General features: G+C 37.8%; 3 protein-coding genes across 4 annotated transcripts; all 3 read right to left on the bottom strand.

Annotated features, from left to right (window-relative positions):
- Nucleotides 1-24,312: 24,312 nt before the first annotated feature.
- LOC145047914 (microtubule-associated protein 70-1-like) lies at nucleotides 24,313-27,536 on the bottom strand. The gene is made up of 11 exons (XM_078996277.1): nucleotides 27,302-27,536; nucleotides 26,652-26,737; nucleotides 26,474-26,539; nucleotides 26,207-26,377; nucleotides 25,936-26,106; nucleotides 25,679-25,834; nucleotides 25,447-25,593; nucleotides 25,308-25,379; nucleotides 24,820-25,221; nucleotides 24,596-24,756; nucleotides 24,313-24,481 (listed from the first exon to the last, which is right to left on the bottom strand). Exons 1-11 carry the CDS (start codon nucleotides 27,489-27,491, stop codon nucleotides 24,463-24,465), a joined length of 1,641 nt encoding a protein of 546 aa, XP_078852403.1. The 5' UTR covers nucleotides 27,492-27,536; the 3' UTR covers nucleotides 24,313-24,462.
- A 19,670-nt stretch (nucleotides 27,537-47,206) lies between these two features.
- Nucleotides 47,207-48,769, bottom strand: LOC145047912 (uncharacterized). Its single transcript, XM_078996276.1, has 3 exons — nucleotides 48,629-48,769; nucleotides 47,824-47,984; nucleotides 47,207-47,692 (listed from the first exon to the last, which is right to left on the bottom strand). The coding sequence occupies exons 2-3, from the start codon at nucleotides 47,944-47,946 to the stop codon at nucleotides 47,633-47,635; spliced, it is 183 nt and encodes a 60-aa protein (XP_078852402.1). The 5' UTR covers nucleotides 47,947-47,984; nucleotides 48,629-48,769; the 3' UTR covers nucleotides 47,207-47,632.
- Nucleotides 48,770-50,073: 1,304 nt separating this feature from the next.
- Nucleotides 50,074-53,648, bottom strand: LOC145047910 (transcription factor TGA2.2-like). Of its 2 annotated transcripts, none has more exons than XM_078996274.1 (12): nucleotides 53,505-53,648; nucleotides 53,171-53,278; nucleotides 52,835-52,914; nucleotides 52,677-52,744; nucleotides 52,369-52,485; nucleotides 52,217-52,294; nucleotides 52,091-52,150; nucleotides 51,895-51,972; nucleotides 51,568-51,613; nucleotides 51,052-51,323; nucleotides 50,707-50,955; nucleotides 50,074-50,436 (listed from the first exon to the last, which is right to left on the bottom strand). In XM_078996274.1, exons 2-12 carry the CDS (start codon nucleotides 53,266-53,268, stop codon nucleotides 50,290-50,292), a joined length of 1,293 nt encoding a protein of 430 aa, XP_078852400.1. In that variant the 5' UTR covers nucleotides 53,269-53,278; nucleotides 53,505-53,648; the 3' UTR covers nucleotides 50,074-50,289. The 2 variants fall into 2 exon arrangements, with proteins under 2 accessions (XP_078852400.1, XP_078852401.1); XM_078996275.1 differs by having other exon boundaries at nucleotides 52,677-52,729.
- Nucleotides 53,649-72,089: the final 18,441 nt, after the last annotated feature.

The raw sequence follows: 72,089 nt of genomic DNA, 5'->3' as shown, positions 1-72,089 counted from the left end.
TTCAATGAATCTCAAAAGATCTAGGAATTTCAAATCCAATTAAAACCTAATAAATTATTTCGTTTTTCATGGTGGAAATTGGTGAATCGTCATTCGCCTACCTTCAAATATTTTATAGCTTGGATTACGGCATCCCTCTTCCAAATTATAAAATATTGTGTTGGGTCCTAGCCTTAATATTTCATATTGGGTGTTATATTAAGGATTTTGAATCAACTAACTTGATTTTCTCCCATTATAGATGTCTGGTTTAGACAACTATGATCTTCCCAAATATCTTGAAGATGGTTTCCCTCAACATCATGCTTCACTTCCTCCACCTCTTCCAATTATTCTCCCTCACCCACAAGTTCTTGAAAAGTTTAAAGTCACTCAATCCCTATTGGCAAGCATAGTCTATGTGTGCTCACATCTTGGATATAAAGTCACATATTGATAAGCCGGGAAAGTTGGGTGTCAAAGTCTCTTGAAAGTTGGATGGTCAATCACTTTCTTAGTAACATAGTGAGTCTCTTTGGGATTACTATGAGACAAACTATGACATGACCCTTAATGATGTTATCTATTTGCTTGGTGTTGTGGAATCAGCAATGATTTGGAACACCAGTAAAGCAATTTCGATTAAAAGAACAACTTCCCAAGTCTTAAATGGACATTGACAATGGTAGCATTGGATATCTAGAAAAAGGATTTCTCTTCCCAATGGAAAGGGATCGGCTATAGTCAACTCGGTTGACCAAATGGTAAAGAGAAAGGCTAAGTCTGAGATAGTCTCATGTGCCATTACCAAAGGGTCCATGTGTTTTGTTGCCAAAGGAAGGGGCATTGGTTGCGAAGCTGCCCTATTCACCTGAAAAGTCATAAGGTTGATCAAGTCAAAAGTTTTGACTCTACTTCGGGTAAAGTCCACTGTCTAACTCCATTAAGTTCCTATTTGGAGATTCTTATTACATAATGTGAATGGGTCACATGCTGATGTTTTGAGAATCAAAGAAAAGATAGGAAGCTTAAAGTAAGTATATGTTGATTATGATTGCGAAGGTGGGTTTCGATCGCATGGTTCGGTAATCAGAATTTTGAGCTGTTGCTTAAGAGTTATAATATATTGCTTATGAATAGATAACAACAAGGTTTTCATGTGGATTGTAAGGATAAGTTTTTCCGCAAAGTTTAAAAAAAAAAAGAAAAAAAAGGTTTTAATTTTATTTATTTTAAAAATATCCTTACAATGGCATCTGTGGAAAATTGTTTCTTATATGTTTCCAGTAATAGCAATATTGGAAAGTGGATTTGATTCTTTCATTTGTGGTAGTGTCTGAATTTACCAAATGAAGAAAGTTTTTCATCACCCAAGTTCCAATTGGACAGAAACTTGGAATCATACAAGTTGTATTGTATGATGAATGAGAATTTTCATCTTTGAAAATTGAGACTAATTCTTTGATCACATATATATGTGAGTCAATTGAATGACTAAGGAATTAGGTACACTGGGTGTGCACTGGTCAAGGTCCACCACAAAGATTGATTTGTCATGATTTACTAAAGATTTGTAAATATGATTATAATTATAAGGTTAAGTATAATTCTGTAACATTGGAAAGGTTAAAATGTATGACAAAACAAATGAGAAGAATCAAATTAGGCAGAAAGATAAAAGTTTCTCAAATATGAAAGGATGGGAGAGTACTTTAGTATCATATTTCATGATCATCTTAATGATTATGAAACCATATCACAAATTCATACTCTAAGGACGTCTTAGTGCATTGTTATGGCTAATAAGAGAGGTCATGAATTGTTGGATTGGTTAAAATCAAGAAGATGAGTCATACTTCGTTCCAAAACAATTCTTAGAGTCATACTCCAAGATTGTAACATTGAGTGACATAAAGTAAGGTTTAAAACTCTTATCAAATGTAGTGTAAAATGTTTCTACTCTTGTACATTTGAGATTGGTAAGTTGTGATGTCTTGGATGAGACAAAGACCAACTAACACCAATTGTGTGAGGTGTTAGTCTTGATAAGAATCCGCACTATCCCTTGAATATTTGTTTTGTCAAGGAATGGTTCTTGACTGGGGAAACTTATATGTCAAGGGGACAGTGGGAGCCTTAAAGATCCTGAAAGAGTTTCAAGATTTAATCAAGAGTAAAACCTATAATTTATCACTAACACACGACTTAAGGTTTGCAACCTATCGTGTTGACATAATTCTTATTTATGTACCTACTTTAAATAAGTTGAATTTGCATGTGAGTTATCAGAGTTCAACTTGGAAGCATTGGTGGGCCTTGTGCTACCAAGGTGACAAGAAACTAAGATTGAACAAGTTTAATCCATGTAAGGCTGAATTTGTCACTAACCTTATCTTGTGATTATGGTTTTGACAAATTAACATGGATAGGAACTCATAAACCATAAAATCTAAGTGTCATAAGGTTTCTCTCCGATTCATGAGAATGATGGTGAGGAAACGCTTTCACTAAGTAGATTTTAAGTAGATAGCAATTGTGTTATTTGCATTTTCAAAAGTCGTTAGTGGAGCGTGTGTGGTTAACCGGCACACTAACATGGACTTGTGAGAAATGGCAAATGCCTAAGCAATTGAGACTATGATTACGACATCCCTTTTCATAGTTCTGAAAATTATTTAGACACACATGTGAGCTATCTAAGAAAGGGTGTATGAATCTAAATTTCAGAAGTCCAGCAGATTTCTGGAAATATGTCAGAGCTAGTGGGAGCATAAGTGTTATGCTGATAATCATCATGTTAGTGGGAGCATGATTATTACGTTTAGTGTTGCAAGTTAGCAATGTTAATTATAGAAAACAAAGTTTCAATTCGTGAAGTTGCAGGGGTTGAAAAGTTGTTTTGCTATAATTAAGGGAGAGGAAATTATACTTCATTTCAATTCTAAAGTTTAGATTGAGATTTTAATCATCTTTAGTCAACAATATATATATATATATATATATATATATATATATATATATATATATATATATATATATATATATATGAATTTTATGTTGGAATGGTTAACTTGAACAAATTCTATATATATTGCGTTTTCAAAATTCGATTATGATTACGACATCCCTCTTCATAGTTAAATTTTGAAAACATGGCAAATAAAAACATATTGTAGCAAAAGACTGGTCTAGTATCATGTATTTATGTCAAACATCATGAATCGTGTCCCATATGCTTCGGATATATGATCGATTGCATGTGCTATAATGTTCATCTTTTCTAAATTTTCCAAATGCTTAAGGCATTGAGAAGGGAAAAGTCTAGAACTGGATATGACTAAAGTGATTAAGCAATTGTCAAGGACAATCTGAGGTTCGCCAAAGATTGGTTGCTCAGGGAAAGTTGGAAGTATGATGTAAGTTGTCGGAAAGGACCGTATTGACATTTTCTGAAAAGAAGTAACTCTTGTTCGGAAGTGATAGTCAAAATGGGACTATGGAAATGTCTCTATAGGTGGAAGTTATTCAATCTATGTAAGATTAGAAAACCTTAATGCAAGAAGGATGTTCAAAGCAATGTACTTTGAATATGAGACTTACGTTCCATAGAAGTTGACCTTCTTTGGAATACTCTGTAATGACTGGTGACAAGGTTTTAGTGACTTTGTGAATAATCATTACAAGAGGAACATTGCATAAAAGTTTAAAATCTAACAGTTTTTTTTTGGTAAATGATAGGAATCGGGGATTCTCACATTTACAATAAGGATTTGGGATTGTGAAATGAGTATCATTGGAATCATGTTCAATTGATCTACGTCACAATGTAAGGATCATAGACAAACATAGTGTGTATACTTGGAGTATGGCATAACTATTGTTTAGAAAAACAAAGTGTACATGCTAGGAGCATGGGACGAATGTTGTTTTCTTCAAGTCTTAAGTTGATTGTTTGAAACATTATACAATTAATAATGTGTAATCAATATGGTGATAAATAAAAGGTGGTTCTATTTATATTCAAAAGGGTTCTGAGACCATATTGGATTCGATTATTATTGTGTTTCACTTTGCATGTTTTGACTTCCAAAATAGCTAGGTTATTCTTTCCGAATGACTAAGTTATTTAAACACTCCACAATCGTTCATATGTTGGAAGTATGTATGAATCAAGACTGTCATGAATCGAGTTTGTAGATGGCTAAATGGGTTTAGTCATAGCAATGGTTGCTACAACATTCATGAGTGCTCATAAGTTATGAGTATTGGAATAAACCCAGGCTCACTTGTATCACTTCATGGAATTTATCTCGAGTGATCGTGAGACGGTAATATCATATAAATCTTCAAACCTAAAGATATGAGTTGTTACCTACGAGTTGGTTGTGCATTAATTGCACGTAAACGCATCAGTAACTTGATGTTATAAAACGTGCCTTTGTGTACAATTCAACAAGTAGTAGAACAAGCATATGAGTCGAAGTTTATATGTTCCTTCTAGAAATAGAAGTGATATATGGGCCTCTCGATGATTTTGTTGTGACCTATGTACCGGACGGTCAGAACTAAATTGATGTGTTCGATTAAGTTCTTTGTCAAATAAATCGAAAATCGGGAAACAAACTGCTAGACAATAAGTACGACGTTGTTCCATGTATTTGTCTGGCTGATATCATGAGAATAGAGGATTATATGATCACTTATCTAAAATGGCGCTTCATAGTTCAACAGAGTTTTCGAGAGCTACGATTGCTGGTTGGTTCCTTAAGTAACATACGCAAATATAGTTATTAGACTTATCCAAGTGAGAGTCTGTTGGATAAGGTGTCTAAGTCCATAACTTATTTGGTACATACTTGACCCGACCCAGCATGGTCCATTTGGGTTGCATTTCATCCAAACGATTTATGGATAATTTTATGAGAATTGTATACTTACGATTTATTAATATATTATAAGTTATAATATATTAATATGAAGTCATGTTGTTTAATTAGTTTTAGTCTTAAATTAATTATGAATTAATTTAGAGATTAAAAAGAAGACTGATTAAATTATGGGCTATTATATTTTATATAGTGTGGGCTGATACTCATTTGTTAATGGGCTAAGCTAATATGGAAGTCCATGGATGATCCATGGAGCTTTTAACCCATGGATCCTTGGAAAGGAAAAGACATGAGTTATTAGGGTTTCACCCTAACCATGCACACTATATAAAGAAGCATATGATGCAAGAAATGTGACTCTAGTTGTGTGAGACTTAGTGGTGGCCGATTTCATAAGAAAGTATACTACTCTCTCAAAGTTTTCCAAACGTTTGTGGTGATTTGTGATTCCATTTGAGGCATTCACACTATTGGTGCTTGGCTCTCAAACTCCAAACAATCAACCATCATCAAAAGGTATGTATTTCTACTAGTAGTTTTATGATTCATAATCCTTATGCTATGCTAGTTAGGAAGAAACCTTGGAAGTTATTATTTGCATGTATTTTAGAAGAAAACATAGATCCAAGGTTTATTAGGGTTGCATGCACACTTAGGAAGTGTTAGATTGCTCAAAACCTAACAATTTACATTAACATAAATCAAACTAACATCAAAAGCGAAATAAGATAAAATACCATAACTCAGTTAATAGATCATATACATGCATTATAAGTAAGTAACTTAATCTACATTAAATGTTTAGAATTACCTTGCAATGGAAGGTAGTGGAAACAAGGGTCTAAACCAGAACCCCTCTAACAATGTCAGACTCCTCAACAAGCAAGTAAGAATTGCTCCATAATAATATCAGGTTAAAATCGACTAGATCACAAGTTTTTTTAGAAACCTTCTAGTCTACTTAAGAGGAGAAAGAGAGGTTGGAAGAGCCAAATTTTGGCTTAGGGTTTGGTGATGTTATTTTGTTAAGCCATTTACGCTATTTATAGGTTATGAGATTTATCCAATATTCAAAATATTTCATATTCGAATCAAATGATTATCCAATTAAACTGATAATTTAATCATTTATAATTATCTTCTAGAATTCTCCATTAAGTATATATTTTTTTAAATTTATATAATTCTATTAGCATAATTATTAAATCTGAACAATTAATTTCTAGTTGTTTATTACACTTTAATAAATAAAAAATAAATTAATTAATTTCTAATTACTTATTATCTGTAACGACCATAAATTTCAACAAATTTTAACTTTTCAAAAACAACCCATTTGAATAATGTTATTACAAAAAGGTTTTCAATACATTTATTATCAGAGTATTCCCAGAAGCATATCATAAAACATAAACACGAGGAGCGGTACGATCACGCCTTTGCCTTGCCACGGTCTCCTGAAGAACCTGAAAAACATTAAACCACAACTGTAAGCCTGAAAGCTTAGTGAGATACCCCCAAAATACCAACCACATATACCATACACACAACATGCTATATCACCACAAATCGCAGAACAGCCATGCATATCGGGTCTACTGTGTGACTGGTCCGTTGTGTCGGGCCTTCAGTCCACCTGGTCCACTCTCCGAGTCTAGTCATGTCCCTCGAGTCTGCAGTATGGTTGGTCCGCCCACACCGGGCCTTCAACCCACCTGGTCCACTCTTTGAGTCCACAGTATGACTGGTCCGCCCGCATCGGGCCTTCATTCAACTTGGTCCACTCTCCGAGCGTCGACACGTCTGGTCCACCCTCGTGGGGCCTACAGCCTATCCGGACCGCTCGCTGGGCCTTCGGAATAACCGGTCTGCCCGGGGTATGTTGGCCTACAGCACAAAGCAGGTCCCACCTCAACCCAACCCCAGTCAAACAACCATGTGCACATAAACATACAATCATATAACAATTCACATTAAATCAAACAGATCTAGCAAATCACATAACACAACATACTCTAAGCATGATACCGATCTAACCGGTCACTAGCATAGCATCACCCTATATACCAGGATACCGACCTTAACCAGGTCTCTAACGAATACCATCCTAACTACCAGGATGCAAACATAGTATAACAACAACATAACAACAATACCCGGATTACAATTCGATAAAGGGTCGACCTTGGTGCCTTAGACCCTGTTGATATAGTGAGGATAACTCACCTCGCAACTGCTGACTGGAAAGATAAGACTGAGATGCTCCGACCACTGACACGATCTCCACCACTGGCTAGCACCAACACTAAACTCAAAACAAAAGCCAACAATTTCCAAAATGCCCTTAGAAGTCAACTGGTCAACACTTGGTCAAAGCCAAAGTCAAGCTTTTGGCTGACTCTACTCGCCGAGTCAGCCTGCAGACTTGCCGAGTCCCCCAACAATGAAAAGGACCCATTTCAACTCACTGAGTCATCCCTTGAGTCACCGATTCTTAGCTTAACCAGGAAAGGCTAAGACCTCAAGACCAGACTCGCTGACTCCAAGGCTATCTTCAACCAACTCGCCGAGTTGTTCTTCAAACTTGTCGAGTTCCTGCCTGCCTTCAAGCAACTCGCCGAGTACACCCTTGTGACTTGCCGAGTACCACTAGTTCTTAACCCATACGGAAGCCTTCCAGGCCATGCAATCGATCCAAAACGTAGATCTACCATTCTACAACCCTTCCATCACGTAAAGTGGCAAACTTTACGTGAACCCAAAGAGATCTAAGCATTTTACACTCTAGGGATAGGGTTTGGGACAAGATGGCTTCACCAAACACTCAATAACAGGGACTTTAATGCACTCTAGACCTTCTCCATTCCAGATCTGAGGTAGCAACCTCAGATCTAACCTTCAAACTCTAAATACCACAAGCTAAACTTCCTACGCATCCCAAAAATGAAGAATCTAGATGAATAGCAGCCCAAAAACAAGATAATACCTCAAAAGGAAGCCCCAACAGCAAGGAAATTCGAATCTCAGCAAAGCCCTTTGCTCCAAGCCTCCTAACTCTCCAAGATCTTCCTCCAACTTTATTCTCCAAGGCTCAAATGCACTCAAATCCTTCACAATCACGCTTCTAGGGTTTTCTGGACTTCAAGGGAAGGTAAGGAGGTTGAGGAGAGGGTATAATGTCCTTTATATAAGGCTCATCCCCCGAAATTAGGGTTTTCTTCACTTAGCGCCTACTCGCCGAGTCCAGCCTTGGACTCGCCGAGTTGGCCACTTAACACGCGACCTGAGTCGCGACCCTACTCGTCGAGTCCACCCATGGACTCGCCGAGTTGTCCTTCAAATTTACACTTTGAACCCCGAACCTGCACTCCTGGTGTCACACCCCCGAACCAGACGGCAGAAACGTCCGAGGGCTATTGTGACTCAATTAAATACCATCACCATGACTATACATGAATCATAACATCATTCATCACCAAGCATTGAAACATTACAACTGATATTGTTTACATTCAGTACATTGTTTTAAACATTACATTTCCATAACTTCAACCGTTCGATACTAATTTAACCAAAACACCTTGACATCACTGGATACATATTCTTCAATTTACCTGTTACCTGATAATACAAGTATTTTGGAAAACGTCAACATATGAAATGTTGGTGAGTTTATAAGTCATGTTTGAAAAATAATGATTTTTGTGTAGTTTGAAAACCCAGAAAATCCGATATTTCCTGAAAAGAGTATTGTTTAAAAAAAGTGTGGAGATCCGTAGTATGCTTGTCGATTTTTGTAAACGTGTATAAGTGTTAAACCTTGTATACATCACATAGATAAAAGTGTTGAACTTCCTAGGAAAACCCGATGTTTTCCTCGTACATAAAATTTCGTGTCTTGTTTATTGTTATACCGATTCGACGATTGTTTTCGATAAATCCAGGTGAGATTGGATTAATTATGGGTTGTGAGTTGTTATAATCACGCATTAACGAAAATGACTAGTTTATAACTAGCAATTACAAACGGTCCTTTTGGCGTCGTCCGTAAGGCTCACTTAATCCAACCATCCTGACTTCTCATAGCCCCACAACTGAGGAGAAAAGAGGGTACGAAGCCCTCGTTATTTCCATAAGTCGTTCAACGCTATCGTGAATGCGGAAGGCACTAGGCCTGACTCGCATTTGACTTCTCAACTTTGCTAGCAGTACCAATGGGCCCTTGGGGCCCAACAACACAATAAAGCTATTGAAAGTCCTTTTACATGGAATTAGGTCATAGAAGGCCCAATAACATGTAAGTGCATTCCCTTCGGGCCCAAAGATCATGTTATTGGGCTAGCTAACGCCAACAAGCACGATTTGAAACTTTCAAGCCCAAAGATTGAATATTGACTTCTCAGGAATTTCTAGTGTTTATTGAAGTACTTATTGTTTATTGATTTTTGATTCGTTATTGATTCGAGATCGAATCAATTCGTTTGATAACGATATTGGTGTTGAAAACGTATTTGTTATTACGTTTCGCCGGTAGTCGTGGTACTTGTATTTTATCTTAAGGGATTTATTGTTTTTTTTTTAAATAAGAGTTTACCTTTTTATGACCCTTCTTGGATAAAATTTACACTTTTAACCCTTTATATAAAAGAATTTCCATTTTAGTCCTTAAACCATTTTTCTTGACACTTTAGTATCAAAACTTATTAAAAAGACATTTTCAGCCTAGATTTACTTGATAAACAGCTTAAGTCCTTCAAAAATGATTTTCTCTCGGTTGGAACCCTTATTTTCGCAACTTTACAGTTTTGGCCCAAAATGGAAATTTTTTGCATTTTTGATCCCTTTTGACTTTGAAAACATTTTGACCCTTGAATTAGTTTTATTACACTAGTAGTCCCCTGTTTTATAGAAATTTGCAGTTTCAGCCCCTCTATTTCAGAATTTTCGCAATTTGGGGCTTATTGGGCCAAAAAGCCCATTTTTAGCCCATTAGGTTCAAAATTTACATTTTAAGCCCCTCAAAAGTGTTGATTTTCAGAAAATTTTTATTAGAAACTGTTTGGACTCTTTCCAACCTCCGGAAATTATCATTTGTCGTTTTGGGCCCTTAACTTTTGTATTTTTGACAATTTGAGCCCAAAAATGGGTTTTATGTCCAAAAATGTTCATCCTAACCAAATGAATTATTTTTATTGACTTGATTAGTGTAAAATGGTATAAGTTATGTTTGTTTCACTCCTCATGTGGTAGATCTCGGTTTTTAGGTATTTTTGGCTAACATATTCATCACATAACACATAAAATCATACATACAAGCATAAAAATCACACAAGGCATACATGAACTCATAGATCTACACATTTGCTTGTATTCTCCCCCACAAAACCCTATAAAAACAGAAAAATAAGGGGTATGAAGCTCACCTTGGGTGTGGTTTCGGTTTTGGAAGGAAAAATGAGAAGAAATTCGGCCTTAGCTACCTTCCTTGGAAGATTTCGAACTTGGATGCTTCTAAGGTGCTAAATCATAAGTTTGAATGGATTCAGAGGTGATTCTTGAATGGAATGAAATAACTAGCTTGTAAATCTAACATCAACTTACCTTAGATGATGTGTTTGTGGGAAAAATCTCCTTGAAGCTTCCTAATTTTCGAACACTTAGAGAGGAGTGGAGAGAGTTTCTTTTGAGAGAGTTGAGTGAAGTGTGTGTGTGTGTTTTGGGTTCGGCCGAGAGTAAAGAAGAAAGGAGAGAAGAGAGAAGTGTGAAAGGATGGTGCATGGAATTATGAGTCCTCTTGCATGGAAGTCCCTTGAATAATTATGAGGTGGCACACACAAAGTCAACTCTTCCTTCTTGGGCTTGGGCCGAGAATGGGAGGGAAAGAGGAGATTTTTGGGCTTTTTGCCCTTAAGCCCATATTATAATTAAGCTAGATGATGCTTGACTCAAATAAATCAAAGTGTAGTTTTTATGACCTATTAGGGCTAAATTAGGTAAATTATGCCCCAAAATGGTTCATGTAATTAATTCATTTCATTTTAGGCCCAATATGGCCCAAAATATTGAAATACATGGAAGTAGGTCCAACTAGATCCCATTTAAGATTTCTAAGCCCAAGATGGTCAAATTGTAAGCTTATTGGTCCATTGGGCCCAATAAGAAATTCCTAGTCCAAAATGGACTTAAACAATAACTTATAGGGTTTCCAATTGCTTATTGACTACTTGAAATGCTTGCATGGGGTGTTTGTTTGAAATTTTATTGTCATAGAGTATGCATCATACATGCTCTTGTGTCTTTGATTCATAATTTGGCTTAATTGTTGTAGTTACAAGGCACAAAAATTTCTAGTTGTGACATCATCCCCCGTTAGAGGGAATTTTGTCCCGAAATTCTTTTGAAAGCTAGATTTGAGAATGCTAAAATAGGTGAGGGTACTTTTTCTTCATTTGGTCTTCGCATTCCCACATCAATTCTAGCCCACGCTTCGCGTTCCACCGTACTTTCATGATCGGGATATGATTTTGCTTAGTACGCTTCACCTCCCTGTCCATGATTTCGACTGGTTCTTCGACGAATAGGAGATTCTCATTGATTTCAATCTCGTCAAGGGGAATGACGAGAGTTTCATCTGACAGTCACTTCTTTAGATTGGAAACATGGAACACGGGGTGTACACTGATGAGCTCAGCGGGTAGTTGCAGCTTGTACGCCACTGGACCTATTCGGGCGACGACCTCGAAAGGTCCAATGTATCGTGGGTTCAGTTTTCCCCGTTTTCCGAAATGAATGACCCCTTTCCAGGGTGAAACTTTTAACAGTACTCGATCCCCGACCTGAAACTCTAAGGGCTTTCGCCGTTTATCAGCGTAGCTCTTTTTTCGGTCGCGCGATGCTTGTAGTCGAGCTCTGATTTGAACTATCTTTTCCGTGGTTTCACGAATGATCTACGGTCCCGTTAACGTATTGTCCGATGCCAGTTTCTTTGCTAGCTGGGTGTCGCCCACCTCAGCCCACCACAACGGTGATCTACACTTACGTCCATATAGTGCTTCGAAAGGAGCAACTTTGATGCTCGAATGATAATTGTTGTTATACGAGAATTCAACTAAGGGTAAGTGGGTATCCCAAGACTTCCCAAAGTCTATCACACATGCGCGAAGCATGTCTTCGAGTGCCTGGATGGTTCGCTTGCTTTGACCGTCCGTTTGTGGGTGATAAGCGGTGCTCATGTCGAGATGGGTTCCAAGTGCTTTCTGAAGTGATTGCCAAAAATGTGAAGTGATTCTACTGTCTCTATCTGAGATGATAGACACTGGTACTCCGTGAAGTCTCATGATTTCTCGAATGTATAATCGTGTCAGTCTCTCCATCTTGTAGGATTCTTTTAATGGCAGGAAATGGGCGGATTTCGTCAGTCGGTCAACTATTACCCATATAGTGTCTAATCCGTCCGACGTCCTGGGTAGCTTGGTCACAAAGTCCATGGAAATCCCTTCCCATTTCCACTCGGGGATCACCGTTTGCTGTAATAACCCCGAGGGCTTCTGGTACTCCACCTTTACTTTGGCGCAAGTGAGACATTTGCTGACATAGGTGGCAATTTATGTCTTCATGTTAGGCCACCAATAATGTTGTTTAATATCCAAGTACATCTTGTCCGAACCTGGATGGATGAAGTATCGTGTCTTGTGAGCTTCATTCATGACTACCTCCCTAAATCATCCGAGTTTAGGGACCCAAATACGGTTCATGAAGTAGTATACTCCGTTCTCCTTTACCTCTAGATTCTTCTCCATTCCGCGTAATGCTTCACTTGCTCTGTTTTCTGTTTTCGTGGCATCTGACTGGGCTACCCCGATCTGAGTGGTTAGGTGAGATCTGATGGTTATTGAGAGAGTTTTCACACGACGATTGGAGTACTCCTTCCGGCTCAAGGCATCAGCTACCACATTGGCCTTGCCTGGGTGGTATTTGATTTCACACTCGTAATCGTTTAATAGTTCAACCCATCTTCGTTGCCTCATATTCAGCTCTTTCGGATTCAAGATGTGCTGGAGACTTTTGTGGTCCGTGAAGATGGTGCACTTCGTACCATAAAGGTAATGCCTCCAAATCTTCAGAGCAAAGACCACTGCTCCCAATTCTAAATTGTGGGTTGTATAATTCACTTCGTGTGTTTTTAGTTGGCGGGATGCGTAAGCTATCACTCTTCCACGCTTCATGAGAACGCAACCTAAACCCTGATTTGATGCGTCACAGTAGACCACAAAATATTCCGTTTCCTCTGGTAGAGATAGTACCGGGGCACTACAGAGGGCTTGCTTTAGGGTTCGGAATGTAATTTCTTGTTTGTCCGTCCATTTGAATGGTACGCCCTTTTGTGTAAGCGATGTAAGTGGCTTGGCGATCTTAGAGAACTTTTGAATGAACCTCCTATAGTAGCCTGCTAGGCCTAAGAATTGGCGAATTTCTTTGGGTGTTGTCGGGACTGCCCATCCTTCGACGACTTTGACCTTAGAAGGATCCCAATGAATTCCTTCCCGACTAACAACATGACCTAGGAAGTTCACGCTACGGAGCCAGAACTCACACTTGGAGAGTTTTGCGTATAGCTTTTCTGTTCGTAGGATTTCCAGGATTTGTCGGAGATGTTGGCCATGCTCTTCTTCGCTTCGGGAATAGACGAGAATGTTGTTAATGAAGACGATGACAAAGTTGTCGAGGAATGGTCGACAGATTCGGTTCATCATATCCATAAATGTGGCGGGGGAATTTGTTAGACCGAAGGGCATTACGACAAATTCATAATGTCTGTAATGAGTTCGGAAAGCGGTTTTGGGAATATTCTCTTCCCGGACCTTAAGCTGATGGAACCCGGACCGTAGATCTATCTTAGAGAAGCAACTAGCTCCTTGGAGCTGTTCAAATAGATCGTCGATTCGTGGGAGTGGGTAGCGGTTCTTGACAGTTAGTTTATTTAGCTCCCTGTAATCGATACACATCCTAAAAGATCCGTCCTTTTTTTGACAAAAAGGACCGGAGCTCCCCATGGTGAGTAGCTGGGTCGGATGAATCCCTTGCCTAGGAGTTCGCTGAGTTGGCTGGATAATTCCTGCATTTCAGCAGGAGCTAGCCGGTAGGGCGATTTAGCAAGTGGAGTTGCTCCTGGAACGAAATTCGGAACTCCACTTGTCTCTCTGGGGGTACTCCAGGGAGATCCTCAGGAAATACGTATGGCAATTCACGTGCTACTGGAATGTCTTCAATGTTAACCTCTTCCTTGGTTTTATCCACTATGTGCGCCAAGAATGTCAAAATTTTCTTTCGTAGATGCTTCTGTGCCTGGACGCACGAGATGATGCGAAGGTTCGTGCTAGGTTTGTCTCCGTAAATGACTAGGGTTTCGTGATTGGGAAGGCGAAGGTGAACGACCTTCTCGTGACACATAATTTCAGCATGGTAGGGGCTTAACCAGTCCATGCCAATAATCACATCGAAACTCCTAATGGAAACAGGCATTAAGTCTATTCGAAAGACGTGTTGGTTCAGGGTTAGGGTACATCCGATGTAGATTTCCCCTGTGGATTCAGTTTTCCCATTGGCCATTTCCATCGTAAAGGTTTCATTGAGCTTTTGGGGTTGTTGTTTTAAATAGTGTTTAAACTTATTGCTCACAAAGCTTCGCTCTGCTCCGGTGTCAAATAGGATGCATGCATAAGTGTCGTTTAGGGGAAACGTACCGGTAACAACAACGAGATCTTGAATTGCCTCCCCCTGACCCATGGTCAGCACTCTTCCGGTTCCTCCATTTCCGGGATTGTTGTTGTTGGGGCAATTTCGACGAAAATGCCCAGTCCTTCCACACCCATAGCAGGTGTGGCTAGGTTCGGCATTGTTGTCGCCGGTGTTGTTGTTGTTGTTATTGCGGTTGTTGTTGTTGTTCCTTCCCTGTTGTTGATTTTGAGGTGGGTAAGTCCTACAGTACCTTGTTGTGTGCCCCCTTCCGATTGCAACTGGTGCACTGCATCTCCTTGGATTCTCCATTGTGATGGAGGCTGCACTTTTTGCACTTGGGAAGATTACCGGAATAAGGTCTAGGAGCATTTGGAGCAGTTGAGGCTGGAGCATGTGGTGTGGATGGAACTTGAGTGGTCGCAGCATTAATTGTCACTGTTTATTGCTTCTTGGAAGATTCGGAGCCTTGACACCCTTTTCTCTTGTTGTTCTTCCCCTTCTTGCTATCATTTTCCTTCTTAACTTCAATCTCCACTGGCTTCTCACCCTTGTTGTTGTTGCGGCCATATAGCTTCTTGGCCAATCTCTTAGCACTGTCGAAAGTTTCGGGATTTGCAGCTATCACATTTCCTTGGATTGGAGAGGTTAGTCCCTAGATGAATCGCTCGATCTTCTTTCCTTCTGAGGTGATCATGCCAGGACATAGCAGAGATAGTTCGCTAAACCTTGATATGTAGGCATCTATATCAGCGTTCCGGACAGTGAGATTCCACGGCTCTTGTTCCATTTTTTGAATTTCACCACGAGGACAGTATTCGGCCATCAACATTTCTTTCATTTCCGCCCATGGCATGGAATTGGCTACGGGGAGTGTCATGGCTTCCACGTGTCCGTTCCACCAAGTGAGCGCTTGGTCAACGAAAGTGCATGCTGCAAACTTCACCTTCATCTCTTCAGAGCAATCACATATCTCGAACACCGATTCCACCTTCTCGATCCATCGTTTTAGGGTGATCACTCCTCCAGTGCCGTTAAAGGTTCGTGGTTTGGCGTTGGTGAAGTCTTTGTAAGAGCATGGTTTGGTGGGTCCTTGATTCATCCTGCTGTTCGAACTTTCGACCCCTTGTCCGTTGACTCCTCCATTGTTCCCTTGGTGAATTTGTGCCATTGCTGCGGTAACCGCAGCAGATACAGCTGCCTGGAATGCGGCTGAGTCAACTTCGGGGTGGGGTTGGTTCCGGGTTTCCGCGAGTGGGTTGTGGAGGCATCTTTCTGTCATAGAACGGAAAGATGTTGAGTGTATGTGGTTTTTGTGAGGTTGTGATCCTATAGACTAGGTGCGTGGCACAACTTAGGTACTTCTACAATTTAGCATACAATCATGGATACGTAATACATAGCAGATTATAACATCATAAATAAACATAATAAACTTTCATTACTATTATCCGCAATTTGGTACATGAAAATTTTGCTCAAAAGAGCATACATAAACGGTACTAGTTCGACAGCATAACGACTCTATGAGTAGTGTAGTCACTTAAACATAGAGTCGGGTACATAACATAGTTCCTAATGACCTAGTAAGATAAGTCTATCTCTAGCACTCAATGGTGTGTCCTAAGATAGTGGCGAGATCATATGCCGAAGTGTTGAGCCAATAACTGAGCCATCTCTGTCATGTCTCCGATGACCTCATCCCTCTCATGCTCAGCTTACACTGCACGTGCTTCCATGGCGAACAGCTGTTGCCGTAGGGTGGCAATCTCAGCTTCGGGGGAGCGATTATCCCTTGCGGGGTTCACTGGTGGGGCGGGGTGGTCCGGTTGTGCCTCACCGACAAATGACGTGGTGTTACCTTTCCCGAGTCTTGTCCTTCCTCCATGTCATCATCGGTCTCCTCAAACTTGTAGTCAGTGTCCGTGTACTCGTCAGGTCCGACGTCGTGTGCTTCCTCTTGATTCCCCTCAGGTTCATCTTCAAGCATCCCGTGAGCCACTAGGATTTGATGAAACTGAATGCCCTGCTGCTCTCCTTCCACGAAGGATGGGAGAAGGTGTACGAATAAACTATCATTATCCTATCACTCTACAACTATTGTATAGACTAAACGGATGTTCTCTTCTTGGTGATAAAGGGGTATGTTTTTAGGTTCCCTAACTATCACGATCTCCTCAGGACGTGTGATAGTTATACCTTGGAGGGAATGTAGTTGATCAGGCTACACTCACTCCTTGATATGACTAGAACAGTTCTGGCTTAACCGAGATACTAGCATTATCTTGTTTGGTTCGGTTTTATGTTCTTTCCCTAATGCAAGCAAGGGTGTTTTAATGTTATGTTTTACTTGTTTTTTTTTCCAGAGTTGTGTTAGTCCCTCTTTTGGTTTATAGTTGCATATCAATGTGTGGTTAGATATGCTAGTTCATTATAAACAGAGCTCCGATACCAACCTGTCACACCCCCGAACCAGACGGCGGAAACGTCCGAGGGCTATTGTGACTCAATTGAATATCATCACAATGATTATACATGAATCATAACATCATTCATCACCAAGCATTGAAACATTACAACTGATATTGTTTACATTCAGTACATTGTTTTAAACATTATATTTCCATAACTTAAACCGTTCGATACTAATTTAAACAAAACACCGTGACATCACTGGATACATATTCTTCAATTTACCTGTTACCTGATAATACAAGTATTTTGGAAAACGTCAACATATGTAATGTTGGTTAGTTCATAAGTCATGTTTGAAAAATAATGATTTTTGTGTAGTTTGAAAACCCAGAAAATCCGATATTTCCTGAAAAGAGTATTGTTTATAAAAAGTGTGTAGATCCGTAGTATGCTTGTCGATTTTTGTATAAAAAGTGTGGAGATCCCTAGTATGCTTGTCGATTTTTGTAAACGTGTATAAGTGTTAAACCTTGTATACATCACATAGATAAAAGTGTTGAACTTCCTAGGAAAACCCGATGTTTTCCTCGTACATAAAATTTCGTGTCTTGTTTATTGTTATACCGATTCGACGATTGTTTTCGATAAATCCAGGTGAGATTGGATTAATTATGGGTTGTGAGTTGTTATAATCACGCATTAACGAAAATGACTAGTTTATAACTAGCAATTACAAACGGTCCTTTTGGCGTCGTCCGTAAGGCTCACTTAATCCAACCATCCTGACTTCTCATAGCCCCACAACTGAGGAGAAAAGAGGGTACGAAGCCCTCGTTATTTCCATAAGTCGTTCAACGCTATCGTGAATGCGGAAGGCACTAGGCCTGACTCGCATTTGACTTCTCAACTTTGCTAGCAGTACCAATGGGCCCTTGGGGCCCAACAACACAATAAAGCTATTGAAAGTCCTTTTACATGGAATTAGGTCATAGAAGGCCCAATAACATGTAAGTGCATTCCCTTCGGGCCCAAAGATCATGTTATTGGGCTAGCTAACGCCAACAAGCACGATTTGAAACTTTCAAGCCCAAAGATTGAATATTGACTTCTCAGGAATTTCTAGTGTTTATTGAAGTACTTATTGTTTATTGATTTTTGATTCGTTATTGATTCGAGATCGAATCAATTCGTTTGATAACGATATTGGTGTTGAAAGCGTATTTGTTATTACGTTTCGCCGGTAGTCGTGGTACTTGTATTTTATCTTAAGGGATTTATTGTTTTTTTTTTAAATAAGAGTTTACCTTTTTATGACCCTTCTTGGATAAAATTTACACTTTTAACCCTTTATATAAAAGAATTTCCATTTTAGTCCTTAAACCATTTTTCTTGACACTTTAGTATCAAAACTTATTAAAAAGACATTTTCAGCCTAGATTTACTTGATAAACAGCTTAAGTCCTTCAAAAATGATTTTCTCTCGGTTGGAACCCTTATTTTCGCAACTTTACAGTTTTGGCCCAAAATGGAAATTTTTTGCATTTTTGATCCCTTTTGACTTTGAAAACATTTTGACCCTTGAATTAGTTTTATTACACTAGTAGTCCCCTGTTTTATAGAAATTTGCAGTTTCAGCCCCTCTATTTCAGAATTTTCGCAATTTGGGGCTTATTGGGCCAAAAAGCCCATTTTTAGCCCATTAGGTTCAAAATTTACATTTTAAGCCCCTCAAAAGTGTTGATTTTCAGAAAATTTTTATTAGAAACTGTTTGGACTCTTTCCAACCTCCGGAAATTATCATTTGTCGTTTTGGGCCCTTAACTTTTGTATTTTTGACAATTTGAGCCCAAAAATGGGTTTTATGTCCAAAAATGTTCATCCTAACCAAATGAATTATTTTTATTGACTTGATTAGTGTAAAATGGTATAAGTTATGTTTGTTTCACTCCTCATGTGGTAGATCTCGGTTTTTAGGTATTTTTGGCTAACATATTCATCACATAACACATAAAATCATACATACAAGCATAAAAATCACACAAGGCATACATGAACTCATAGATCTACACATTTGCTTGTATTCTCCCCCACAAAACCCTATAAAAACAGAAAAATAAGGGGTATGAAGCTCACCTTGGGTGTGGTTTCGGTTTTGGAAGGAAAAATGAGAAGAAATTCGGCCTTAGCTACCTTCCTTGGAAGATTTCGAACTTGGATGCTTCTAAGGTGCTAAATCATAAGTTTGAATGGATTCAGAGGTGATTCTTGAATGGAATGAAATAACTAGCTTGTAAATCTAACATCAACTTACCTTAGATGATGTGTTTGTGGGAAAAATCTCCTTGAAGCTTCCTAATTTTCGAACACTTGGAGAGGAGTGGAGAGAGTTTCTTTTGAGAGAGTTGAGTGAAGTGTGTGTGTATGTGTGTTTTGGGTTCGGCCGAGAATCAAGAAGAAAGGAGAGAAGAGAGAAGTGTGAAAGGATGGTGCATGGATTTATGAGTCCTCTTGCATGGAAGTCCCTTGAATAATTGTGAGGTACAACACACAAAGTCAACTCTTCCTTCCCTTGGGCTTGGGCCGAGAATGGGAGGGAAAGAGGAGATTTTTGGGCTTTTTGCCCTTAAGCCCATATTATAGTTAAGCTAGATGATGCTTGACTCAAATAAATCGAAGTGTAGTTTTTATGACCTATTAGGGCTAAATTAGGTAAATTATGCCCCAAAATGGTTCATGTAATTAATTCATTTCATTTTAGGCCCAATATGGCCCCAAAATATTGAAATACATGGAAGTGGGTCCAACTAGAGCCCATTTAAGAGTTCTAAGCCCAAGATGGTCAAATTGGAAGCTTATTGGTCCATTGCGCCCAATAAGAAATTCCTAGTCCAAAATGGACTTAAACAAAAACTCATAGGGTTTCCAATTGCTAATTGACTACTTGAAATGATTGCATGAGGTGTTTGTTTGAAATTTTATTGTCATAGAGTATGCATCATACATGCTCTTGTGTCTTTGATTCATAATTTGGCTTAATTGTTGTAGTTACAAGGCACACAAATTTCTAGTTGTGACACCTGGACTCGGGATGTTACATTATCACTTCAATAAATAATAAAATAATTACCTAATTAATTTATCTCATTTATTGTTCTTGCTACATAGTCTTGAGCTAAGTATGTAACAAATACTTTCTAATAGGAGCTATTAGAGCGAGATCCAATTTTTGGGGAATATGAGTCAAAGCAATAACAAGAATATTTCTAGTTTTATAATCCTTAGATAGAAAGTTCACTAATAGACTTGTAGACAAGTAATTCGACTCATTCACATCAAAATCGTGATTGTTGTCACTAATACGTTGTGATAGTAGATATATTTCCAATATTTTCCTCATACACTTTCAAAATTGATTTCTTGGTAGTTTTGATGCTACCAATTGATCTCTAAAAAATATATAAGAGTGATTAATAATTATTTTTTTTTGGGTATGAATTAGGTTGTAGGTTACTTTATTTAGTAACTTGAGACGAGTTGGTGATGATATTATATTTAATTGCTGATTAATAGTTTTTTTTTTTTTTTTTGTACTAATTAGGTTGGAGGGAGTGGTGATACCGAAACCGCACTCCCTTTAGTGTCACATGTGTGCTGTATCATTTTTTACCACATAAGTGTGGTTTCTTGCCACATCCAATGAGTGGTGCCACATTTTTTGTTTTTTTATAATAATTTAATTAAATAAAACTTCATTTAAAAAACATTACATTGCATTACTTAGGTTTATTTTATTATTTTTTTAATGGATAAAATCTTTTTTTTTAAATAATATTTCATTAATTAAAAATAAAAATGTCATACATTGCTTAACTTAAAAAACCTAAAAATTTAGAAAAGCAGATTAGAAATATAAAACCTACAACTTAAAACACACACACACACACACCAAATGATTAAAAACTTGAAAAAAAAATTAGAAGTTAGCCACGATTTGCGTAACGTTTTTTCACTTCCTCCTTCATCGCCAAAATAACTTGAAGCTTGTCCCCGGTCATATTTGATGTGTCTATCGATAGTACTCTCATGTCGTTGTCCCTTTGTTTCCAAAGTTCTCTTTCATAAGCAATTTGCAAAATCCTATTCATTCTATCTTTTATACCCTTCATGTCAGCCCCCATTTCTTTCAAATCATCTGAATCCGACGCTTTGCCTTTGCCTTTGCTTTTCTGCTTTGTCTTTTCCCATCAGTTAGGAAGGTGGTGAAACTGGAACAGGTTCATCTTCATTCATATCAAATTAAACACAAGCATTTGATGTAGTGTGGTCGGACTCATATGTTCTACTGCATTTTGAACCACTGCCAATATGATCGTCTAATGTTTTGCTGTTTTTCCATTTCTTGTTATCTTTCACAAAATTCCAAAATTCAAGAAACTTGAAAGCCTTCATGTTTTCTTTTTGAACACTTTTAGCGTTTCCTCAAAATTACATCATTGTTTCTCCACTTTGCCATTGACGTTTCATGTTGGTATACAAATCATTAAACATCATGATTTCCTTGTTCATCTTCCCCCATTTCGAGTACACTTGATGTTTTGAACGGTATTCTCCACGGTTCATTCCTTTATGGAACCTATATAAAACGTGAATCCAAAAACAATCATGCTTTTGGTCTTTTCCAACCATCGCATCTTATGAAATATCGATCCAAGATTGTGCCAACACTAACACTTCTAGTGGTTCCCAACCTTTAGCTTGCACATTTTCTTTTCTTTTATTTGCTGCTCAAGTGGGCCGAGTTTCTTCAATGAATTCCGGTTCGTAATCAGAAACGACCGTATATGGTTGTGCTTGAGTTTGTTGAACAAACTCGAGTTGAGACAAAAAATCAAATGGATTAAAATATGTGTCGGGTTGTAGTAGTGTTTGTGCTAGTGATTGTGTTTGTGGTAGTGGTTGTGGAAAATACGGAAGCATACCACCACAGTGGTAATACGGAGGTGAAAAAATTTGTTGATCAAATTAAAGTATTGGGGTTGCGGTGTTTCTAACGGGTGTTTTTTCTTTGTTGTGCCTTTTGAAAGAAGACATTTTTTTTTAAGAAAAGAGTTTCAAATTGTAAGAAGTTTGATCGAAGGTTATTTAAAAAAATTGGTAAGTATATATATAGAGTAAAGTATAAAAAAATCAATTCAAACGCAATGATCGTTGAACGGTCAAGGAGCAGCAGCCAATCAAAATGCGCGATACTTTCTAGCCACACTGCGGCCAAAACCGCAGGAAACCGCGCTCAAGGGGCGGTGTTCACGGTCCAGGTGGCAAAACGTGCTTCCAAACCGTACCCACTCCGTATACCCTTAGGTTGTAGGTTACTTTATTTAGTAACTTGAGATGAGTCGGTAATGATATCATATTTAATTGCTTATTTTTGTGTGTTATGGAAGAAATTAGAGGTAACAACATGTAAGTGAAAGTGTAAATACATAATATATTGAGTACATGTCATCATATGACATCTTACACTTTTTTGTATGCTTTTGTTATATTTATACTAAGTAACACTTTTTATTTTTATTTTATGTATCACTCTATGTATTTACAAAGTTTGTAAAGGTGCGTCTTTTAAACGATATGGTGTTTTCAAAACACATAGGATGCCACATAAATCATGATCATGTGCATGTATCCATATAGACTCATGGGTAATAAGACTTGAATGGTTCGGAATAGGGATAACAAAAAAGCTCGAACCTGATGGGGAAACCCGAAACTTGATCATTTCGGATCGGGTAACGAGTTATTATCGGGTTTGGAGCAGGGAGTGGGTTCTCCTTGGCTCGCCTATATATATATATATATATATATATATATATATATATATATATATATATATGCACACACATCCTTTTGATTTTAATTGCACGCATTCAAAGATAAAATATTTACTGTTGACAATCTTTTTAGTTTTTAAAAATATGGTGTGAATGATCATTTTTTATGTTTTGACGTATTATACTAAACTTAAATCAAATAATCATTTTAGTTATTAACAATTATTTATGTTTTTACATATTATACTAAACTTAAATCAAATAACGTTTAATATAACGTTCAATTTATTTTATTAAAGTGATGCATCATATTTTTAATTTAAAAGAGAGGCTAGAACATGTATTTTTTATAAGATATCGGGGTACCCTAAAACGGAATAAATTTTTTGTTATGAATTGTTATAAACCCGATAAGATACCCGAAACCCAATGGACGTCCCGATAAGATACCCGAAAAATATCAGAGCGGGTTTAGGAAACCATGCCCCGCCCCGGATCCGCCCCGTTGCTATTCCTAGTTCGGAAACTTTCACAATGTGTGTGTCTATATATATATATATATATATATATATATATATATATATATATATATATATATATATGGTGCTGTTGTCATCCTCGAACATCAACATATGATTTTAGGGCCTCTATTTTTTGCATACTAGCTAGCAAACAAGTTTTTTTTTTTTTTTTCGAAAAAGTGTCCGTATATGTACATGATCATAACATACGGACTGCAGTGCCAACTTTTCTACCGATCATATTTAGGATACACAAAAGGAGAAAATAAGTGAACGATATGGTTATTATCCAAATTAATTGATCATTTATAATGGTTATAATGTTGCATCATTTATCATTTATAATCCATAAGAACACCAGCCTACTCTTTTTGATCTCTTGGTCTTATTTAATTCATGGGCCAGATATGTGCTCATGTGGGGCTTGGCACATCCTTCAACTCCACTAATACCTTTGAAGGCTTGAGGCAAAGAAAACCTTATAAACCCACTTAAAAGTTCTTTCTTCTGGTGTATCACATGTAATTTGTTTATTTGTATGTGTATTATTTTGCACAAATATGCATATTTGTATGTATATACCCATGGTTCATGTCTAATTTTAAGCTAAGGCTCCAAAGCCTTTTAAAGAACGGACCATGTCCTAGGAAATCCTAGGTCATGAAAGGCTGAACTTGCGTCGATATGGCATCTTTAGGGACCAAACTGTGGGGATGAATATTCTTATCAATTAAACATCCACATAATTAAATTCTCATAAATTCTCAATTCTCTTATGCCTTAAAGATGACAGTTGAACCAACATGTGCAAAAGCAATGCATTTCCTCATGTCGTCCCCACTACCAAAAACCCCACATTGTTTACGCTCGTTTTCACAACAAATATCTATCTCACAAACCTAATGCTTAGTTGTGTCTTAAAGGTATTTATATATACAAAGGTTATGTAACAAATATTTATTGCACATGGTAAATAATATTACTCCATATATATATAAAGCTTACAATATGAGTCACAAACGATTACTTGTTTTACAAAACAATGAATCAATCTAATAATCTATCTACCTCACCTCATGTACTTCTCATAACTCAACTCATCACTCGACTCCTGTTCATTGCACAAACAAACAAATAATAATGCAAATTAGTTACTTCCATTTTCCGAAAATCATTCTCATTTTATATCCATATAAAAAAAAATAATAATAATAAAAAAGATAACCTAGGAGCACTAGGTCGACGTGCGATTTGACTTTCCCGCCCTTTACCAACACCAAGACGCAATGCAGCAAGCTCCTTTTCCATGGCAGCTATTTCTCTCCTTGTTCTTTTACCCTCAACCTCCATTGCCCTATTTAGCGTCTCAACATTCCTTGCCAATATCTGTAAATTTTCAAAATTTTAAACTAGATAACTAAAATCATGAATAAATAATGAAATGCAAACCTCAATTGTGTTGTCTTTATCTTTAAGGTTTTGATCTTTTAGATGACAAGCTTTGTTCAAGTTCAAAACCTCCTTTTGTAACATATCATACAACATTCCCGAAACAAAATCTTTGTGTTTATGATCCACCTTATCTTTCCCATTCTCTCCAAATCCATCATCATCATGATCATCTACTAATTTGCTACAATCATGTATTTTTGATGAGGTACTCATCATACTCCCATTTTTGGGTAAATTTCTTGATGAAAATCTACTTGATGATGATCTTGATATCTTTTCAAGTCCTCCTAGAGACTGGCGTCCATTGCTCACAGGTCTTTCTGGTAGCCCAATCTTACGAGGAGATGACAATGATTTAAATCTTTCCTCCAACACTTTGAAACGCAAAAGATATTTTTCCTATTCATTTATAACAAACACCAAATTTACGTTTCCAATCAAATTTCAAAAAAAAATAATAGTAATAATAACAACAAATAACTTACTTTTAACTGTGCTTCTGCCTTTGCTGTGCGTTCGGCAATTGTTAGCTTCTCCTTTAGATGCTGCATTTCTCCCTAAAAATATCGGATTTTTTAACATAAATAAACCAACTGTGAACTGTGTACTGTGTACTGTGTATACCTGGAAAACTCTTCGTTCTTCCAGCCATTGTTTGACAGGCATTACTTTGTTGTCCGCGTCTTTCCAGTCATTTGCCACAACGACAGCAACGCGATTTGCAGAAATTTTAGCACGTGCAAGTTCACGGTCCAAGACTCTTTTCTCTTCCTACACAAGTTTTTGGAAAAAAAAAAATTAAAAAATAATAATAATTTATTTCCACGTTGCAAAAATTAAATATTAGTATACGTACATTTATCTCTTGCATCCTGCGTTGATAATCACGAACAGCATTGGCAGCAGCTCCACCAGCCAAAACAGCTTCCTCAAGCTCGCCGACAGTTTGAGTTAGTCTTTCAACCTCTGAAACTTTTTGTCTGTTCATTTTATCCAAGATTCTGTTTTCCTCCTGCATGCATGATGATTGATGCATCACAACTCACATGTTCATAACAATATATGGATTGAATATATATTCATTTGTTTTGTTTAACTAGTCTATAAGCTAACCTGACATATCTCAATCTGTTTCATGAGTTCTTGGTTTTTGTTCTGAAGATCATCAACCATGGATGCTTTTGCCATGGCTATTTCAACGCTTCTCTCTGCATCCAACAGAGCAGCTTCTTTAGATTTACAGAGGCGATCGAGTGCTCTGTTGTCATCCTGTAACTTTGATATCTGATAGAGGAAGCATCCAATATGTTAAATTAAAATCAGAAAACTCTGTCATCACCATGTTGAAAACACTTTTTTCTTTTCTATAAGGGAAAACACTTGCCTCCATTCTAACCAACTTGAGTTCTGCCTCCAATGGAGCAATAATGGCTTCAATAGGAGGTATCTCATCATCCTTTTGGGCTGCATGAACTCTTCGAAGGGTGGCTTCTGCAGCAAATTGTGCAGCTAAAGCTTGCTTTTTCTCATCGTTTATCTTCTTAATCTCTAAATTCTGTAATCCCACATAATAATTTGATCAAGTCATGTTATAAAAGATTATATAGAGGAAAGTAAAGTTAATAGAAGTAAGAACGAGGCATTGTGGTACCTTGCTTTCCAAAAGGGATTCAGTTTTCTTGAGCTTTTCATCGACTTTGTTTAGCTCATCATTTAGCTGCAACAGGATTAAAATAACAGACTGTGAGCCAAAAGGCATTGAAGAATCATCTATAACACATAAAACTCAATGGTATAAATGAGATGAAAAATGGGAAGAACAGCAGCACCTCTTCCACTGCCTTCTCTTTAAGATGCTCTTGGTACTTCAATGCCTTGATTTCTGTATACGCATCTCCCAATTCCCTATCTTTATCTGAAAGTGTAGAAAGTAGATGTAATATCAAGGAAATTTGAGGAACTTGGGACAATTTTATCAGTTGTTTAGGATAGATAACTCTCAATCCGTATAAGATTTCAGTTCTGGCGTAAATAATACCCAAGAAATGTGCTTAAATGGTTGATTAGATTAGAAAACCCAAAAAATATCTACACATATTCTTGCTACACTTGCTAAAAGTATAAATTTTCATTTGAGAATAACCAAACTCCCTCAATATACCAGAATCACTCTTGATTATGGAAACTCAGACCTTTTATTTCTCGGATGTGAAATTGACTTGTATGTTTTTTGAGCATTTTACTTCAAATTTCACACGGTATCATAATTTAAATTGATGTGTATGAAAACTCGCTCACTCGCACACACACAAACACAGAACAAGTTACGCGTTAACTTTGTACAAAAAAGAAAGCCATATCTTCTGAAACTTGAAATTGTAACGAAATCCACTTTAAACGTGAAAATTGTGGATTTGAGACTAACACTCAACGAAACCGAAGAGAAATTGATGAAATATGATGGAATTGAACGAATTACCTCGTAATTGGTTTTCGAGGCGGTTGAGCTCAAAACGAACAGGATCGGAGCCATGTAAGTGATTAATGATATCGTCAATCTCCGTGGCTGTTCGTGATATGGACTTCTTCCGAGCGTACCGGAACGACGGCGACTTCCTTAACGGAGAAGAATCGGAAATTGCGCCGTTGCTTACTTGAACAGTAGCCATTGAAAATTGAAGTAAAGATTGAGTAGAATTTAGAGGACAGAGAGAGAATTGATTGCATTTTATAGTGGAAACGAAAGTAACGTAGGGCCCTTTGCAGTTAAACTGACAGAGAGGACAAGAGAGAGAGTAAGAATGAGTGTTTGAGTGGGGTTGTTTATTAATTAATTATTATTATTTTAAATAAGCTTCAATGTATATTTGTCTAAATAATAAATATGTTCTATTTTTATATATATAAAAAAAAACAGTTTTTTAAATGATAGATAAGGTTTAGGTGTAACTAAATTTCATTAATTTGTGTATATTTTCACTGGTAACCGCTTTATCATATTGATAGATTATTATCATATAATTTGATCAAAATCTATATGATAGATAAAATTATTATCATATAAATGGATATAGTATAAATATAAAACTTATTCATGCTTTCTTAAAAGTTAAAAGTAGAAGTTCTCAAAAATTGTGTCGAACAAGTTCATAATCTTTTTTTTTATGAATAATCCAATTAATCTCTAGGATTAATTAATTTAAAAACTCTTTAATCAATTAAAATAGTTTAATTAATTTTAAAATATTTTCCAGTTAATTTGTTAATTACTTAATAAAGTAATAACATATTTTTCTCCATTTCCTTAATGCTATTTGGGTCATGAGGCTAACCCAAAAGGATCATTCTATTATTAAAAATATTACCAAAACAATTGATGACATTTTCACAGTTATAATATTTCACTAACAATCAACATAGAGTAGTCATCCAATGCAGCTGTCAAACTTTGATCAAAATCAAAATTCAATCCTTAGAGAAGTGATCAATTATTCATTTGTTTTAGATATCTATATGAATGAGACATGTATAAGGGTCAATATCATTGTTCAACATTATGTTTCCCGATTAACGATTCCTGGCGATCACATATGACTTATAAATGTAACATTCATTATCATGTAGTTTTAAATTATAGCTTAAAAACCCAAAATGTTTGCATTTTTAGTCCCTACGTGTGGCGTAAGTTGGAGCTACGCCTTGTGTAACTCGTTAACTTCGGACACACACTTTTGCTCGTACGCTGGGGTATGTGGAGGTACGATGGTCGTACTCGTGTGGACTTCAAACCCTAGTTTATAGGGTTTGGACCCTATTTAAATGACTTTATGGCCTTAAACCCCTCTTTACCTCCAACCTCTATCCCTATTAACCCCCATCTTGAAACCCTAATTTGTGTGTGTAAGTTTTGAAGCTCTTTAGTGTTATTTTTGGTGGTAAAGGAAGATCGTTGTAGAAGTGATGTTGCTCTCAAGCTTTTGGATCCAGATTCTTCATATATTTGTGCATCCCCAGGAGGTATTATAACGACCCAAAATCACGACACACATTTTTTTTATTTTTAATTAGATAAATCATTAATACATATTGTTTTCATATTACCAGAGTGGCCAATATTTAGCAAAACATCGATTAACCGGAGTAATTCACAATATGCGGAAATATGTGGTGTGTGTTCTGCAATCATCCTGAACTCTTCCATTTGAAAATCGGAGTACCTGAAACATAAACTGAAAACCGTAAAAATAAAGTTTAGTGAGTTCCCTAAAATACCATACAACATACGAATATATATTATCATGCTATATACACATAGTTTTCATGGGCTCCCCCATGGTCTTTACCTGGAATGTTGTGGGTTTTCCTACATGGTCTGATATCAAAATGCCACGGGCTCCCCTGAGGTCTTCCATGCAAGTATCACAAAGACAACTAGCATTCCACATAACACGTTATAGGTTGGCATTAGTGCCTTTGACCCATGGATATAGTGAGAAGACTCACCTCGAATGCAGAAGCTCACCGAAAGAAATCCCTAGTTGCTGCCCTGTCAGCTTCCCGAACTATTAATACCAACAACACACCCAATTAGCAATTGGGTTCCAAGCTATAATCCAAAATCCTTACTTGGAGTAAAATTACCATTTTACCCCTGACCCAACATGAACCAAGACTAAGGCCCAAATCCAAAAGATCCACAAAGACCCACTAATGGCTAAATTTTCCAAATTGGCCCCAATCCCATACGGGTCTTATCCTAAGCCATAATTTTCTTAATTACAATTTTGATTACCTCAAGTACCCACTTAAAACAACTTGGTCAAAGTCAGGGTCAAAAGTCAAAGTCAACGGCCCAAGTTGACCCAACTCACCGAGTTGCCCTTCAAATCATCGAGTTTCCTTCATCAGACTGCAAAATCGAGAAGAACCGATCCAACTCACCGAATTCATCAGGAACCAAACATCTTAATCCATTAAGCCAACATAATTGAAGCTAACAGTTTCCCCACTCAAATCTTAACTAAAATAGTGTCTAGAAGGGTAAAGTTTCTAACTTTACCCCTAAGGACCAACCAAGTGGGCTCAAAACCCAAAACATAGGCTTAAAAGGTTAAGGGCTTAATTAATAATCACTTAATCACCAAGACAAATCCCCAAAATACAGATCTGGTTCTTGAAGGCTGCATGGTCACGTAAAGCTTCCAACTTTACACTCATGCATGGCTAGGAGAGGATCAAAAGCTCATAAGAGACCAAAAGAAGATCTTAATATATGCATGAAGCCCGTAAGACCATAAAGTTGGCACATTTATGCCAAAAGTGCTCATGGAGATTCAAATCTGAAAGAATAAACACATGCGATGACCTATACCCCCATTATCCACTCAAACATGGCTAAAAAACATACAATCTACCCCAAAAAGATATCTAAGAAAATATAAGTGTGACATCCCCATTTTCACGGCCAGAAAAGACCAATTTTTGTTTATGCTTTATAAAAATCAGAGTTCTTCTTTTAATAAAAATGTTGCGGAATTTGTTCCCAGAAAAATATGATAAATACGTTATTAAAACATTTTCGAAGAAACGTACTTTATTCATTTTAAAACGTTTGGGATGTCATCGTCAATACAGGAACATAAGCATAAACAGAACTTACATTTATTTACACTAGTGATCTACATCTCTTTAAATCTCTCAGTGTAAAGTGACTTCGTATCAACACCTGTGATATAAATAAACTGAGTGGGTCAGGTTGGGAAACCTGGTGAGTACATAGGGTTTTCAACCCACAATAATATAATTATTATGTTTAAACAATCAAACAATCAACCCAATTACCCATCTCCATTATCTTCTTTAGTCTTAAGGATCTACCCTAAGAATCAGCTATTCCTCCTTTATTTAGTCCTAAGGATCATCCTAAGGAATCGACACGAAGTCCATCATTACCAAGGCTTATAGAATATATCTGATGAACACGTAGTCTGAAACATCTGGTAAACACTTAGTTCAAAAGTAACTAGTGAACACAGTTAGTTCAAAATACCTAGTGAACACACTCAGTTCAAAGATACGTAGTGAACACACTCAGTTCAAAAATACATAATGAGCACCTAGTTCAAAAATACCTACATGTTACGAAACTGCTATCGTTCCACTCGACCGTCTAGTATCGTCCATAGTCGTCATCTATACTCCACTAGATGACTGGATCACTGACAACACTGATGTCTCCCATCGTGTTATCACAAAAAAACTATTTCATCTACCCATGTTTTTCCCAACACGTTTTGTAGATATAAAATACGTATACAGTTTAAATCATTTAAAACATGTATAAAAATCTTTCACTCATTATAGACAGCAAGTATTCAGACAATATGTACACATAGCACGTAATTTATATTAAAATACTTCATATCTATGTGTAAGATGAAAGGGACTATGCACTCACAACACGTAAATTATATAATAAATACTTCATATCTATGTGTAAGATGAAAGGGACCATGCACTCACAACACGTAAATTATATAATAAATACTTCATATCTATGTGTAAGATGAAAGGGACCATGCACTCACAACACGTAAATTATATAATAAATACTTCATATCTATGTGTAAGATGAAAGGGACCATGCACTCACCTGAGAAGGTGGTGACTCGGTACTCGGACAGCGCTTCGTTTACTTTAAAATAATTTCCTTCGACGAAACCTAGTATTATCACCAATAGATTTTAGTCTATTATTCGCCGAGACTAATTAATAGTCTAGCTATTATTACTATTATATAAGCGTTAAAAAAAATACTTATATAACCCATAATAATAGCCCAAGTATTTATTATATGTTCTTAATAACGTTAATATAATTAAATAAAAACTATATTAAAAATAGCGTAGGTGTAGCTCAGTTACAGCGGGTTTTATAGAAAACCAGGCTTTGCTTGGAGCAGCGTTTCCGAGACGAAAAGCTCTTCTTCTCGGAGCCGTCGAGCACTCTGGGGCTTCCGGCTCAGGCTAGGGAGGTTCTCTAGGCTTTTCGGGGGATTTCGGGGCTAGAGAGAGGTTCTAGAGAGAGAGAGAGAGAGTAAAGAGAAGAAAGAATGGGAAATGTGTGAAGAAAATGAGGGTGGGAGAGGTGGTATTTATAGGGTGAAAATGACTGAACTTAGTGCCACATGCCACCATCTAGTGGCAAGACTTGGGGAGAAAGCAATGGCCAAGATTGTGCCACATCACCCATTTTCGCACAACACACTTCCAACTTCTAAAATCCATAACTTTCACATACGACCTCCGTTTTTGACGTTCTTTATATCCACGCGTAGGTAAAAATAATATCTACAACTTTCATTTTGACTCCGTCGGCTAATTCTCGACCGATCTTAAATTTAACAGTACGAGGCGTTTAGACTGTTAAATGACCGCGAAGAATTCGTAACGCCTTCATACGGACTTCGTTTTTGTCTGTCTTTTTACCGTTGAGTTCCTATTAATGAGATCTTCAACTCTCATTTAGGTTGCATAAGCCAAAAACCGCTCGAACTAAAATTCGAGTTTCGGGTTGTACACTGCTAAGCCAAATCTTAGAAAAATCATAACTTCTTCATACGAAGTCAGATTTGGGCGTTCTTTTTATGGATTTTCTCGGTTTAACATATTCTACGACTTTCGTTTAGATCACTAAGGCTAAATCTCGCTCTATCATAAATTCACTTTTTACGCTTCCCGGTGCCGTGTCGGTTCCGTCGCGAAACTTCGACAAGTCATAACTTCTTCGTTATAACTCGGATTTCGGCGTTCTTTATATGTACGGACACCTTGTGACATATACTACAACTTGTTTCAAATTATTTATTCTAAATAATATTTTGTCGAAAAGTCATTTTCGACCCCTATTATCTCTAAATTGACTAGCCCGGATCTACGGGCGTTACAATAAGGTAAGTTCTGAAATTTATACCTCAAATGAGTGCTAAATGATGATGATGTTTCAGATCTTCAAGCTCAAGCTTCACTAACTCTCCTTCACCAACTTCCTCTTCATCTTTCCAAGGCTCCAATCTACCAAAAATGATCTTCTCACGGTTAAGAACACACAAAGTTGATAAATGTTAGGTTTTGGGGTTTCTGAGCTAAGAATGTTGATAAGGAGGTTGGGGCATGGGACATAATGACATATTTATATGGATTGAACCCTAAAGTTAAGGTTTCTCAAACAACGCCTAACTCGCTGAGTTGAGGTACGTCGACTCGTCGAGTTGGCCCATTAAATTTCCACGATTCTTCCATCTTCAACAGGTTGAGTTGGCTCCTCCAACTCTCCGAGTTCAACTCAGAGTTGGCTTAATTTCAACGATTTAACATTCTATATTCTGGGTGTTACAACTCTCACCCACTTAAATTAGATTTCGTCCTCGAAATCACTCCTTACTACCACTCATAACAAAACAATCCACCCGAGGGACACAATCGAAAATTCTGCACATAAGACATTCTTCCCAAGACAATCGAAACCCAAACCAAAACTTTTATCCCGGCGACAACAATCAAACCTTCAGCCCCTACAAACCACTTCTACATTTCTGAGACCTGAAATCTATAATGTTATGACTCTACGAAAGACCGTTCATGCTGAAACAAGTCCGTGCCAAACTCTCAACGAATAACATACCAAACATAACACTTCCAATTCTGATCATACCACGACCTATCCAAATTTACTAAAACCATCCTTAGAATAGTTCCTCAAGCTCAATGAAGAACTAATCCTCAATCTCTAAAGTAAAAGCAATCCTATCTTACCTGAAATCCGAAACTTAAAGTCTCAATGGTCTGACTCCCTTTCAGACCTCCCACGTCGAACCGCCACCGTGCCAACCTTATAGAGTTTCATACCAAACAAAATGCTTCCAACCCCCGATCACATTGTTTCTTCAAAGGGAAACAAAGTCACTGGCCATAAACAGCTACAAAACACTTATATTCGACAGAAGGCTCAAATAATCTTTCGAGTAGAAGATTCATCCCTGCAACGGTTAGACTTAGACGAGAGCTACGCAGTAGGTTCAAATCAATTACTTTAAGATCATTTCATTTCACTACGAGTGACTTATCATTTGCCAATCAACCAGTTACTCAACACACATACAATACCCAAATCACTAATACTGTCTGAAACACTGATACTGCTCGAAACACTGATATTGCTTGAAACACTGATACTTCTTAAAACACTGATACTGCCCGAAATAGCATGCTGCCTCCTAGCTGCTTTCCAAAATCCATCGAGACCTTCGAGGTCTCAATGCGTTTGCTAGTCATCTGAAATATCAGGTTCCAGCCTGGTTGCAGGGCCAAAAGACTCCAAAACAGTCGCCCATCACGACTTCCGATAGAAAGCCTCACAAACAATAACTACCCAAACCGTCTTGACACTAACCAGATGCTAAACTGAACGCTACAGAACCAACTATAGTCTTTCCTCATACCCGGTTCAACGACCTACCATATCCTTATTTCAAACATATATATTGTAGCCCTCCTACAGCCTTACAAATTGACCCACCCTGGCCTAAACCATCCGAAGAAAACTGCGAGTAAAACACAGGTTTGCCACAATCTCACCACTGAACAAGAACTGGTGAATCCTACGGGCCACCCCGCAATCTTACAACACTCCCACACCAACTGACCACTAGTGAATGCTACGGGCCACCCCGCAGTCTTACAATACTTCTACACTAACTGCTAACTAGTGAATGCTACGGGCCACCCCACAATCTTACAACACTCCCACTTACCATAATCGCATATTTATGCCTTACCCCTAATCTATCAAATCGAGCACACCCATAATCGATTACACACTCGACTGAATGCCCAAGCGGAGCTCGAGCCATGCCTGGAAGTTCCCCAAAGCATGCTATCAATCACTAAGAGAACGCGATCTCAATGTTGGTACGTCTCCCGAACTTTCAACTCACACAATCCTCAATCCAAATAGCCACTTGGGTCACCTTTCTCCCCGACGGGGATGCGAAACTCATCATAGTTTCAAAACCGCTTCTACTCCTGAATCCTTAGACGATTCTCCCCCACTTTGATTCGACTAACTTCTCACAACACATGAGAATCGAAGAATTACTAATTCTTCTTACTTTCCATCGATCGATCCATTGATAACCAACACTTATCCTTGCTAATGATCCCTTACTAGCCAACTCAAAGATCGCACAACCCCTGAAGACCAGCTAAACACTTCCCAAATGCCCGCAACGCTGATGATCCCATATGCTTAACCTAATATCTCACTCAAATATTGAAGTTCAAAGGATGGATGCTCCAACCAGAACCTCAACAACAAACCACTTCCCTCGATACTTCCAAAAGCTAATCCAAGCACCATTATTAAAACCACACAATCCTGGAGATACTGGACAACTAACCCTAAAAATTAGGGTTTGGACATCCTATGAGTACGCCTTGCATACGAGATGTACGCCCAACATACTAGGGTCAGCCCTAGTATGCTCAGCGTACTCATCGTATGCCCAACATACAAACCTCCTGTCCAAAATTACCACAATGCCACTATGGGCCAATCTTGCAATCTTTTCAACTTCAGGGGGGGGGGGGGGGTCAAAATGCAATATTATTCAGATATATGGTCAAAATTAGAAGTACCTCATCGTTGGGATGTTACAAAAACCTTCAGAACTTAAATCTAAAATTCACGAGAAACCCGCACCATCACTTTATAGTTATGCCCTTGGGCTCCAAAAGCACAAATCAAACACTCGATAACCACAACCTACATTATCCACCACTTAATGGGTCTAAGCTTCTCTTTCCTAAGGCCCGAAGCCTTGTGATACTTGATCCTCGGGTCACGACCCCGAATTCTGAAACTCCCCGAAACAAAGTGTTACAACTTAGCTCATTAGAGTTTTAGGTTTGATCCCTCATCTATAAATAGGGATGCATGGTAGTCATTTGAAAGAGTCTTTTGTATCCTTAGTGAGTATGATGAATCTTTGTTGAACTGTACTTGTAACATCTGTTTGAGAACTCTGTGAATAAAGAATACTCCCCTCCTGCTCGTGGACGTAAGTCATTTTGACCTAACCACGTAAATACCGTGTCTTTGTGTGCTTTTAGTTTCATGTGTTATTCACATTACTTTCTAACAATGATCATCAGAGTTTGACAAGTGACACCAGATTTGTTCTAATTCTTAACAAGTATCGTCTGGTTTCCTAAACAAAGATAATATAATTTGTCATTTCGAAATAGAATAATGAAAGATTTGAATATTTGCCTTTCACATTAATCTCCAAACACTATACATAATTCATGGTCCTAAGTATATGTGTGTTACTTCATTTAAAAAATATGATAAGTTTAATAGACGTGATACGTTTATCGAGGGTATTAATGGTGTTAGTGAGGAAGGTATTGGTCTTTTTTAATCATGCGTAGAGAGACCGACAAAGTTTGCAAATTCTTTTATGTACGTCACCAAACCAAATAAAGGGTTATAATGCTAACTAATTACCCAATCAATGTCAATTACACCAAACGTAATCACAGTTACTGGAAACGATCAAATACGCTTAGAAAGTAATGTGAATAAGACTTTATATGATAATCATAATATTTTTTACAGAAAAAATGTACTGATTATTATGTAATTGACATTCATATACAAATAAACACCAATTTGTTAATTTTTATGGGTGGCCAATTGTATTTTAGCTTTGGTCAATCCACCTGTTACTGTAGTAGTTCAAAGTGACCGACACAGAAAAAACTATCAAATTTAGTGGCTTTAATATTACATTAAAAATGTTAAATTTTGATAAAGTTTAATATTATGATCAATTTAACTTGTTATAGCATATTAGCATATGAAAATAATTATTTGTAAAAATTGTCAAAACTTTAATGATTTTGTTAACGAAATAAAAAAAACAGTGATTAGAAAAGAAAGACAAAAACATAATTAAATTACCATCTATAATATTTTTTAGTAATAATAATTGTAATTATAAAATCCTAGTTTCAGAGGAATTGTGAAAACCATGTCTTACATGTTTGGCATGGTTGGACTTTTGTAAAGTGATTGGAAGGGACCAACTAAAACGAAAAGGTACGGTAGAGATGATGATTAGGAAAATGGGGCCCACGAAATCAACGGCCGTGTCAACTCAACGGTAACAACTTGGTGTAAAGTGGGCAGGCGTGTAACCGTTGGAAGCGAGTTATCCTACATCCACTTCAACTTCATTTTCACTTTGCTTCCTATCCTATGACTATGTCCTTCCTCGATAATAAATAATAATCAACAACTTTAGTTTTTTTATTAAGTTTTTTTATATCTCAAATTCTTTAACTACGATTTTATTTATAAGAGTAAAATATATAAAATTTTAATGTGGTATACATAAAATCATCACAAGGTTAATCCAACTTTTTAAATGTCACTCTTAATTCCTAGCATAAGTTATAAAATGATTTAAGTAATCAATAAGGGAATAAGGATTGTAGATCTCACCGGTTTTCTATCAAAATAGATAGATTCGTAGAATCCGTTTAATTTTTTCATTGTAGATTTTTAACTGCGCACGCGCACATACATTCACATCGTAGAAACTAATTAATTTCAATTTCATACTTTGCTTTCAGATCTTCAATTTCAGTAACATATTTGTGTGTTCAAGCATCAATTTCGTAAGTTCAATCTTCTTTGGTGGGAGATGGCTAATAGAGCTTGTTCTAGGTATGCATCGCTTGCATGGGGTTCGAAGGTCCCATATCCCATCACTTAGAACCAACAAAAAATCCCCATATTCTTTTTCAAATATTCTGTCATCAACTTTGTCATCGCCACTTCCGTCTATACATAGTGTCTACACCATCATCTACCCTACCGAATATTCCTAGCTGATCAGCATGCTTCAAGCATGTATATAATGATCCTCTATTTCTCATTGTCTTCGATTAGCAAATCTCGCTTCATGTTTGAGCTTGAGTTATTATTATCAGGAGTCGAGTTCTGATCGTTGAGCAAAATCAAGAAATGAATCGGGAGAAAATTTTATGAAGAAATATGATAAATCGTGGAAGGTTATTGTTGTTTACTAACATATAAATTTTAATTTTAGCGAGTTCATTTGTGTTCGTTATATTTCTTAGAGACGGTTCTTTGAATTTGATCATTGATGAATTTAAAAATGTTTTTATATTCTTTTAACTGTTTATTTTTTTTAAATATTTGGATGTTCTTAATTTGAAAATGATTTAACGTTCTTGAATGTTCAATATCCTTAGTTACAATGTAGATCTCAACAATTTTAATGTTCTAAAAATGATTATTTCATTTAATAATAATAATAATAATAATAATAATAATAATAATAATAATAATAGTTTTTAAAATGAATATATAATTTTAAATTTAAAAACAATTAGTTTTTAACAATAAAATATATATGGACGCCACATAGTACTAAGTACCAACGCCACTTGAACCAGTTTAGTTGACTAATTCTTTAATTTTACAAAATGACTTTTTGACATAGATTTTTAATGCTTAAAATATAGACCACCTAAGAAAACAATTAAAGACCTATTTACAATATAACCAATTCCAATAATTGGTCAAGCTGGCATTAAACCTAATATAAACATCTACCTATTTCCTAAAGACTTTATAGTTGAAATAAGATAATATTATGAAATTTAATTAGTTAATATTGATATAATACATACACAAGTAATAAAACAGCTAATATTGTGAAATTGTATGTAAAAATCACATTATTCTTGTGTTTTACTTTATTTATAATGTTGTGAAATTATAGTTGAATTGGTTCAAGGGTTATTATGTGGTTTTTTATGATGATATGGATAATAGGTGTATAAATTTTATCTTAAAGTAAACCGGAAACGGTTTATTCCTATATATCCAAACTCACATAAAAAAAAAAAAACTCATAATCTCATTATACGAGAGATAAATCAAATACTTAGTGGTTCCTTAAATTTGGATTATTATTATTATTATTATTATTATTATATAAATAAAAAGTAATCCCTTGTATCTTTTTGTCACCACCATCCTTTTTTCACCCATTCCCACCATCCTTTTATCTTCAGCGGACCACCATTGAATCCTTTATCTTCATTGGCCCCCTTCCTATGGCTATGAGGCACAAATCGCCACAAAATCAAATAAAATTCAACAGAATGATACATGTTAATATCTAGTGTGAAGAAGCCATGGGCGCTATGCTATGCTATGTCAATTTTCTATATACTAACAGTAATAAAGACTTAAGACTATTAATATTATTTTGTCAAACTATTCTTTTGTCTCACCTTTTTTGTTGTTGTGTGTTAACGTAAAACTTTATTTTCTTTACAATCTTCATTATTTTCATTCAAACATTATAGTAAAACCTAGATCATTAAAATTGATCTTTCAGTCAAAACTTTTACTGATAAGTAACTGAGCGTAGTATCCGTATAAATATACATAAAAAAAGGTTTAAAACAATCAACATTAAGAATTTTTTGTTGGAAAGGTAAGGCCAGAATCCATTTCCGACCAAATATCAAAGTCTATTTTTTTACACCATAATATTGTAGAATTATTTTTAATCTTACATATTTTGTGTATCATTTCAATGTAAAAGAATAATATAACACGTAATTTAAAGTTATACTATTTTTTACAACAAAACGGTGTCAAAATTTCATATATTATTTTTAATCTCCAAGTTTCATGCTTATTCATTTGTAGTTTATTAAATATATTAGATATATTGTAAATTTAATAATAATAAATTATAGTTTTATGTTATATATTAAGTTGATATTGACTAATCATAAATCTAAATTTAATCGTAATATTTATACAAATGTATATTATAAATATAATTTATCTTTATCTAACGTTTTAATAAAATGATATTAATTCAAATTAATATTATTAATATATAAATAATTTATTTAGTTATGAATTTGTAATAGTATATGTTATAAGGATTTTACAACAAAAAAGTTTTAATAAGCTAGTAAATTGAATTTTTTTTTTTGACAATCTAATATAAAACTACATAAAAAAGATAATGCTTCATAAATGGTCCTTATGGTATCTCGAAATCTGAAGTTTAGTCTCTAAGTTTATAAAACCTCACAGATGGTACATGTGGTTTTAAAACTTTTAACAAAATGTCCTTATTACTAACTCCGTCAAGTTTTGTCTGTTAAATGAAGGGTATTCCTGTTATTTCACTATTATAGGGACCATTTATGAAGTTTTTGGTTATTTAAAAAAAAGAAAAGAAAAAAAGACAATATAATTATTTAAATACAAAGGGATCACACACATACACACTCACTCACTCTCTCTCTCTCTCTCTCTCTCTCTCTCCCTCCCCCCCTCTCTCTCTCTCTCTCGTTTGCACCTAGTCATTTGCATTTACATCTTTAGAACCCAAGTAATTATCGTATTGTTCATATACCCAAATTCAACATACCCACCCACCCATATCTCTCTCACACACATATACACTCACATGGCCATCTCTTATTCCTTTGATACTAGGGATGGACATTTGGACAGGAGAACCGGACGGAACCGGTACCAAAACCGGAACCGGATAGAACCAATAGGGCCGGAGCTGGGACGATATTCTTGTGGATTTTTGGAACCAGGAACTAGTCATTAGACTCGGCCCAAAACCGGGAACGTAACCGGACCGACTTAAATTTAACCCATGTCTGTTGAACTTCCAATAGTTCTTGGAGGCCTAAAAAACGACCGAGCCATAGTAAGTAATCGCACGGCTAAACAAACAAAACATATTATATACAAAACCCTCCTTGAACAGTAGTGACAACTTGAAAACGCACGACTAAACCAAAATCAAAGAAAAAACCGAGTAGGCAGTTACGTTCTGGTTAATAGTTGGTAGTTTTTAGGTACTTTGGTTAATATCAACAAAATGATGCAATGGTTGTTTGAAAGTTTCCTTTTACCAAACATAACCAACAAGTTGCTTATCATCGCTAATAACACAAAAAGAGAGAAACTGACTTATTTTTTATAATATCAAACTTGTGGTTTTTCATATATTGTCTGACAATCTGTAACATCCTAATTTTCAAGACCAAAAATTTCATTTTGATATAACGATTGATAAAAACAATTATAAGAAAACGTCATCAAGTCACTTCATTTTATAAAACCATAGTCACATCTCACATGTCTTAAAACCATATCATAAAATAGTAACAATGTCAGAGTACAATCCCAATAATCTTATAATACGGTCTGTGATGCACTGCTACCGTGTCGGCTCCTTTCCCTTCGATGAAGAGGTACTTGAAAACAAAACTAAAAACTGTAAGCACAAAACTTAGTGAGCTCCCCCATTATACAACATACCATACATAACACATATTGTCTAACATATTTGGGTACTAGCTACCCCTTCGGTCCTGTCGACCGGTACCTTGCCTAGCATATCAGGGTGCTAGCCTACCCCTTCGGTCCTGTCGACCGGTAACCTTGCCTAGCATATCAGAGTGCTGGCCAACCCCTTCGGTCCTTTCGACCGGTACCGGGGACTATTTCACCCCTACTCTACCACACAACATCCTAATGCATAAACTTATAAGTCATATACTGTCTAGCTTATATGGGTGCAAGCATACCCTTTCGGCCCTATCGACCGATACTGGGTTCTATCCTACCCATCCTATCACGTATCACATAACATCATAGCATACTAGCACATAATCATAACATATAGCAACATACCAAATAATTATCACAAAGACAATCATCTCTACTATAACTCTTACTAGTGGGCCGACCCTGGTGCCTTAGACCCACTTCTACTGGAAGGTAACTCACCTCAATGATGTGTAGTGTCTGAACTGGCCTCGGTGCTGGGATCAACTCCTCTCAAACTCCTACACATAACAATCTTCCTCAATTACCCTTTTTACTCATAATCCTTTCAAGGGTCAACTCAGGTCAAAGTCAATGTCAACACCTTGGTCAAAGTCAACTTTTAGTCAATGTCAAAGTCTGGTTTACTCAACTCGTCGAGTTTCATAATCCATAAAATTCTGGAACTTCGATCCTACTCGTCGAGTCTTTCAAGAACTTAACGAGTTCCCTCCTACATAGTCAGGACTTTTACTCCTAAATCACTGAGTTCTCCTTGAACTCGTCAAGTTCTCCTTCATACAGAATCGGGACCTTTTGCTCATGACTCGCCGAGTTCATCCTTGAACTTGTCGAGTTCTGCTTCATATCAGTTGGAACGTTTAGCCCTTGACTCGCCGAGTTCTTCTTCATATTAGTCGGGACATTTGTTTTCAACTCACTGAGTTCATTGTTGAACTTGTTGAGTTCTTTGATCTTCAAGTCCATAATCACGTCCATCTTGCTGAGTCCTTTTCTCGACTCAACCAGATTGATCAGATGCAGAAAAGGTTGGGGAACCATGACCCGAATCGCCGAGTCCTATGAACGACTCGTCGATTTCCCCAAAGTCCAAGTCTATCCAGTCAATTTCAATCGGGCTTATTGCATCCAAATCATAGATATGACCTCCTAGGGTCGATATAACACGTAAAGTTACAAACTTTACGTGCATACATGGGAGTTATGAAGCTAGAACACCAAAACTAAGCCTTAAAGGAGTTCTAATGCATGGGATAGGGCCATAGCTCAATAAAGGTGGCAACTTTAAGCTTCTTGAGCTCAAATGTTCCCAGATCTGAAGTCATCACTCTAATATGCACTCAAATCCTGAAAGTGATGGAAAGCCAAGTTATAAGCTTTATACCTCAAACAAGCTTGAAATGTAACCCAAGCTCTGGACCTATAGCCTTCTTCTCGAATCTCCAAGCCTTTCCTTCCTTCTTCACACATCAAATCACAAAAATGGCACAAAATAGCTCAAGAACACTCAAATATTGATTAGGGTTTCATGAGCAGGGTTTGGAGGTGATGGAGGCTGGAGTGGAGGCCATATAAGGTGTTAAAATACGATGCAAACCCTGAAAATTAGGGTTTCACTACGGCATACCTACGCGTCGAGTCGGGGCTTCCGAATCGTCGAGTAGAATCTTCCACCCACGACCAAGATCCGCCCCTACTCGGCGAGTTTGGGGCCTCCAACTCATCGAGTCCCAGTATAAAAATGCAAAATTCTTATTTAAAATATGTACCATGAACCGGATGTTACACAATCGCTTGTTTTTCATATATGAAAATCACAAGTTGTCGTTGGCTATTTGTAAACTATTAACTTAAATCTATAGACTATAGTGCAAATTAGATAAATGGTAACATATAGAAACTGGACATGGTTTCAAGACCCGACAAGAACTGGCAAAAATGGAAACCGTAATCGAAATATTTCTCAAAATACATTGTTATTTTTTGAGGATCAGTTCAAACATCGAAGATAATAATTGGAATCTATATCTGATACCTTCGATCTGCCATATTCACTGCTCCCCGCTAGCCCTTTCTTCTCCTTTCTATCAAGTATCAAACTCAAAAATTTCAAATATGATGTTTATGGTGTGGTGTTCGTCTCATTATGCCTAATCAGAATCTAATGATCGTCAAGGAGAATAAGACTCATATCTTGTTGGAGTTTCCAGATTCGCCAGAAAAAGACATTGTCGATCTATTCCGCCAAAGCTCACCCACCTGCTTTATTTCTCCTTGAAGACCATACATGGTATTCTACTCAACTATCTTCAGATTTCCTCGATTTCCATTTTATACATTGATTGATATATGTTTTTGTTTCATGGTGTAAAACTCGATTTATTTAATTCGAGCTCTGGTCAATCAGGTGTTTATGTTGTTGCCTCCTAAAATTCGCAAAATTTCCCGACATTGGTTAAGTTACACCTATAACCAATTCGATTTTTGGTGTGAATCGCAGTACTTCGCCATACAAAATTGTTCCCGGTGTGGGTTGAATTTTTGATACGTGCAATCATTTGGGATTTGGTTAAGCCTTCATCAAATTTAGGGAACTACATGGAATTAAGGTGGATCAATTTAGGTACAGTGGAGTCAATGAGTGAATCGAGACTTGAGAAGCCAACAAATTTGGCCATTTTGGTTTGTTCTGCTGGGGTGGCAGAGTTATGGCGGTGTGTGAAGGTGTCATCGGGTTTCATAGATTCGACGAATATGGATCAAGTTTGAGAAACAAACCCATGAAAGTTTCTTTATGATCTAACATTTTTGTTACAAGAGATGTATGGAGACAACGAGGAAACATTCCTTGAAGATGAATACAATGTAGGGGATGGTGAATTTTGCTTGGTTTGTGAAACGAGGAGCTTGAGAATGGCTTTGTTTGCTAGCCTGCGTGCTCGCTCCATTGTGTATGTTGGTGACATTAGGGAGACAAGGAGGAGGTGGACGGGAGGGTAGTGGTGATTAGATGAGTTTGATTTTAGTCAACATTGTCTAGTTTCTGTGTGTGTGTGTGAGAGAGAGAGAGAGAGATTTTGTGTGTGTGTGTATGTGTGTGTGTGTGTGTGTATATATATATATATATATATATATATATATATATATATATATATATATATATATATATATATATATATATATATATATATATATATATAACCAAAAACTTCATAAATGGTCCGTGTGGTAGTGAAATGATGAAAATACCCTTCATTTAACAGAAAAACTTGACGAAGTTAGCAATAAGGACATTTTGTTAAAAGTTTTGAAACCTCATGGATCGTATGTGAGGTTTTTAAATATAGGGACTAAACTTCAGATTTTGAAATACCACATAGACCATTTATGAAGTTTTGTCTTTAAAAAAATATACTATTATCTTTTATTCAAAAGATAATATAGGTTGCAAATGAAATATTATTAACATTATTTTATGTTATTTTAATATAACAGAATATTTAGAAAACGATAGAATCATAGAACCAATATGTTACAATCACTAGTTATTGTAATCATTTAATGTTTCTTTCCTTAAAACATATGGAGTACTATCTCTGATCTAACTTTGACGGTGAAAAAAAAATAGAGAGAGTAAGTTATAGTTTTGGTTTATATGATTTTGTTAAATTCACACTTTTGGTTTGACCTTTAAAAAACTGATAAAATACATCCCAAATTTAAAAAATTTATACCGCGGTCCATATGGAAAGACCACTTTGTCCATTCTAATATCTTTTTTTTGGGGATTTCTAACTTTTAAGAATGTGAAAATAACAAAATCCCCACCCCCATCTTGGGTGCCTCTCTTCTTCTTTCTATACTTTTTTTTTGACCTTGCATTAGCCGTTGACACTATAATTGCCACTGGCCACCACCAACATCCCTACATCTGCTAGAAACTCACATTGATGGTAGCAAAGAATCATCCGACACCGATGCAATTATTACTTGTTAGTTCTGTCACTAGAGTTAAAAAAATGACTTCAATGATTTTTTAGATAACATATAAACAAATTTTATATTTCTTTACTTAGTTCCGAACAAAACTTAGATGCCAGAGAGACATATAGATGCTTGAATTAGAAATAACCCTTCCTACATAAAAGCTTTTTACTGTCTGTTAGCTACCAAACCGATGGATGAAATGTTGGGGGCATCTATAGTATCGACGGAGAATGAAAGGTCAACTAAGAGATGTAAAAAAGAAAGAAGAAAGAAGACGGATGGGACCGGGTGAGATTTTGTTATTTTCGCATTATTAAAAAAATTAGAAATGCTTAAAAGAAAAACAAAAAAGATATTAGAAAGGATTATGAACCAAAGATGGCTAGGTAATTTGCTTAAACCACAAGGCTGCGTCATTTTTTAAAGATTGGACAAAAAAATGTGAATCTAACATAACTATAAGGACCAAAACTGTAATTTACTCGAAAATCAATCACAAATGAATATTTTTAGCACCGATTCCTCAATCAACTTATTAAAGTTTTTCATCATCACTTTCATGCTTACAACCATCAAATTTCAAAATGATGTCGTTTGCCACAAAAGTACATAAGCTTACGTTCGAATGTTTTACAGGCTGTCTACTTTATTACTCATTACTTCATGATTATAACATCTACTTTTTTTTTTTTTTAATCTTCACACTTTAAATTACATTACCATTACTTTTCCTTTCAAGATAAATAAACTCGATATCAATTCCGATATTAAGACACCGTTAACATTTAATATCCAAGGTGATAATTTTCACGTGTACTCGAAGCATAAGTGTCCCACATGAAAGCAACTCGACCTTTAGTTTTTTTGTCGATATTATTATATTAACAAACATAAAAGTGTACATCAAAACCGGACCACTCCCCCCTTCCAAACAAACAACCATCCACTTTTCACGACAAATCCATTTCCCAAAAGATTAAAAATGATCTACACATGAATGGATGGAAAATTTTCACCATTCGGGTATTGATTTCCCTTGGTCTATAAAAAAATATGTTGAATCCTTCAAATATTCATGCCTAAAACCTACACTAAAAATGCATACCATAACCATACAATAAGTTGTGTTCTAGTGACGACATACAAAAGGTCTATGATACAAACCCTAACACATCCACATGAAGGGCCTTAGGATGAATTTGCTTCTCTCACATGTGTTTGTTACACTGGACATGACAAAACATGATTAGTATTTGACATGCATTGAACTAGAATTTAAATTAGGGATGAGCAAAAGGACCGAACCGGCCGGAACCGGGAACCGGCTTCGGCCAAAATCAAGAACCGAACCGGCCCGGCGGTTCTACCGGTTCCGGTTCCACCGGTTCCCGGTTCCTACCGTTCTTGTCGTGTCTTCAAATATTGGAACCGGCCCTCGAAAAATAGCATCATACGGTTTCGGTTTTTACCGGTTCTACCGGTTTTTGCCGGTTCCAGTTATATCGGTTCCGGTTCCTACCGGTTCCAAAAATCAACAAAAATAACGTCCCGGTCCCGGCCCGACCGGTTCCATCGGGTTCCGGTTCCGGTACCGGTTCTGGCCGGTTCCCCGGTCCATATGCTCATCCCTAATTTAAATTGATATCAACGAACGTTACAGATACAGGTTGGCCCTAAAATGTCATTGGAGCAGTTGGAGGGTTTAAAGTTACAAGGTATATAATGAATTATAAAAGTACGAGTTGATAAACATTTGTACTAAAATATGTAACCAATTGTCTATTTTCAACTTTATGATTCACACCAAGAGTTATGAAAGAGGGATGATATTTCGGGAACCAACACTAACACTAACAAAATAAGAAGATGCAGTGAGGTTCATCTCATAAATAGCCACCAAAAATGAAACAAACCTCTTTTCATGAAGTTGTGAGGATTGTCATTCTATATATGAAGAATGAAGTAAAGAAGCCATGTGAGCCACATTCACTTGATAGGAAAACAAAATAGACAACACAACTACTATCTAATTATCTACCCTACTCACACATGATATGCAAAATTGTTGATAGCAACACTACCTACTTTAACATAAAAACAAAATTTCAATTCCCCTACCCCTGTCTTTTCTCATCTCAACACTTCATGTTTCTTTTTTTATTTTTTTGTTAACCATAGGTGAAATGGCATGCGATATATCCTACAACCACGGATCATAAATGTGTGAATCAAATTTTATGAATTCAAAGGTGAATAAACAAAACAAATACCCTCTAACAATAAGAATGATTTTCTTATTTTCTATATAAATTTAACCCTCCATGGAAGTTCATCCTGATGTTGAACTGTTTGCTAGAGTAGCTTCACGCTCCTGACGCCTAAGTTCTCTCTGTAACAATAGGATTGAAAATTTCATTTATATAAAAAAAACATTTAAGTTCTCTTTTACTATTTGGATGAAAACTTAGAAGAAAGCAATTGGAAACAAAGATAAGAAGAAGAAGTATACATATTACATACCCTTCGTTCCCAATAAGGGAGAAAGCAGACAAAATCATAGACAGGAGTGATTGTTGACACCAAAACGACATTCAGTCCAGTAAATAGCAAAAGTGCTGCCATAGGACGTGTTTTATGTGGCATCTTTATCTATCTATCTATCTTCAACCTTACTTACACCTCTGAAAAAAAACCATAAAACTATGGTCATAATTAATTTGGTTCCAAATGTCGATGTTATTTGATTTCTATGTGAGCTTCTAGCAGAAAATTCCACGCTTTTCCCATTATCTAGTGATTTACTCGAACTGAAACACATGATAGGCCTTGATTGTATAAACTTCTTACTAAGTCGCGTTTGTTGTAATATCTTTATCTGGAGTTATAGATGCTTTTGATTCTTTTGGTGAGATTCATATAATATGAAGAAATGTATGAATGCGGAAAATCCACGATAAGGACAATGGCTCTACTTGCTTGCTACTGCTAGTAATTTAGATTTGAATTCCAATTGATGATAACAGTGATAGAGATTTACTAACATGATTTTAGGTCTGGTCAATTGCTAGTTCATATATCTTCGGTCTAAAACCCTAATAAGAGTTTCTGGTTCACTTCCTGGAGCATAATTTCATAGCTTCTATTGTTCCCAACTATGTTTAGACCATTCAAAGACTCAAACAGCATCTTACAAAATGGAAAAAGATCATAAATCGGTAAGTAAATCATATATAAAATGCTAGGGTTTAATCGTTGACATGTTTCAACAACGAAATAGATGCGACAGGTTTAAGGAAGAAGAAAGATGAGGCGACAGAAACGTTACCTGATACGACGATGGGGCGAGCAGAGCAGAGGTCCGACGGATGATAGAGGCGAGGCGACGATTAGTCCGACCAAATGGTCTCGAGGAAGAGAAATATGACCTGATCCTTTTTTTTTTTTTTTTCTCTAAAATAACTCCAGAACTTTTTATGTTTATTTTTTTGGGGGGTTTTCTTTAGTGCTTTGGTTATTTAAAATTTCTAGTTTTTAATTTTTTTTAAAGAAAAATAAAAAGGTTTAAAAAAAATTCTTTTGGTTCAATATTTTTTTTCTAAGAAAATGGAATTTTTTTAATTTATAAATTACATATTTGATTCCATACTTTTCTATTTCAAAACTTTTTTCTAAAATATAAAACCTACACGGTATACACTCCAATCATATTATTTTAAGGTTGACAAAGCAATAACACAAAATGTTATTTTTGACTAAATAAACTAATAAAAATGTTATGCAAAATGTGAGAACATAAAGTTTTTTTTTTTTTTTTTTTTTTTTTTTTTTTGTAATTTCTACGAGGATTATTTTTCTAGATTTTACATTTCCTCTCTTATAAGGACTATTTTTATAATTTTATCTATTTCATGCAAAATGCAAGAAACGAGACACCTATAATTTTACTACTAGTTGAAATCATTTTGTAATTCTGCAAATTGATAACATTTTAACATTTTTGTGATTTTTTCTCTAAAGAGTTGTATTTTGATGGTCCATAAAAACAATGGTGCCAAATAAATGTCATGTAATATATTAAATATTTTATTATTTGAAATAACAAAAATAAGAAAATGGAAACAGATAGAAAACATTCAAATATGTTTTTTAATTTTCTAAAATGGAAAATAAAAATTCAATCAATTTTAATAAAATGTGTTTCCAAATTTGTCTCCATTTATTTTTATAAAAACTTTTACAAGAAAACTGAAAATAATTTTTTACAACAAAATACATCCTTATCTATTATTTCCCTTCTATTATACTCGGAACACATAAAATGTATATTTCCCTTTCATTCTTTTCAAACTCGAAAACATGAAAATAAAATCTCTCTCTCTCTCTCTCTCAAATTCAAGATGGTTCGGATAGGTAGGGTTCCTTTACCCTTCAAAGACACCGCTTTGTTCATTTTCAAAGGCTGTATCAAATGTGTGGTTGACCAATTCACAAAGATATGGTTGACCAATTTAAACGTCAGGCACTTAGGAATGATTTTAAGAGGCTATAAAACAACCCCAAGTAAAAATACAACCTTGGACCCACTATTTAGATCATAAACTCAGTCAAATATTACAGGAACTAAATATCACTAGATGCAAATTACATTAATGTTCAACTACCACAGGCACATGTAGCATGAAACATCCTAAACATACAAAACACTTTATCTCCCTTTCAAAAGAAGTCAACAAAACTAACCAATATACTAATATCTTTAAAAACACATACTTCTAAAGGGTTGTAAATATAACAACCACCATGTTTCTTCCATAATAATCACAAAAACAATCCACTTTATTTTCTTGCTACTCCTACTTCGACACTAACAATATCAATGTCACCTATCTTCAACAGCCACACTTGAATCAAGAATTACAAAAACAACTGTACATAAAAATTACACTCCCTTTACTTTTACAAATGACAAATCAACTTCCTTCATTCTCACTCTTGTGGGCGAGCAAGCCAAAGCGTACTAAGAGCACGAAGCCGAGAAAAGTAATCATTAATTGCAAGCAGTGCACGTGCTGATTGCCGAGTTGTTAGTATCGTATGCATTTGTTGCAACGTCTTTTCCCTCAAATGATCCGCCTGGGAGTGGGACCCACCATAAACATAAAGTAAATCCTTAACATTACTTTTAAAAGATATTGTTTCTTTTTTACTTAATAGACTTAGTACTTTTTGTACTTGATGCAGAAAGTACGACCTAATAGGGAAAATGACTTTCTCCATTTTCCCTATTAGGTCATTTTGACTGTCAGGGAAAGTGGTTTTCTCCACTTTCCCTATTAGGTCATTTTGGCTGTCAGATTCTTAGATATTTTTAAACATTATTTTATTGTGGAAAAGAAGATCTACCTGGCGGAGAAAATTTTCAAGAGAACCGAGTTTTCCCATAGCCATGGCCATTTGACCCATGTAGTTAGCCATACCCGAAGATCCAGCTGGCACAACGGGTGCATCACTAGCCAATGTTTGGGCTAGAGATTGTTGCAATGCATCCATTCCTTGTGATAGAGCTTCTTCTGCTTGAAGTGATGTTTGTTGTAAATGATCAATGCTTGCTAGTTGTTGTTCTGTTAGTGGCTCCAAGTGGCTCACAAGTAGCTGCATTGCCATTTGTGCAAAAAAAAAAAATTAAAAATTTGTGATAATAAAATGTATAGAGATAATAATAAATGAAAGTACATTGCTATTTCTTGCCTTGAGTAATTCGGATGAACGGAAGCCACCGATCCATAGGAAACAACGTTCTGCAGGCGATGTCCACATTCCATAAATGATATGAAAAACATCGGCTTTTGCTGCAATTCTTTTGAGCCTAAAAATACCATTGAAATGTGAGGTGGCATTTTCTACTAAAGAACGAAGCTCATTGTCACTTCTATGTGAAGTGACAGCTGTCCTCAGCTCACTTATGTGTTTGCTTTGCTCTTCCAACCACCGAGAATATTCTGCTACAAATGCCAATGACCCTGTACAATCATATCATGTAACTGTCAATCAAGAAAAAAAAAGTTATCTGAATTTGCAAAGCAATTTTCACTGCTATAATTGGGTAGATTTTTTCAAAGTATAAACTCCTAATAAGAAACAATTTCTTAATAAGAATTTTATTTGAGTTTCATTTAACCCTTTTAGGTTATGAAAAGTAGATGCTACTTCTTGTATGCATGTTATACGAATACAAGAAACCGATAGATTTATACATAACATTACCACCATTTGGTTGCGTTTGATCACTTGAATTAGAAATCACAACACCCTACAAAAGTAAAAATTTAAAAAATAGAAAAAAAAAAGTCAAAAATTGGTGAAGATTAATCGAAATTACATAAGTCAATAGAAGCTGACTTAATGGGGTCAATAAGCTATATGTAGTGTTTCTTTTTGACTTAATGAAAAAAGAACGACTTAATAGACAGTTGATCAAAAGAGGCTTTCCCATTAAGTCCCAACTTTTTTCAAAATTTGCTCACATTTGTTTTTTTCCTTCCACTTTTATTAAATATTCTTTAAGCATTATTTACAAATTTGCCCTCATACCTGCTTTCGAGCTCGTTGGACCTCCTGCTCTAGTTGAGTTAGCTTCAATCGACTATTTTCCAATTGTTGCACATATGCCTACACAGTAAAACCCAAAAAGAAAAAGAAAAAAACATTTAATTTCACTTTAAGGTCTCCTTTTCATTCATGGTACCTTTTTTTTTTTTTTTGTCAAAATTTAAACCAATTATTTTACCTTTTTCCTCAACCTACTCTTTCTGGCTGCCTCACGATTCTGAGCTAATCGCCTTAATGTCTATAAATTTAATACAAAAAAGTTAGAAAAAAAATTTAATAAAGAATAACATACAAAAAAAAATACCTTTTGTTCTGGAAATTTTTCTTTTTGTTTGTCACTAGAACCAGAAGCCATAAACGGATTAGATGGAACAATATCAAACTGCATACAGAATAAAAAAAAAACATAAATCATAATTGAATTCCAATTTGTAAAAATATAATATTTTTTTTTACGCTTTGATTGTTGTCATCAGGGTCCATTTCAGTGGAAGTATCTGTGTGTGGGCTTCCATCTCCCATAATATTAGATTCTAACCAGGCCTCACGATTACTATTTTGCCCTTGTAACATCTGAAACACAACACATCTTGTAATTAGCATCAAACTCCATAACATATGATGATGCTATAACAAAGTAACCAATAAACATACATTGTTGTTTCTTGCGTTTTAACTCTTTTAATTAAAGAATATAGTTGTAACAATAAATACAAAAGTTAAACATAAAAGTGAAATCATATGATCAAAACATCTAAAATCACCTTATCATATGTACCAAACTGGAGATCAGGGTGCACAGATTGATTGATCAAAGCTGTGGAGTTATAAACTTAAGAACAAGACAACAATGGAAAAGTTTCATTTGCAGATTCAAAAACGAAAAAATAAAATAACGTTATAATTTAAAAATTATAATCACCTCCACGAAATCCAAGCGACTGTTCGGGCGACCCGAAATTAGAAACTCGGGAGGATTGACCAGCGTTACTCTCTACACCACTGATTACATAAAAAAAATATTTCAATTACTCATTTACTCAATCACATGACAATATATTTGAAAAGTAACATATCAATCAAGATTATAATTGATGTGAAAAAAAAAGATTGAAAAAACGGCGCTATCAAACTACTTACTTTAACCTTTCTTTTTTTCACTTTCAATAGTTGGGTCTGATTTATAAAGATTAATCAAAAACTACGACAAACACTTTATTATTTTAAGAAGATTAGAAGCAAATAGAGAAGAGATTACTTTGAATTGGAGATGGGTATCTGAGAAACAAAGCTAGGCATCGAAGCACCAACACTAGTATTAGCTTTTCCACCAACCTTCAAGCTTTTGCTACCCATAAATCATCATCTTGATAAAACAATCCACAGAGAACATTTTCCCAGAATTCAGAAAATAAAGGGATGACAAAAAAACCCAATTCCACTCAATAAAGAACAGAAAAAATGAAAACTTTATGCTTTAAAGCATTAAAGAACAACACCCACAAAAATTAGACGTATTTTGATCCATAAAAACCTAAAAAGATACTAAATTTACTTCAAATCGATTACACAACAAGTCTCAAGAACATTACCTCAATCCCCAGTTCAAAACGGAGACATAATTCGAAGCTTTCAGGAAGCAAAATGGATCTTGTTGACTTGCGGGGTCATGTGCTATTTAAACCGAGCAGACTTTTTTTTTATTTATTGAAATATGTATTTGTGTGAAAATCAAGCAGCCCCACTAACAATTTTTCAGCATCTTTCGTATTTTTCGAATAAAATATGTTTGTTTTGTTAGCATTCGTCACACCCACCGATGCTTTCAATGTTTTAATATCACACTTCTTGGGTCCGAAATCAAGACACGTAGTATAAAAAGGGGTAATCATATAATAAACAAAACATTAACTCTATTAATGTTTATTGTGATTTAGAATTCACTAAATTTATATTAAAATATTTACATTGGTTTTTCAAATAATAATTAAGGCTACAACAGACAGATTTTGAAGAAAAAAACGATTGTTATCGGTGTAAAACTATATTCTTTAATCTAAATATAATTATGTTTTTTTTTTAAGTTATACCGATAGTTTTTAAAACAAGCATTTTATAAAAAATATCTTTTTGGAAAAGTATATTATAAACTCAAAATTTTAAAGTGTTGTATTATATTTTAAAGAGCTGGAGTATATGATATATAACACTTGACCACTTTGGAAGTAGGAAGCAAGAGGGTGGAAAGTGAGGCTTATGACGTTTAGACCATTCAAAGTCTTTTGCAATATCTTTCTTTAATTATTCGGAATCATGCTTACGCATTTTGTTTTTTAAAAGTACAAAAACTTCATAAATGATACATGTGGTTTTTAAAAAGATCGATTATAGCACTTAATTTTTTAGATCGTCAACGATGACACATGTAATTTCAAAACTTTTAATAGATCGTTTTTATGGTTAACTCTTTCAATTTTTTTCTGTTAAGTCCGAACATATGTGAGATATATAAGGACAAAATCATCATTTACTAATCATAGGGACAAAGTTTTCTCTTTTTAGAATTGGAGGGACCATTTCTGTCAAAACTGTAAATTAGCACGACTCTTCCAAAATCTTTCTCAAAAATCTCACTTTGCTCGTTACCATCGATGCTAGTCAAAACGATTTCGTCGGAGAATTCCCGAAAGGTTTTGGAATGGGAGCAACTAGCAGTGCATCCAGCAACAATTTTTTCGGGTTCCTCCCGGAGTATCTCGGAAACGCAACCTCACCCCTCTTGCGATTCTCTTCCTGCTCTTCGTTTTCTCTCCTTTCTCAGTTACCTTGTTTTTGTATTGCAGGTGTAAAGTTGTATTGACTATATACGAGAGTGTTTTTTGGACCTGGTCTCCTGATTAACGCAAAAAAATAAAGTCAATTTGAGTTGCACGAGAGGTGTTTATGGGTTGTTTTGATGGTGGTGGTCTTGGTGTGTAGTATTTTAGTGACTGATTTGAATTTTAGTATGATGTCTTAGAGCTCATTTGTTTAATTACCTCGTTTCTTTCCAAAAAATTAAACATGGAGTTGCAGGTTTTGGATATAAAAATAAATTTGAATGTTATTATGCTATTGTGAGATGGATTTTGGATATAAAAATAAATCAACTACTGATGATGATTATGGATAATACTTAGTATTATTGTAATGATGCAGCAGCAGCAGCAACGAAATCCTTCTTCCTATCTTTCTCTGCAATTTCCTCATTTAAAATCATCCCCATCAATCTGTATAACAACATCGCAAAAATCATTGCTCGATCAACTCTCGAGGATATGTTGCGTGCATATGTTTTCGATTTTGGTGGCAGTTGGGATATGTATCTTCCGTTAGTGGAATTTTCGTATAACAACAACTACCACGCCAACATAGCCCGACCTCCCTTCGAGATGCTCTACGGGAGGAAGTGTAAGACCCCAATCTGTTGAGGCGAGGTCGATCAAAGAGTCATAGGGAGTACTGAGGTAGTACTCAAGACTACTGAGAGGATCCAACAGGTCCGGAGTAGGCTCCAGACTGCTCCGTGTCGGCAGAAAAGCTATGCCGACAAGCAACGTTCAGACTTGGAGTTTCAGGTGGGCGACATGGTCTTCCTGAAGGTGTCACCTTGGAAAGGTGTCATCCGGTTCAGGAAGCGGGGCCAACTAGGCCCCAGATACATCAGACCGTTCAAGGTTTTGGCTCGGGTGGGACGGTTACTCACCATTTGGGTCTTCCAGCAGAGCTCAGCCAGATCCACAACACTTTCCATGTTTCTCAACTACGGAAGTGCTTAGTGGATGACTCAACGGTTGTGCCTATAGAGGATATTTAGGTTGATGACAGCCTGAATTACATTGAGATACCGATAACTATTCTCGACAAGAAGAAGAAGGAGATGGGGAACAAGAGGGTGAAGCTAGTAAAGGTGCAGTGGCAGCACCGCAAGCGCTTGAAGTGGAATTAGGAGGCCAAGGGGGACATGAGGGAGCACTACCCGGAGTTGTTTCCCGGCGCATCAGACTTCAAGGACGAAGTCTAAGACAAGTGGGGGAGAATTGTAACGCCTGGTTCTTGGTACAAATTTAAATAATAATTTATTCACTTTTATAAAGCAACTCGACGAGTTGGTAGTCCCAACCCGACGAGTAAGGCTGCCAGGATGAAACCCTAATTTTGGGATTCTGCACCCTATTTAAGCATCCTAATCCCCACTTGTTGGCCTCATTTCCAGCCTCCAAGTCCCAAACCCTAGATTCAGAAACCCTAATACAAATGTGAGCTTGTGAGCCATTTGTGAGTGAAACTTTGTGTATTTTGAAGCTTGTGAAGGAGGGAGAAGCTAGGTGATTCCAGAAGAAGATAGTAGATCCAGAGACTTCATTTCTTCCTCACCATTTTCTGGTAAGCAAGTCTTAAACTTGCTTAGTAGCTTCTTAGATCTCTTTATCATCATCTTATTCGGTTTTTGGTCCAAGAAGCTTGACCTTTAGCATTTAGATGTCCCAAGTGAGTGAGCCATTAGATCTGGAATAATGGAGGGCTTTCATGGCATAAAGGTGCAAACTTTATGACCATTGAAGCCCATGCAAACCATAGGATGTCATTTTGGCCTTTTAAGCTCCAAAAGGTCATGCATGGAGTGAAATGTGGAAGATTTACATGATCATGTAGTGTTTAGGGTCTAAACCTCTGTTTGTTTGCTTTAGTTTGGAGTATGGATGGCTTGTGGACCAAGATCTAGGTCCTAAAGAGTTAAGGTTTGAGCTAAACCTATTAAGTAAAGGTATTAACGGGCAAAGTTGAAACTTTACCATTAAAAGTACATTTTCAGTGTATATTAGAAATATGAAGCTTAGATCTAAATAATAGGGGCTTAACCCATTAAGATGGCCCAAACAGACTGAGGAACTCGTCGAGTCCATAGAGGAACTCGACGAGTTGATTCGATTTGCCCCGATTCTATACCAGGTAGAACTAGACGAGTCTGAGGAGGGACTCGACGACTTGAATCGCTTTATCACGACTACGAGTAGCAAGGGAACTCGGTGAGTTAGGGGGATGACTTGACGAGTCGGATCGTGATTTTAGGGTTCTTGATTTATAGAACTCAGCGAGTTGATGGGTCAACTAGGTGAGTTGAGTCAACCCAGAACGTTGACTTTGACTAGAATGATGACTTTGACCAGGGGTAAAGTGGTCATTTTACCCTAAGAAAGATTTTGGATTTTGACTAAGTGTTATTGTGATGATGTTAGTTAGGGAGTCGCGGAAGCAGCCGATAAAGATTTCCTTACTGAGAGATTCAACAGCTAGCTATGCGAGCTGAGTTTTCCTCTAGTAGGAACGAGTCGAAGGTACCATTGTCAGCCCATTTATGTATGTTAGCATATGTCGGACTTAGGTCCGATGTCGGGGTTAACCCGATGTAGGTTATATGTTTCTCGACTTTGGTCCAATGTTGAGGAAAGCCCGAGGAAGGTTTGTATGCTTGATGTCTTCGTGATTCTTGCATGTGTATGTTTATATGTTCCGGGCTTCGTACGATGTCGGGGCAAGCCCGACGCATGTTTATATATTTATTTATGTTATGTGTTTATGTTACATGCTTATTGATATCTTATATGTATACCAGAATTCGTTTCGATGTCGTGCGAGGCTCGATGCCAGACTTCGGTCCGATGTCGGGTAGGGCCCGATGTCGAACTTCGGTCCGATGTCGAGCGGGGCCTGATGTTGTGGGCTAGGCCCAAGTTATGTGTTATATGTTTATGTGATTACGTGTATGGTATGTGGTAATTTTGGGAGACTTACTAAGCTTCGTGCTTACAGTTTTTAGTTTTGGTTTCAGGTACTTTCTCTAGTAAGGGGAAGAGGTCGGGATGACTGCATGACATACACCACAACATTTAGATTGGGATGATTTACTCTGATGTTTTGACATATGATTTTGATATACTGACAGTTGTTTATTATATCTTGAGATACACGATTTATGATTTTTATATGATGAGTGACATTTATGGTTCATTAATGATTTAAAAATGAAATTTTTGGACTGTATTTTTGGGATGTTTCATGTGGGAACATTATGATTTGTGTTTGTTGTCGAACGGGAAGGAAAAAGAGAGATGCAAGAAGTACGATATGTTTTTGGGAAAAGATGGAAATAGTACATTGAGGAGTCATATAACAAAAACTTTTCCGATTGTAAAAGGTCAAGGCAATCCAGATCAACCAAATATTACTCCCGACCGTGCGATCTTTATTTACAACAATGATGAAATTCATGACAGCTTTTTGTAAGTTCGTGAGTAAAGAGGGCTTTCTTTTCAACCACTTCGACAACCCATGATTAACAAGGATTTTGCGGGAAAAAATGCAACCATAATACCGGCAAGTAAGTCGCACATCTCTTAGACGTAATGCTTTAAAGTATTGGGATATAGCCAAAAAAGATATGCAATTGGGATTTTTAAATATAAAAACCGGTGTTCCTTTAACCTGTGATGTTTGGTCCTCCACAGGAAGTTGTCCCAAAAGCTATCTTGCCGTCACGACACATTAGATAGACCCTTCTACATGGGTAATGAACAAACGAGTTATTGATTTTGAACTTTTGCACATCCTCACACGGGGGCACGATTATTTATAATTTTAGTAAGTGTTATAGAGACTTATAATTTAAGTATGTTAAACATACCGATAAATCAAGTAGTAATCATATTTGTACAACTACATTAAACACATCAAAGATAGAACACATAGCAGTTGAGCATTTAGAATACTTATATCTATGTGTAAGCTTGAAAGTAACTATGCACTCACTTGTTAAAGTGATGACTCGAAATTGGGTAGAGATTCACTTCTAGCAACTGATCTTTCCTTTAACGGGAACTAGTATCATTATCTGTCACACCCCCAAACCAGACGGCGGAAATGTCCGAGGGCTATTGTGACTCAATTGAATACCATCACAATGAATATACGGGAATCATAACATCATTCGTCACCATGGATTGAAATATTACAACCATCAGTATTTACATTCAGTACATTGTTTTTAAACATTACAATTCCAAAACATAAACCGTTCGATATTAATTAAACAAAACATCATGATATCACTTGATACATTTTCTTCGATTTACCTGTTACCTGAGAATACAAGTATTTTGGAAAAACGTCAACATATGAAATGTTGGTGAGTTCATAAGTAATGTTTGAAAAGTAATGATTTGTATTATTTTGAAAAACCACCAGAAAATCCGATATTTTCTGAAAAGAATATTGTAAGTAAGAAAAAGTGTGAAGATCCGTAAGTATGCTTGTTGATTTCAGTAAATGTGAATAATTGTTAGACTTTGTATGCATATCATAGGTGAAAGTGTTGAATTCCCTAGGAAAACCCGATGTTTTCCTAATACATCAAATTACGTGGCTTAGTTAGTATATTTCCGATACGACGTTGTATTTTATAGTTCCAGGTGACATTGGATTAATTATGGGTTGTGAGTCGTTATAAGCACGCATTAATAAAAATGACTAGTTTACAACTTTACAAACGATCCCTTAGGCGACGTCCGTACTACTCACTTAATCCAACCACCCCGACTTCTCATAACCCCACAACCGAGGAGAAAGGAGGGTGTGACGCCCCCGTTATTTCCATAAATCGTTCAAGGCTATCATGAATGCGAAAATCCCTTGGCCTGACTCGCATTTGACTTCTTGACTTTGCTAGCAGTACCAAAGGACCCTTGGGGCCCAACAGCACATAAAGCTATTGAAAGTCCTTTTACACAGAATTAGGTCATATAAGGCCCAACAACATGTAAGCGTGTTTCCTTTGGGCCTAAAGATCATGTCATTAGGCTAGCTAGGCCCAACAAGCACGATTTGAAACTTTCGGACCCAAAGATGGTGTATTGACTTCTCGTAAATTTCCACGTGTGTATTGAAGTATCATTGTTTATTGATTTTTAATTTGTTATTGATTCGAGACCGAATCAATTCGTTTGGTAACGATTTTTGGTGTTGAAGGTGTATTTGCTATTACGTTTTGCCGGTAGCCGTGGTACTCGAATTTTTATCTTAAGGGATTTATTGTTTTAAACATTAGAGTTTTTCTTTTTGATGCCCCTTCTTGGATAAAATTTATACTTTTAACCCTTTATATAAAAGAATTTCCATTTTAGTCCTTATCCCATTTTTCTTGACACTTTAGTGTCAAAACTTGTTGAAAAGACGTTTTCAGCCCAGATTTACTTGATAGACAGCTTAAGTCCCTCAAAAATGAAAATTTTCGGTTGAAACGTCCATTTTCGCAACTTTTACAATTTTGGCCCAAAATGGAAATTTTTTGCATTTTTGGTCCCTTTTTAATTTGAAAACATTTTGACCCTTGAAATAGTTTTATTACACTAGCAATCCCCTATTTTTCAGAAATGTGCAATTTCAGCCCCTCTATTTCCGAATTTTCGCAATTTGGGGCTTATTGGGCCGAAAAGCCCATTTTTAGCCCATTAGGTTTAAAATTCACATTTTAAGCCCCTCCAAAGTGTTTTTATTCAGAAAAATTATCTTAAAAACTGTTTGGACTTGTTTCAACCTCCAGAAGTTATGTTTTGTCGTTTTGGGCCCCTTAGTTTTGTATTTTTAACATTTTGAGCCCAAAAAATGGGTTTTGTGTACAAAAATGTTCATACTAACCAACTAAATCATTTTTATTGACTTGATTAGTGTAAAATGGTATAAGTTATGTTTATTTCATCCTTCATGTTGTATATCTTGGTTTTTAGGTATTGTTAGCTAACATAATCATCACATAACACATAAAAATCATACATACATGCATAAAATCACACAAGACATACATGAACTATTAGATCTACACATTTGCTTGTATTTTCCCCCACAAAAACTTATAAAAATAGAAAATAGGGGCGTATGAAGCTCACCTTTGGGTGTGGTTTCGGTTTTTGGAAGAAAATGAGAAGAAAATTCGGCCTTAGTACCCCTCCTTGGAAGATCTCGAACTTAGAGGGTCTCTAAGAGTGTGATCATGATTTTTACATGGATTAGAAGAAGATTTTGATAAAACAAAGAACCTATATCATAGATCCAAACTTTATCTTACCTTAGATGAAGAATTTGTGTAAGAATCCCCTTGAATCCTTCTTAGATCTCGAAAATATGGAGGAGATATGAGAGAGTTTTCTTGAGAGAAAAGTGAGTGAAATGTGTGTGTGTGTGTGTGCTTGAACTCGGCCGAGAGCAAGAGAGAGGGAGGGAGAAAAAGAGTGGCTAGACTTGGATGTATGTGAGTGCATGGATGTTTGAGTTTTCATGCATGGATGTCCCATGAACAATTGTGAGGTGTCACTCACAAAGTCAACTCCTTTTTCTCTTGGGCTTGGGCCGAGAATGGGGAGGGTTAGAGGAGGTTTTTGGGCTTTTTGCCCTTAATCCCATGTTATAGTTAGGTTGGATGATTTTTGGCCCTAAAAATATAAATGTGATTTCTTTTAATGCTTTATTAGGCTAGATTAGGTTAATTATGGTCCAAAAAGGGTCATATAATTAATCTATTTCATTCTAGGCCCAATATGGCCCAAAATATTGAATTAAATGGAAGTGTGTCCAATTAGAGCCCATTTAAGAGTTTTAAGCCCAATATGGCCAAATTGGAAGCTTATTGGTCCTTTGGGCCCTATAAGGAAGTCGTTGTCCAAAAATGGACTTAAACAAGAACTTCTAGGGTTTCCAATTGCTTAACGACTATTTGAATTGTTTGCATGGGGTGTTTGATTGAAATTTTGTTGTCATAGAGTAATCATCACATATGCTCTTATGTTTTTGATTCATAATTTGACTTAAGTGTTGTAGTTACAAGGCACAAAATTCATGTTTGTGACATTATCACTAAGTCTTAATCTATGCACGTTGAGGAGTCATGCAACAAAACGAGTTATTGATTTTGAACTTTTGCGCATCCTCACACGGGGGCACGATTATTTGAAATTTTAGTAAGTGTTATAGAGACTTATAATTTAAGTATGTTAAACATACAGATAGATCAAGTAGTAGTCATATTTGTACAACTACATTAAACACATCAAAGATAACACACATCAAAGTGATGCTAGAAGTACGAGATGTTTTTGGGAAAATATGGCAATAGTACGTTGAGGATTCATGCAACAAAAACTTGTGGTTGTAAAAGGTCAAGACGATCCGGATCAACCAAATATTACTCCCGACCGGGCGATCTTTATTTACAACAATGATGAAATTCGTGAAAGCTTTTGCAAGTTCGTGAGTAAGAGTGCTTGCCTTTCAACCACTTCGATAACCCATGATTAACAAGGATTTTGCGGGAAAAAATGCAACCACAATACCGACAAGTAAGTCGCACTTCTCTTAGATGTGATGCTTTAGAGTATTGGGATATAGCCAAAAAAGATATGCAAATGAGATTTTTAAATATAAAAATCGGTGTTCTTTAACCTGTGATGTGTAGTCCTCCACAGGAAGTTGTCCCAAAAGCTATCTTGCCGTCACGAAACATTGGATAGACCCCTCTACTTGGGTAATGAACAAACAAGTTATTGATTTTGAACTTTTGCGCATCCTCACAAGAGGGCACGATTATTTGCAATTATAGTAAGTGTTATAGAGACTTATAATTTAAGTCTGTTAAACATACCGATAAATCAAGTAGTAATCGTATTTGTACAACTACATTAAACACATCAAAGATAGCACACATAGCAGTTAAGCATTTAGAATACTTATAGCTATGCGTAAGCTTGAAAGTAACTATGCACTCACTTGTTAAAGTGATGACTCAAAATTACGCAGAGATTCACTTCTAGCAACTGATCTTTCCTTTGACGGGACCTAGTATCATTATCACTAAGTATTAATCTAATATTCTACATGACTAAAGAGAATCTAGACCTATCAATAATTCTAATGAATACTCATAGTTCTATCAAATAAGGATTATCTAGGAAAGACAATCGGGAAGCAAAACCATTTCGACATATAATTTTTCTGAAATCCAACAACCAAGCCGACATGACCATTCTAGACACCTCTCTTGTAAGTAGATCAATCAATATATGACTTGGAATCACTGATAAACTTTAATTATAGGTTCATAACAAGGAATATGACTATAATTATAAATTACGTGAGGGTAGATTAAGTGTAGTTCACTGACAGATTATGGATGATAAACAGGGTCCAAATGGGTAGAACTCTGACTCGGGGTATCCTACTCGATGGTTAATACTCAAACGCGTACTCCAAGGTGTCGCAGGGCTTTGTCGGAGGCTAGAAACGAAAGAAAAATAGGTTTACAGGAGGAATAATCGAGAGAGTGGCTTTAAGAGAGTGTGGAATGAATGAGGTATTGTTGGCTATTTATAGGGCCAAAAACGCATACGCGTGCTGCACACTTCAAACACGTTGATGCATCGGTTTGATGAAACGTGTCTGTAACATCCATAAAAATTCCAACCAATTTAAACTTTTCAAAACAACCCAATTTCATAAAGTTATTACAAAAAAGTTTTCAATACATTTATTATTAGAGTATTTCCCAGAACCACATCATAAACACATAAATCATGAGGAGCGGTACGATCATGCCTTTGCCTTGCCACAGTCTCCTGAAGTACCTAAAACATTTAAACCACAACTGTAAGCCCGAAAGCTTAGTGAGATACCCCCAAAATACCAACCACATATACCATACACATAACATGCCATATCATAACAGAACATAGAACAACCCTGCACTTCGAGTCTACTGTGTGACTGGTCCGCTGCACCGGGCCTTCAGTCCACTTGGTCCACCCTCCGAGTCTAGCCATATCCATCGAGTCTGCAGTGTGGCTGGGCCGTCCATACCGGGCCTTTGACCCACCTGGTCCACTCTCTGAGTCTACAGTTTGACTGGTCCGCCTGCACCGGGCCTTCAGTTGGCCTGGTCCACTCTCCGAGCATCGGCACGTCTGGTCCGCCCTTGTGGGGCCTACAACCTATCCGGACCGCTCGTTGGGCCTTCGGGATAACCGGTCCGCCCTGGGTATGTTGGCCTACAACACAAAGCAGGACCCACCTCAACACAACCCCAGTCCAACAACCATATGCACATAAACATACAATCATATAACAATTCACATCCAAACAAACCGTTCGAGCAATAACATAATATAACATCATCCTAACCAGGATACCGACCTAACCGGTCTCCAACATATACCACCCTAACTACCAGGATGCAAACATATAAAAGGAATAACATAAAAACGATACCCGTATTACAATCCGATAAAGGGCTGGCCTTGGTGCATTAGAACCTGTCGATATAGTGAGGATAACTCACCTCGCAACTGCTGACTGAAAAAATAAGATCATGCTGCTCCAACCTCCGACACGAACTCCACCACTGATAATACCAAAAGACTAAACTTAATAAATACCAATAATTACCAAATTACCCCCGGAAATCAACTGGTCAACTCTTGGTCAAAGTCAAAGTCCTCAGTCAAAGTCAAACTTCCTGACTGCCTCTACTCGCCGAGTCAGCCTGCTGACTCGTTGAGTCCCTATGCTCTGAAAACTCCCATATCGCGACCCAACTCGTCGAGTCGCCCCAAGACTCACCGAGTCCCACGAACTCCGAGTCACTTCCTGCTCAACTCAACGAGTTGTCCCTCGAATCTCCGATCCACCGCTCAACTCAAAAAGGTTAGGACCTTACGACTAGACTCACCGAGTCCAAGAACAGACTCGCCGAGTCCATGGCAATCTTCAACAGACTCGCCGAGTTGTTCTTCCAACTCGTCGAGTTCCTGCCTATCTTCATCCAACTCGCCTAGTACACCCATGTGACTCGCCGAGTACAACTACTTCTTAATCCATACAGTGGCTTTCCAAGCCATGCAGGGGCTCCAATCCATAGATCTACTCTTCTACAAGCCATCCATCATGTAAAGTGGCAAACTTTACGCGAATCCAAGGAGATCTAAGCATAATATACTCTAGGGCTAGGGTTTGGGACTAAAAGGCTTCATCAACAACTCTTGAACAGGGACTTTATGCTCTTTTGGATCATCACCACTCTAGATCTGAGGTAGCAACCTTAGGCCCAACCTCCAAACTCAAGATAGCACTAGATATACTCCTAAAAATCCGACAAATGATAGATCTAGATGGGTAATAGCTCAAGCAATCGAATCATTACCTCAGGAGAAGACTCCAACAGAAGAATAAGCCAAAACCTCTTAATCTTCAAAGATCTCTTCAACAACACTCCTTCAAGATCCAAATGCTCTTTAATTCTCTCATAAATGAATATTGGGGTTTCTGGACTTCAAGGGAGAGTAAAGAGGCTGGGGAGAGGGTATTATGTTCTTTATATAGGGGTCAACCCTTGGGATTAGGATTTTCTCCACACAGCACCAACTCGCCGAGTCCAACCACCGATTCGCCGAGTTGTACACTTAACACGTGACCAGAATCGTGACCCTACTCACCGAGTCTACCCATGGACTCGCTGTAACACCGTAAATTTCAAAACAAAATTTTCAATTTTTATAAAACATAATTCCATCAATATTCATCAAACAACCATATTAATTATCCAAAATAGGTCAATACAAAATCCCAAGATCACAATGTAAAACTCCGAGTGTGTGTGTGTGTACGGATCAAGCCGGCACCTTACCGCGATCGTCACTAGTACCTGAAACAATAACATCAAACACTGTAAGCACAAGGCTTAGTGAGTTCCCCAAAATACCACATATAACACATATTAGCCACTCGAGGCTATAACTCTGTGGGTCCATGCACCCAAACTCTGTGAACCCTCATGTTCTAGCTCTGATAAACATGCACTACATAAATCACATAGAAATAATGCAGTACAACACATAACATGCATAGCATACAATACTCTATCACATAACTCAGGTTACCTACTCAAGGTAATATAGTATAGTGAGAAGACTCACCTCGTGTATCTCGGTATCTCACGAATCCTAGAAATCCCTCGTGTTCGATCCTCCGAGCTCTAATCCTCCTATAACATTATATGCTTCTAATTAACACTTTATATCTCTGAGGTTGACTAATTATAAGGAGTCAACATAGGTCAACTCTGGTCAACGGTTAACGGTCAACTCTGACCAGACTCGGCGAGTACCATGGCGACTCGGCGAGTCTAGACGTTTTCACCACCCTCTGAAATCCTCTTACTACACGTCGAGTATCCCCCCCTTTACTCGACGAGTTTCACCTGAATGAATCGCGGGGCCACCCCGACTCAACTCGTCGAGTCTCAAGGACAACTCGGCGAGTCCAGGTTTGACTCAGTCCACTCGTCATCCCTCTCCAACTCACCCTGACTCATTGAGTCTACCCATGACTCGAGTGGACCACTCGCTGAGCAGTCCCAAGGCAATCTTCAAGCTACTCGCCGAGTCGGATGAACAAACTCGGCGAGTCCATGCCATGCAACCACTCCAACTCGCTTTTAAGGTCAGATCTGCTTCCAAAAACTATAGATCTGGCCTCCCTCGACTGATTCATCACGTAAAGCTCCTATCTTGGTGCTCATAACACACCCTATAACTCAATAATGGCGTTTTTGACCCAAGGCATGAGGATTCCAATCCAAAGCCTCCATTGATCCCCAAAAAGCTTGGGTAAAGGGATACTCTGGACCTCTAAGGGTCCAGATCTATGGTTCCAACCTCATAAGGGACCAAAAGAACACCAAATCTTGCCGTAAAAGGGTTCAACAAACCCTAAATCTAGATAAGCAACAACAACAAGAAGGTAACTCGGATTTATTACCACAAAAGTGATGCTCTGGACTCCAAACCCACAAAAGTGGCTCCTTCTTGCTTTCCCTTGGCTAGCTCTTCTCCTTTCCTTGCAACAATGGCACCTCCAAGGTCAATAATGGCCTCCTACTTAGCTCCAATGCTCACACTCGATTAGGGTTTCACTCAAGGGGCTGGTGAGCACAAATGACGGCCATTAGGCCCTTTAAATAAGTCTCAAACCCGAGAAATTAGGGTTTCATTACACAGCGCTGACTCGCCGAGTCCATATCCTGGACTCGTTGAGTCCAGGCGCGATCCTGTGTCCAAATCCGCGTCCCTACTCGGCGAGTCTGAGCTCCAACTCGCCGAGTCCCCTTCACAAAACAACAAAATACAACAAACAAGATACCTGATAAAATCCGGATGTTACAACTCTCCCCCACTTGGACTAGATACCTGACAAACAAGATACCTGACAAACAAGATACCTGATAAAGTCCAGGCCCTCGAAGTCTCGCTCTAAAAACAGCTCTGGGTGCTGCTCCTGCATCATACGCTCTGGCTCCCAGGTCATCTCTGATCCCCTCCGATGTTGCCACTGAACCAACACCAGAGGTACCTCCTTGTTTCTCAAAACCTTGATCTTCCGATCCCTGATGGCCACTGGTCTCTCGGCATAATTCAGGCTTGCATCTACCTGAATATCCTCTAACGGAACCACTGCCGATTCATCGGCTATACACTTCCTCAACTGCGATACATGAAAAGTATTGTGAATCTGTCCCAACTCTGCTGGCAACTCCAACCGATAGGCTACCCGGCCTACCCTTGCAATCACACGAAATGGACCTATAAACCGGGGCCCCAACTTGCCCCTCTTCCTGAACCGGATCACCCCTTTCCAAGGAGAAACCTTCAGGAGAACGAAGTCGCCGACCTGAAATTCAAGCTCGGACCAGCATCTGTTCGCGTAACTCTTTTGTCGGCTCTGGGCGGTCAATAACCTCTGTCTGACCTGCTGTATTTGCTCTGTCGTCTGAATCATGATCTCTGTACTGCCCATCACTCTCTGCCCAACCTCTCCCCAACAAATGGGAGTCCGACACCTCCTACCATACAACAGCTCAAAGGGCGGCATACCGATGCTCGAATGATGGCTGTTATTGTAGGAAAACTCTGCCAAGGGTAAATACGTATCCCAGCTACCCCCAAAATCCAATACACATGCTCGAAGCATGTCCTCAAGCGTCTGAATCGTCCGCTCACTCTGGCCGTCTGTCTGGGGGTGATATGCGGTACTAAAATGCAGCTTAGTACCCAACTCCTCATGAAATTTCTTCCAGAATCGGGAAGTGAAGCGCACATCACGGTCTGAAACAATCGAGATCGGCACCCCATGCCGAGATACTACTTCCCTCACATAAATCTCCGCCAACTTCTCCGCCGAAGAACTCTCACTGATGGCAAGAAAGTGAGCGCTCTTCGTCAACGTATCCACAATCACCCAAATTGCATCGACTCCTCTGGCATTCCTCGACAATTTAGTGATGAAATCCATAGTGATCTGTACCCACTTCCACTCGGGAACCTCCAACGGCTGCAACTTGCCATGCGGTCTCTGGTGCTCGGCCTTCACCCTTCGACAGGTCAAACACCTCTCGACAAACCATGCGACGTCCCTCTTCATACAAGGCCACCAATACTCTTTCCTCAAATCCAAATACATTTTTGTAGCCCCGGGATGGATCGAAAATTTCAATCTATGAGCCTCCTCCATCAATGTAGTACGCGTACCGCCCACAAACGGTACCCAAATCCGGCCCTGAAAAGTCATAAGCCCTCGACTATCCGCCACGAACTCAGAAACCAACCCAACGACCCGTTCTCTCTTCTGCATTTCCGGATGCACAACCTCGGCCTGTGCCCCACGAATGGCGTCCAGAACTGGAGCTATCACGGTCAATCTCAAACATACATTTCGCAGTGAAGTACTTTCCGCCCTGCGACTCAATGCGTCGGCTACCACATTAGCCTTGCCCGGGTGATACAAGATCTCGCAATCATAATCCTTGACTACATCTAACCACCTCCTCTATCGCATATTTAGGTTAGGCTGATCCATCAAGTACTTTAAGCTCTTATGGTCCATGTATATCGTACAACGAACCCCATACAAGTAGTGCCGCCAAATCTTGAGAGCGAACACCACTGCCCCCAGCTCTAAATCATGTGTGGGATATTTCGTCTCATGAGGCTTCAACTGCCTCGATGCATATGCTATCACATGTCCCTTCTGCATCAGCACCGCTCCCAGCCCTAAAATCGATGCATCACAGAATACCTCAAAATCTTCCATCCCTTCCGGAAGAGCTAATACCGGAGCTTCGCACAACCTTTGGCGAAGTGTCTCAAAGGAGGTCTGCTGCTCGGGACCCCATAAAAATGTAACACCCTTCCGGGTCAATCTGGTGAGTGGCACTGCAATCTTGGAGAATTCCTTGATAAACCTCCGATAGTACCCTGCCAGCCCAAGGAAGCTCCTGATCTCAGAAGGTGACTTTGGCACCTCCCACCTCATCACCGCGTCAACCTTGGCCGGATCGACCAATATCCCTTTCTGATTAACGAGGTGCCCTAGAAACTGGACCTCCCGCAACTAGAAATCGCACTTGGAAAACTTTGCATAAAGTTTCTCCGATCTCAAAACTCCAAGAACCTCCCTCAAATGCTCCTCATGTTGCTCTCTAGATCTCGAATATACCAGAATATCATCGATAAACACAATCACCGACTGATCCAACATCGGTCTGCATACCCTGTTCATGAGGTCCATGAACACAGCCGGGGCATTGGTGAGCCCAAAAGGCATTACCACAAACTCATAATGCCCATAACGCATCTTGAATGCTGTCTTCTGGACGTCCTCGTCCCGCACTCTCACCTGCTGATAGCCCGACCTCAAATCGATCTTGGAGAACCAAGATGCTCCCTGCAACTGATCGAATAAATCATCGATCCTCGGCAACGGGTAACGGTTCTTGACCGTCAGCTTATTCAATTCTCGGTAATCAATACACATTCGATGCGAGCCGTCCTTCTTCTTCACAAACAGAATGGGTGCTCCCCATGGCGAGCTACTCGGCCGAATAAAACCCTTCCCCAGCAGCTCCTGAAGCTGCGAGGATAACTCTTTCATCTCTGGAGGTGCAAGGCGATAAGGCACCTTAGCGATAGGCGCGACTCCCGGAACCAAATCGATACCGAACTCCACTTGCCTTACGGGAGGCACACCTGGTAACTCTTCGGGAAAAACATCTGGAAACTCACGCACCACCGGAACTTCATCCACTGAACTCGGTCTCTCGGAGATCACTCGCGTATCCATCACATATGCCACGAAACCCTTACAACCCTACTGTAAACACTGCCTCACCCTAGCGGCCGAACAAAAGGCTGATCCAGAACGTGTACCCTCGCCGTATACCGAAAGAACTCCCCCACTAGGATCTCGTATGGTCACCAGCTGACGCTCGCAGTCGATAACCGCGCCGAATCGGCTCAACCAGTCCATGCCCACTATGACACAGACATCACCCATCGCAATAGGAACCAGATCGATCGGAAACTCAACCCCAAAAATCTCTAACACACATCCCCGGAGGACCTCCGTGGCACAAATTACTCTGTCGGCGGCTATGGAAACCCGCAGAGGCCGACTCAATGCCTCACGACTAACACTGATATGCTGACTAAAGGCCAAAGATACAAAAGACCGACTCGCACCCGAGTCAAATAACACTAAAGCAGGCACAGAGTTCACAAGGAAGGTACCTATGCATAGCATAATATAAGCATAATATCTCACCAAAAATAAATATATAAAAGGAAACGTACCATCCACAACGTCGGGTGCAACGTGGACCTCTTCCGCAGTCAGCTGAAAGGCTCTCCCTCGAGCTCTCGGTGCCTCGGCCTTCATGGGCCTACTCTCTGTAGCTCTGATGGCGGCGGGAGCAGATCCCTGAGACGCTCCACGCAGCAGCGGACACTCCGCGTTCCGGTGTCCGGTCTGGTTGCAGTGAAAACACACTGCAAACTCCTTGGGGTAGTCCTGTGCCATATGCCCCTCCTTGCCACATTTGTAGCAAGACCCTGCTCGACAGACTCCATCGTGACCCTTGCCGCACTTCCCGCAAGTGCGGCCCTTCTGGCTCCCGGGTTTGGGATCAGCGGGCTTGGCCCGCTTGGCTGCCGGCTGAAGCTGTGCCGGCCGCCGATCCCTCCCCAGAGACTCCGCCTCCTCCCTGGCCTGAGTCTCAAGCTCAATCTCCCTCTTCCGGGCATTTGCCTGAAGCTCAGCAAATATCCGATACGAGGAGTTCGCAGCGAACTCCCGAATATCCCGTCTCAAAATGCTCAGGTAGCGGCTCATACGTGCCTGCTCAGTGGACACGTGCTCAGGGCAGAACATCGTCCTCTCATGAAACAGCCTCGTGATCGTTGTAACTGACTCAGTACCCTGCTTGAGGGTCAGAAACTCCTGTGCCAGACGCTCCCTCTCCACCTGGGGAACGTACTCATCTTGGAACATGGTAGTGAACCTCTCCCAGGTCACTGCCGAAAGCTCAGTAGGCGTGAAATGCGTCGTCACAAACTTCCACCAGTCCTTCGCTCCCAAGCGAAGCTGGTTCAGCGCGAACCGAACCTTCAAATGCTCAGGGGATGAGCAAGTGAAGAAGCACCCCTCCATATTAGATATCCACCTCATGGCTGCCACCGGATCCTGTGTACCATCAAACTCTGGTGGTTTGGTGTTGCTGAACTCCCGAAACAGTGACGCATCACCTCCCTGGGGTCTCGCCGCAGCGATCGCTGCGATAGCCGCTGCAACAGCAGCCTCAGAAAGAGCGGCATAACGCTCGTCAAATGTCTCAATCAGCGCGGTCTTAATAGACCCGAACATCTCTGGTATCTCAACTCTGATGACCGCAGCCACCTCCTCATGAATGATCTGTCGAATCTCCTCATCACTAGCTCCGGCATCCTCCGGCATATGACGTGTCCTCACCATGATCAACCTCTGAAATACAACATGCGATAAATTAGAATTCACTCGAACACTCTTACACCCGACAATCCACCCCTCCTTGATTCTTGGTATCCCAAGATTCTTATTTGGACTGTGTACTGCCTCGGTGCTTTCAGTAGTACGGGCCCAATACTACTGTCCACACCGTCTCAGTACACACCCCAAACCTTCCTCTTTGGATCCCAATTCCCAAGTACTCTATCATGCGTAAACCACTTTCT

This window comes from Lactuca saligna, chromosome 5 (genome assembly GCF_052625555.1).
Source record: "Lactuca saligna cultivar CGN05327 chromosome 5, ASM5262555v1, whole genome shotgun sequence".
Lineage (NCBI taxonomy): Eukaryota > Viridiplantae > Streptophyta > Magnoliopsida > Asterales > Asteraceae > Lactuca > Lactuca saligna.
This window is presented reverse-complemented; position numbering and strand designations above follow the sequence as displayed.

What these genes read in the sequence shown, in the direction of transcription:
- LOC145047914 (XM_078996277.1), bottom strand. Translation starts at nt 27,491, where the DNA reads ATGGCTACTGTTCAAGTAAGCAACGGCGCAATTTCCGATTCTTCTCCG. An exon ending in TCAAGTTGGTTAGAATGGAG is followed by an intron (nt 26,107 to 26,206) that starts GCAAGTGTTTTC and finishes TTCCTCTATCAG; the next exon opens with ATATCAAAGTTACAGGATGA. An exon ending in ATAAAGACAACACAATTGAG is followed by an intron (nt 24,757 to 24,819) that starts GTTTGCATTTCA and finishes GAAAATTTACAG; the next exon opens with ATATTGGCAAGGAATGTTGA.
- LOC145047912 (XM_078996276.1), bottom strand. Translation starts at nt 47,946, where the DNA reads ATGCCACATAAAACACGTCCTATGGCAGCACTTTTGCTATTTACTGGA. An exon ending in TCCCTTATTGGGAACGAAGG is followed by an intron (nt 47,693 to 47,823) that starts GTATGTAATATG and finishes CTATTGTTACAG; the next exon opens with AGAGAACTTAGGCGTCAGGA.
- LOC145047910 (XM_078996274.1), bottom strand. Translation starts at nt 53,268, where the DNA reads ATGGGTAGCAAAAGCTTGAAGGTTGGTGGAAAAGCTAATACTAGTGTT. An exon ending in AAAAATTTCCAGAACAAAAG is followed by an intron (nt 52,151 to 52,216) that starts GTATTTTTTTTT and finishes TTAAATTTATAG; the next exon opens with ACATTAAGGCGATTAGCTCA. An exon ending in AGAGTAGGTTGAGGAAAAAG is followed by an intron (nt 51,973 to 52,090) that starts GTAAAATAATTG and finishes TTTACTGTGTAG; the next exon opens with GCATATGTGCAACAATTGGA.